At 40.6% G+C, this 60,948-nt stretch overlaps 1 protein-coding gene across 1 annotated transcript; it reads left to right on the top strand.

The window, feature by feature from the left end:
* Positions 1–2,504: 2,504 nt before the first annotated feature.
* LOC106538092 (homeobox protein Hox-D3) lies at positions 2,505–8,999 on the top strand. The gene is made up of 2 exons (XM_014052487.2): positions 2,505–4,029; positions 8,055–8,999. The coding sequence occupies exons 1-2, from the start codon at positions 3,648–3,650 to the stop codon at positions 8,738–8,740; spliced, it is 1,068 nt and encodes a 355-aa protein (XP_013907962.2). The 5' UTR covers positions 2,505–3,647; the 3' UTR covers positions 8,741–8,999.
* The last annotated feature ends 51,949 nt before the right edge of the window (positions 9,000–60,948 follow it).

Here is a 60,948-nt window from a genome sequence, read left to right as displayed (position 1 = left end):
ATAGAATATTGCCCCCCCAATAATATTCTACCAGTTTGAGTGAATACACATATTACACAATATACATGCACATGCACACAGACACACACAAACATATACAAATTGCAGCCATTGTCTAATGCAAAAAGGGGGATAGTTGTTCTATTGAAATCAATGCAACTCAAGTTTGCTGTTGCTTTTTTACACTCGTCATGACAATAAAAACTTGCTGATTTGTGCCCAACATGAATGAGCCATCTGCTCCCATCCATCAGTTGCCTTACATCCCAAGTTTTTGTATCTCAAATGCAGCGTTAGTAGTTAGAGGCAAAGTTAGCCATCCACACCTTAGAAGAGCCTGTGCAGTTTCCAAAGTTTAAATTGTCACATGCTGCTGGCGAATATGACACAGGAAGAGTAAGTGCCTATGATGCAGGGACTGCATTCTTTTTGTTGTTTTACGTTCCAGTCTTTTTACACCATTCTGTTCATGTGCGTAAGAAAATCCTGTTTGCGGGGATGTAATATTAAAGGAGTGAACCTATACGGCCTGCTCAGCTTAAAAAAAGTTTTAGTCCTTACAATAATCCTTAGCAAACAGTTTTTAAAAAATGAATGGGCTTTGTCTGATGAAAGTGGTGAATCAAATTCCTAGTGACTTAAGCATCAGGGTTACAAAGTTTTTTGGGCCAAATTCTTTGTTTAAATTAGCAGAGTAAATAAATGAGTTGGAGAGACTGAAGGTTCGTTCTCCAAGCTTGTGGGTTGGTTTCTGAATGTTTCCATTACCAGGCTAGGTAACATCTTCAGCGGAGTATAGGGGATGTCAGTGTCCTTCTGTTTATAAGGGCTAATAAATGAATATATTAATTATGTTTCAAGTTACATGGGAGCTTGGAAAGAGCTTCTACCCCAGGTATGCAGCATACTCAGCTCAGAAAATCCTAAAATCCTGACCAATTCCTTTCTATTAGTACAGTCAGGACTTCTTATATAGCTCAGCCATCAGCCTAATATATAAATATATTAGTTTCTAATGTGTTCTTGTATGCCTGCAACATTTGTAGAAACCAATTATTTCGCCGATAGGGTCAGTTGCCCCTTGGAGAATATTGTTTTATTTTAAATATCAACACCACCATTATTACCATCCCTTCCTCACTAAATAATTTATATCGGTATTTATCCCGGACATGTGATGGGTGGAGGAATAGAAAATACCTCCTGCTTATTTTCATCCATTTAAAGCCAGCCAGTTTACTATGTACCATACATAGATGCTCTCTTGATGGTGGGGCTTTTATGCCACAAATGATTTTAATATTTACATGAAACAAGCCATTACTTCTAACATAGGCATCAATGGGAGTTATGAAATACTGTTTTTTTTCCCCATTGCTCTCTCAATGTTGAGGTTGGCTAGACAGGAGCTCATCTCCTGGCTGTGGGGCATATACAGACCGTCTGCTTTTGAACAGTCCTTCTTTTGACACCTCCATGACACCTCCATGGTCCACTTCTCATCCCCAGAAAGTGAGGGGGCGGAAGCCTCAGGAGATGTACCTCTTAAAGTCTGCTTTGTGCATTACTGTGCCTGTGAGCAAGGACCACCAATTATAATTTATAATTCTAGATTTATACACTTAAAAACGTAAATGGTGAATGTAAAAAACAGGTTTGCAAACATGTCACTAAAGTACATTTTCCTTCAGGATATACTCCCCCTCCCCCAACAACAACCCCCCCCCCCCAAGTAACCATGCAGTAGTCTGTAGCTGTATGGACTCGAAGTTCAGCTAGACTGAAATAGCTACAGGTTTCTCACCCCCAGAGACCGAAATAAATTTGCTGAAATGAAATGCAGATTTCCCCCCCACTCCTGGTTAGGGAATAATGGAATTGATGGCTGGGTTCCACTGTGATCATTACAATTTATTCTTCCTTTCCTTTCCTCTCCTCCACCGTGCCCTATCCATACCCATACCCTCTCCCCTGCAAGGCGAAGCAGTTTGCAGAAAGCTCATTGAGAATAAAGGAGATCAATTTTCACCAACTTTCCAAAGGCACATCATGGTTTTAAATGCAGGTTTTTATTTTACTGTGATTTTTTTAATATATATATATTACAAATTGTAGCTTACAATGAAACCTACTGCTTGATTAATCAAAAAAATGTTTTTAATGAGCTCTGCAAGTTTTACTTCATAGGACTTATCTTAGAATGGCATTTTGCTCAGCTCTACACAGCTTATTTTATAGGACAAGTCTTACGACAACACTAATGAAGGTCCAGTGACTTTTTTTCCCATTCCACAAATATTTCCAATTTGTCTGCACCAATCAGGATAGAATTTCTCCCCCTAACCCAGCACAACATTGCTGGCTGGTGGATTTAGGAAAAATGAGCTACCTATCTATCATAGTTTCTATCATTTCCTTCACACTTTAGAGATATGATCCACCCTAAATGAGGAAGATACTTAAAGGTTGCTGTTATGCACGCACACACGCACAGACAAACACACACACACACACACACACACACGCATGTACACAAACAAAGTGCTTGTTTTTTGCTGGATAGAAAATAATTATTGGTGCAACAGCCTGTGAGTTCTCCATATTATATTGTTTCTTTAGCTTCAGGAGGCATCTTTTAGCTGCCATTATCTGCACCATTATAAATAAAGATAAGAAGGGCACTGGAATGAATATTCCAAAGGGAACAAAATACCAAGACCATATTTTGTTATTCAGATGCTGCATGTGCAACCTTTGCCACAGAATTTAAGAACATAGCTTTAAGAACATCACTGGGTCTTTTGATCCTGGCAGCAATCCAGAATAAATAGGAACATATCAACAGTCAAACTCTATCAAATATATATACAATACACTCATAAACACACACAAAAAACCATATTTAATCAATATAACATATATTTAATTGATATGCTAATCTTGATAGTGTCCACAGCTAATTAGTCCAAAGGCTCTCCAGAGAAGCTAGATTTCTTTTCCACTTCTAAAAGTCCATGAGAAGTTTGAGAAGAGAGAGAGAGAGGGAGGGAGAAAACTGTGGGGAAGGAAGAAAGAAAGCATTTCTTTTTTTTTCTTTTTTAAAAATAGCAACCAATAAGATCTGAGCAAGTGGAGGAGACCCCAGAGGAGAGGATATGGAATGGATTATTGTTACTTATTATGTCAAATAAGTAAGCATTATTCTAACTGCAGAGCCCAATAGCACCGGCATTTTGCTTGCTGGTATTGAATCCCACACAGTCAAATGCGAAATAATAAAATAAACTCATCATCAGGCAGATTACAGATGTCAACTCTTTAGTCCACAATCAGCACCACATTTGCAGATCATCATTCTGGGAGACCGCATTTGTTTCCACTCAGAAACACTGAAACCCAAACTGGGCTGTCTCTGTTTAAGGTTCCTGTTCCTTTTTTAGCAGCGGTTGCCTAAGGAAGGCTGAGGAGCGTTCTTCCTACCTACTTAGGGGGGTTTGCTCTTAGCTATTCGAGCACGTGGTTGAGGAGGGTCTTTTCTCAGCAGTAAGGACTGGAAGTGTCTCTGGATTCCTTTCACACCCATTGCAAGGTCTCCGTCTCCTTCCCCACCCCTTCAGTCCACCCCTTACATCCGACAAGAAAGGGACATGCACAAGGCTCTGCAGGAAGATGACCAACAGGCCTCAGAAGACAGCTGGTGCCGAGTTCTCACTAGGAGGCCCTCCTTTAGCCAGCCACTCTTCCCAACCTCATTGGTGTCCCTGGAGGAGTCAGAAACCCCTACAGGGTCTTCAGAGTGCTCCAAAGGTTCCCGACGTCCATCCCTGAGACCTCTAGGGAACAGTCGTGATGAGACCTCCAGGTTACGGCAGCTGTCATTGGTTACCTCTTCCAGTCCTTGTGACGCCACCACCACCACCACCAATGGCAGTATCAAATCGTGTAGCGGCCATGTACCAAAGCAGGTCTTCCCTTGGATGAAGGAAACAAGACACAGCGCCAAGCAGAAGACCAACCTTCCTTTTTCAGGTACTTCCTTTTCTCTGTCATCTTCTCCTCCATGGAAATTCTGGGAGCTGTAGTCAAATATATCTGGAGGGGACCAAGATGGGGAAGGTTGGCATAGACAATAACTTTCTAAGTAACTCTTCTTATGCTGCACTTTAGGCATTTCTTTCAACTGTTTGCACTCAATGATTTTCAAAAGAGCTAAGCAAGCCTTAACATTACAGTTTCTTGGTGCTACCCCATCCAGATTTAGCCGCATACTGGGTGTAGCTTCCTAGCTTCAGCAGCTAAATTAAGACATGTGCTTCTAGATGAGTATCTGGGAAGTTTCTTGGAAAGTATTTCCATGTTTTTATTTATTTACTTGCAGCTAAAATTACAAAATTCTAGATTTACTTGAATCTAGAATTGTTGCCACCTGAGTGGAGTTTTCCTTTATAAGACACATATATTTATTTTATCGCTTGCCCTACTAACACATTGCTTTTTTGTTTTTCACAATGTAAGGTAATACTTATATGACTGAAATATTTTTATAGATCTTATATATTTTAGTAAGCACAGGAAGTCTTTGGCTTTTGACTGGATGCTTAGAACCATTTGAAGTTCCAACAGACCCCCAAAAGATATTTATGACCTGGATTTGAACATGGCCACCTCACTCCTGCAGACACATGATCACATTTTGGATGCTCAGAACTGGCTCACACTTACAGTTGGTTGCAGCCTTCCACAGTCATGTGACAGTAATTTATTACATTTTTGTTGGAAATCAACATTTTATTTCTGGTTTCCAGCAAAACATGTGGATTGTGGACAATGGGTTCACTCAATGACTATGGTGTTTGCTTAATGACTGCGGTGTACACTTTATGACCACCACGTTTGCATAATGATTGCCACAGAAGGGTCATAAAATTGGGTGCCCTCTAGTGATGATCTGCTTAATGACTGTCGTAACTGAAGACCCTAATCCCAGGCTCAATCACAGTTGTAATTTGAGGGCTATCTGTATTATATTTTGAAAAATCTCTTTGATTAGCTACTCATTAAGAGTGTAGTAACAAATAACATGATCTAGATCAGGGTCTCAAGGTCAGGGGGGTGGATCTGGCCCACGGGGTGCTTAGATCTGGCCCATGGGGCTGCCCTGAAAACAGAGAAGGCTAGCCTGCGGTGCCTCTGCCAGTGAAAATGGAGTTTGGGAGGGGCGTGAGTGCCCCTCTGACCTCTGTTTTTATTGGCAGAGGGTTGCAGGAAGCCATTGCAGCTGAAAACAGAGCTTGGGAGCCCATTTTTGCTGGCAGACCACTCGGGCCATCACAGGCGCCCCGACACATATGATATTGAGCTCGCCACGCCCACCCTGGCGCCCTGAGGTGAAACACAACCCTGATGCAGCCCTCAGTGAGTTTGAAACCCTTGATCTAGATACGCAGCGGGGCAGAACACTGTAAGTATAAATAGATAGATAGAACATTTCCATTTTCTGTAAAGGCTAAACATATTTTTTTTCTTTTTAAAATGATGTCCATAAGAACTCAGAGAGTTCCTTTATGGTACTGAAGAGTTTTCAGCTTCAGACTTTTAGTAGAAACTTACCATTTTAATGAAACACACATGAATCCTAATAAGCACTTTTCTCCAATGCTCATTCTCTATGATTGATCCCAGCTCTTTGGCACTAGTTTATAATTTTGTCCTTGGCTTTTTCCTTCTCTTAAAACAAGTTATAGTTATCCCAACCAATCATTGATTATACGGCAGGTGCGACATTAGGGATAAGCAGTCATTCTGGTTTAACTGAATGAATATGAACTTATGAGCAACAATTGAAATGATTTTTATAACGGTCAAGGCTAGACAAATTTATGAAAAACAAAATAACCAGTGGCTATTGCCTATGATGGGTCTATGCTATTGGTAGGATCAGAGGCAACAAAACTTTGTATATGACTAAGTAAGGTCTAGTCCAGTTAGAGAGCCCTTTTTCAAATCTCATGATGTCTCTGCAGTACAATGAAAATGAACAAATCACCATTCTTTGCAGAGTACTGGAACAAGATATCTTCATAGGAGCGGGAGATCCTTTGGTATCGCTGGAAATATTTGCAAACACATTATTTTGAATTCTGGTTCAGTTCTTACATACACATACATTCAGACGTACGTTCTAGACCAGGGCTGTCAAACATGCAGCCTGTGAGCCGGATGTGTCACGTGCTGGCCACGCCCATACCTGGTGTAGTGGAGGGGGGGAAAGTCCCAATACGTCATGTGACGCTGCTGTGACACTGCGAGTTTGACAGCCCAGTTCTAGACATATTGTACATTCTAATGATACCTTGCTGGGCTCAAAACGTTATGTTGGAAAGTATAGACAGCCCTTGACTTACAACTACAATTGAGTCCATGATTTCTGTTAAGGGAGACATTTGTTAAGTGAGTTTTGCCTCATTTTACAACATTTGTGCTCACAGTTATTTAGCGAATCACTGCAGTTGTTAAGTTAATAACACAATTATTGAGTGAATCTGGCTTCCCCTTTGAGTTTGTTTGTCAGAAGGTTGCAAAAGGCGATCACATGACCCTGGGACACTGCAACTGTCATAAATATGAGTCAGTTGCCAAGCACCTGAATTTTGACCACGTGACCATCGGGATGCTGCAATGGTCATAAGTGTGAAAAACATTCATAAATCACTTTTTTCAGTGCTGTTGTAACTTCAAACAGTCACCAAACAAAGTTATAAGTCTAGGACCTATCTGCTTATGATGTCTGGTTTCTACCTCCATCTCGAGTGATGTGGCTGGAATTCAACCTTTCCAAGACTTGTTTTCAAATTATCCAGTCATCTAAATGCAGTCCATTGGAAATTTCTGGTTGAGACTTTCCAAATAATCTACAAGTAGTCCTCCACTTACAACCATTAGTTTAGCCTTTTAAGTTGTAACAGCACTAAAAAAGTTACTTAACTCCAGTTCTTACCCTTCTGACCATCGCAGCATCCCCCGTGATTTACATGAGCAAAATTCAGCCACTTGGCAAAATGTCCTTTATTTACAATGGTTGCAGCATTCTGGGGTCATGTGAACTGCCATTTGCAACCTTCCTGACTTCCGATGAGCAAAGTCAATGGAGGAAGCCAGATTCACTGAACAGCTGCATGATTCATTTAACAAGCTGCAGTGATTTACTTAACAACTGTGGCAAAAAAAAAAGCCCAACTATGGATTAAAGTCAGGTAAGGTAAAGTTTTCCCCTGTCCAGTTGTATCTGTCTCTAGGGGAGCGGCGCTCATCTCCATTTCTTAGCTGTGGGAACTAGCGACGGCTGAAGACACTTTCCGTGGTCACATGGCCAGCATGATTATATGCCGAAGCACACAGAACACTGTTATCTTCTCACCGAAGTGGTACCTATTTATCTACTTGCATTTGCATGCTTTCGAACTGCTAGGTGGGCAGGAGCTGAGGCAAGGAACGGGAGCTCACGTTTATCTTGCAGCCCTCAGATCTCGAACCTGGGCCGTCAGCTTTCCAGTGTTTAACCTCTGAACCATCAGTTCATCAGGTACAACTCACTTAACGACCGCCTTGCTTAGCAATGGAAATTCTGATCCCAACTGTGGTTGTAAGTTGAGGTCTACCTGTACTCATAAACAAATACTGTACAGGGAAAACTTTGTTTACACGATTTATTACTTTTAACTGGCAGCACTTCACTGGCTCAGTAAAATGTATATGAAATAATGATCATAACTTGTTCCTAGCTTTTTAATCCAAGAGTGAACAGCATATGGTGATATTTTTCATGCTGAGTCATTAGTTTGGTTTAACACACCACATGAACATGTTCATCATCCGATTATGTGTAAAGTTAATACACATATATGGGTGTGAGCAACATTGCATAGCTGTTACATGACATGCCCCGTTTCTGTGTTGATTTTGGTAGGATGAATATTCTGCAAGGCGATAGGTTTGTTCAGAGTGCAGAATGGTGAGAGTTCAAGCTGAACTGAATGTTCATTCCATTTATTTAGGCAGCAGCTCCCCGTCAAGTTTCGCCTCTTCCAAGAGAATTCGCACAGCCTACACCCAAACGCAGCTGGTGGAACTGGAAAAGGAGTTTCATTTTAACAGGTACCTCTGCCGGCCCCGCCGACTGGAAATGGCCCAGCTTCTGAGGCTCTCTGAGAGGCAAATCAAGATTTGGTTTCAGAACAGACGAATGAAGTACAAGAAAGACAGCAGGATCAAGGGCACCATCTTGGCATCGCCCAATAACCCCTTTGAAGTGGGTGACTATTATGGGCACATGGAGGCTGACTATGAGATAGCCCCATCAAATTCCTGCAGCAAATCCTTGGAAGAGATTGACAGTTCAGCAGGGTACACAGCTCCCCTCTGCAGCAGCCCTGTGACTTCAATCTCTTTGGACTATGGCCCTTTCTTTGGACCGGGAGAAAGCCATCCTTATGGACTTCCAGTTCTGCAAGGGAGCCCAAGAGCAATGGGAGAAAATTACCTGGGAAATGGGCCTGGGGCTGACTCTTTCTTCAGCTACCCTGATTACTCCTCTAGAAACCTGGAGTACAGCTGTGCTGCTGAAATCCCCAGCCATCCCCAGCTTGGGCCATCCAACTCGTATCCCATTTACACAGATTTAACCACACATCCTGTGCCTCAGGGAGATTCTCAGGGACCTGTAAATCTTATGCATTTGTGAGAGCTGCCTGGACGGAAGCAGAGCAGGGGAAATTGCTACGGTCCTATTATCTCATTAAAACAAATACCTCTAAGTGCAACCAACAGTATTCTTCCCTCCCTCCCTGCCCACCCATTACCTCCTATTTATTTAACTGTATTGAAGTAAAATTTATTGGCTGGGGAAAGGTAAAAGCCACTGTTGGATGTTTTACTCAAGGAAAGACCAGTCTGATTAATAATAATAATAATAATAATAATAATAATAATAATAATAATAATAATAAAACCACACCATCGAATAACAGTGTCTGCCTATCTTGGGGATGGGACTCAATAGGTGGATAAAAATGCCAAATCTAGTCTAAACCTCTGGCTGGCTATGCAACAGACCATAATAATAATAGTAATAATAATCTGGTCTGTTTCTTACAGGAAACACATGTTGTAATATATTTTTATAAAAGATGTGAGACTCGATCTCAGTCATTCAGTAGCAGAAACAGCCATTTGCCCTCAGGTGGGGGAAGGAAGTCTCATCTGAGTTACTTTCATTTTCCAGGCATTACTTAACCTAAAATTAAAGAAAGTAATGAAAATTGGATACTCCCAAGCTTCGTTCTTTTTGCCTAGCCTATTTGAGAAGCTCAGGGCCATCCTTTTTTATTCCATTTGTAGATCCTCCCTTTGTCACTACAGTCATCTTACTCTAATGGCAGGGATCTTTACAAGTTTGATGGGCAAACACAGACAAACGTTTTATTAACTAATTGCAACGTTTTATTAAGCAATTTCCACAACACGCAGAGTAAGCAACTGGGGACCCTTTAGCAAAAACTGGTCCCCAGGAATTCAAGTAGTAGAAGCAGGCAGAAGAATGAACTCTTTTCTCTCTTTCTTAAAAGTCTCACAAGATATGAGGGAAGTTCTTTTCTCTTGGCAAGTTGTTTAGGGCTGAGGAGCTTCGAAATGTTTACCTGGAAACCTCAGTGGAAATAGACTTACATGTCTTCTCTTCCCTCCCCCCACCCTTTTCAAACTTTTAATCTTTTCTTCTGGTCTCTTTCACTGAGGAACAGTCCCAGGCTGCAGAAGATGTTAGGAAATGACCTTTCTCTTCATGAGGAACTGGTGGAGTTCAGTTGAAATGAAATTTCACCTGAAGATTCCCTTGAATTTGGTCATTGCAAAGGAAAATCTGCAGGGGTGGATAGCAGGCTATGCTATGTCTAAATTCTTTTTACTGAGAATAAAGGTAAAGGTTCCCCTCGCCCATATGTGCTAGTCGTTCCCAACTCTAGGGGGCAGTGCTCATCTCTGTCTCAAAGCTGAAGAGCCAGCACTGTCCGAAGACGTCTCCAGGATCATGTGGCTGGCATGACTAAACACCGAAGGAGCACATAACACTGTTACCTTCCCACCAAAGGTGGTCCCTATTTTTCTACTTGCATTTTTACATGCTTTCGAACTGCTAGGTTGGCAAAAGCTGGAACAAGTAATGGGAGCTCACTCCGTTATGCGGCGCTAGGGATTCGAACTGCTGAACTGCCGACCTTTCTGATCAACAAACTCAGCGCCTTAGCACTGAGCCACCGCGTCCCTTTTTACTGAGAATTCCCCCAGGTAAAATGAAAAACCCCAACAGAGTTTAGACTAGCCTCTTAAACCCTACTTTACTGTTTTGTTATGATCTGCCTCCTATAAACATCTTCAGACAAGACTAATGCTTCTGCAGCAGAGATAGCTGGTTGTATGTTTTCCTACCTCCCCCTCCTCTTTTCTCCCCAAGCCAGCTGACCTTAAGTGCCTAGGATGTAAGCAGTCAACTCTGTTCCAAACCAACTTAACCTTAAAGGCCCATTTTGTTTTTGAGAGAGAGAGAGAGAGAGAATATTCCATTCCTGTGGAGAACAAGGCCTTCCTAAAGCACCTTGTAAAATCTAAAACTATAAGTCTGTATTTTAAATACCTTAAAAGAAACTCACGCAAACATCACTGGTGAAACAGCGATGCCAAACATAGACTCTACCTGCTGTCCTGGGATTCTTGGCTGAGCGAATGGCTGCAAGCTGGGGTCATTGTCTCACTATCCGAAAGCAGAATTGAAAGAATGCGTCAGAAGGAGGAGAACTGACCGGCTGCTGCGAGCCACACTTTCGCTGCACGTTATACACCACTGTTGGTTTATTTTTAATGATCGCTTGACTCTCTGGCATCTATTTTAATGTAGTGTTTTGATACTGGAAATAAAGAGACTTTTAAAAACCGCACCAGGAGATTTTCTTGGCGAAGGCAGCCTAGCTCTCCTCCATGAACACTGCTCTGTTGTTCTTAGAATCACTTTGCCATCTTGTAGTATACGAAGGGCTGGGCCTCACCCTTCCCTCACCCCCATTAATCATTGAGACAGCACATACTTCAGAAGGCCTCTAGCTCTTTCATCTCCCAGTTAGTATGCAGCTCTGAAGCTTAGTTGGCTTGTACCTCCCCCCCACTCCCTCCACAACTGGCCCCTGCCTTCCATTAAACGGCTTCCATTTCCGGAGACGACAGGATAAGCTAGACTTTCCAGTCTCCCTTGAAGTAGCTTCTGCCCAGTGAGGAAGGAGTGTTAGGTGTGAGGCTTCAATGCAAGGATGGAAAGGCCTATGTGGCAAAAGACCCGGCTTCTACTGTGTGGGGGAAAATGGAGGGCCGCAACATATGTCCTTGTGCATCAAAAAGGTATCTTTCCCACCCCGTCTGTTCTAACTCCATTTGATGTAAAAGCAACAGCTTTTAATTTTCTTTCCTCAAAGAAGAAGTGAAAAGGTGACATTATTGTTAGGGTTCAGTTGTGGAGCTGCACTCCTCCTAGTTACAGGTAGTCCTCGACTTACAATTGAGCCCAGCATTTCTGTTGCCGAGCGAGACAATTGTTAAGTGAATTCTACGACCTTTCTTGCCACAGATTCACAGATTAAGTGAATCACTACTGTTGTTAAATTAGTGACACGGTTGTTAAGTGAATCCGTCTTCCACATTGACTGCTTGTCAGAAGTTCTCCAAAAGGGATCACGTGACCCCGGGACCCTACAACCGTCATAAATATGAATTAGTTGCCAAACATCTGAATTTTGATCACATGGCTATGGAGACGCTGCAACGGTTATAAGTGTGACAAATGATGGTAAGTCACTTTTTTCAGTGACATTGTAGAATAGAATAGAATAGATTAGAATAGATTCCTCATTGGCCAATTGTGATTGGACACACAAGGAATTTGTCTTTGGTGCACATATGCTCTCAGTGTACATAAGGAGAATAAAATAGTTCATCAAAAATCATAAGGTACAACACTTAGTGATAATCAAGGTAACTTCGAATATCAATGTAACTTCGAATGGTCATTAAATGAACTGTTGTAAGTTGAGGACTATCTGTATAAGAAGGCCAGGATGCACGTAGGTATCTGAATAATAGAATAGCAGAGTCGGAGGTTTTCTTGGTTCAAGCCCCTGCTCAAGCAGGAGACCTATACCATTTCAGACAAATGGCTGTCCAATCTCTTCTTATCTCTGATCTTTCACTTCCAATCATTTCTCTGGATGTCTGTAACTTCTCTGGCTTCCCACATTTCCATAAAATTATAAGAAAATACTCCCACGGGAATTTCTTCAAATTGGATAGCCGGGGAAGATACACAATTATGGAGTGATGCCTAGTTGAAAAAAAGAAAGTACAGCACTCCCTGCCTTCACAATAATGTAAAAGTGGCTACCTTTACTTTTACAACACCCTATAAATTAACTAGAGGAACAGAAGCCCATTTTTTTCTGCAGAATATAGTCCCGTGGGAGTATTTTCTACGAAATTCTGACAAGTATTAAAAGTAAGAAAACAATTTCTTTAGAAAATCCAGCTTTAAGCTTCCCTCTTTCAAAACAATTATTTATTTGCGAACTATTGATTTCCTTTAATCCAATAACATAAACACTGAAAAATGTGAAATCATAAAGATAGTTGGGGTTAAAGGTTTGGCACCTGCTGTTATGAAGCATCATTGTTGCTGATGCTGAAAATTTCATTTTATATCTTAATAGAAAAATAATAATCAGAATTTAGTTGGATTTGAGTTTCATTATGAAAATGATCCAAAGTTTAATATTTCTGATTCCAATAGGAAAAATATTCCAATGAAAACGAAGGAACGTCCCATCAAATTGACTTGCTCAGCTCCCTCATATAGTTTTTAATCCTATTAACGAAATTTGAAAGGCAAATATACGAGTTAAAAATAGCTCATTAAAGCAACATTTTTCTACTTTTAAACATGTTTAACTGTTTTGTTTCCTACTTTTTCAGTCTAAAGTACATGCAGACTAAGAATCTTCTCTCCAGGCAGTAAAGTAACTGTGTCTATATCCCACTTATGGCAGATCCACTCACCGTAAGAGGTGGATAATGACAAAAGTGATGAATCAGGAATCCAAATGCCATAGGAACATGTTGAAAAAAACCAACAACCCTCGTTATATTAAGTCTCCAGAAAATGAAGAAGAAAAATATTATTTTTTATTAGATTTAAAGCAGAAGCTGTATGTTCAGTAGGGTAAAGTAATTATATTGGGCATTAAAAGAGTATTAGTGATGTGGCCCCTGAGAATCTTTCCAATTCTGCTTATGTATGGCCAGACAGCAATATTGGAAAAAAAGTGTCTGTCTGAATTTGGAGTCAGCTCTTACTGATTGGGGTAGGGCAACAGGAACACATTGTTTTATGAGAAGTTCTCTGGGTGTACTTAATTTGCTTATTCTTAGTTTTACTCGTGATGGAGAAAACAAATTTAACAAGCAAAACAGAGACTATAACCTCCCCCTCTTTTGGCTATGACTAGGATCAAACCCAGTTCACCTCTTTGACTAACCCCATCAAACCTAGGTTGACTTTCCATGCCCTGGGCAAAGCATCCTGCAACCACTTTTAAACCAAAAAGTAGAGGCTCTCACTAGCTCACAGCACAGCCCAAGGGAGTTGCAATCTGGAGAAACCTCAACCTTCTATCTTGTGATCAGCTGATGGCCACAATCTTCCATTGCCTTAACAATGGGCTTTCCCAGCTCTGCTGCTCTCCTGAGAGGCCCATTTTGCCTAAAAGTAGAACTCACCTCAGGTACCTAGTTGCACAGACAGAAGATGCTTAACTTCACCAACAAACCAAATCCCTAGGATTTCCTACCTGGTTCCCAGATCTTCTATAAGAATCTTTGCTTTCCCATAGTTTGGGACTCCTCTTTTTTGTAAAGCAGGCATCCAATACCGATTGAATAATCTTTTGTTTGTTTCTCTTCGGTGTTGTGCTCTCTCTTTCTGAATGCCCCATGACAACGCAATTCTTGCAATGCATGAAAAGTCCCTTGTGAAATTGTGGACCATGGTTTTAATGTGATGATTTGAAGAGAGAGAGAGCTGCCCAAATTGCTAGGGCTTCTCGGTAGTAGTTAAGGATGAGAATCAAATGTGAGCAGAGATTGCAGGAATTCACTTATTCTATTCATTTATTGCTTCCCTGGTCCACTGCACCCTAGGTTCTGTTCCTCCTGAATTATGGATTAATTAAGAAACACTCTCAAGCTGAATTTCAGAATGAGGGCATAAGCAGTTTACCATTGCTTTCCAGTTCTTCTATTTATTTGTATTTGCTCACCCACATTCTACATTACTGTTTTGAACATGTGCATTGATTTAAAGAAAAACTAAATAACTTTAAATGTTTCTGTTCCATTTTTCTACTAGAAAATATTTAAAGTATATCCATGGGTCAGCTCAAATTCCACTGATTGATCAGAGGCCAATGAAAAGCCCACAGGGTAGGGGTGAAATTCAGCAGGTTCTGGAGCGGAAATTTTAAGTAGTTAGGAGAACTGACAAATGCCACCTCTGGCTGGCCCCAGAGTGGGATGGGAATTGAGATTTTGCAGTATCCTTCTCCTGCCACACCCACCAAGCCACGCCCACAGAACTGGTAGTAAAAAAAAAAAAAGAATTTCACCACTGCCACAAGGTAAAGGAATTGGTAAAGGCAGATATATAGCCTCCAGGACTGGTGACAGGATAAAGCTCTCATTATTAACCATCAAAAAGGTTCGCCACACTGGGATCACATTTGGAATTTGGGAGCATGTTGGAGCTGATCAAATGGCTCCACAGTGAGGGAAATCATTACAAAGGAATCACTAATAAAAACAAAACCTATAAACTTGCTCCCCTCAATTGAGTAGTCCACCTCCAATCTCTCTACTGTAGCTTATCTTTCACTCTTTTTCTGGACAGGTGGACCGCCATTCCAACAAAAACCCCAAGCATCAGCATTGTTTATGTCCTCCCCCCCAAAAAATAGCCCACGCAGCCGAGAGGCATCCTTGTAAAAATAAGATGATGCATTGCAGCTCGAAGATGTAGGTTCCAATTTATTTATTACTCGGAGTTAAACGAAAGCAAAACAAGTAAATAATAGCAGCAGGTGACACCATGCAACGCAAGGGAAGGACTTAGAGGTACTGATTATCCAGCAGAAGTCTTGATTCGTAAGGACCTCTGATGGGAACATGGTGCACATTTCTCAAGAGCTGTTTGAGCACATGTTGCATGGCTCCCAGTTTTTCACAATCACTGAAGGGGACTCTTTGAGAAGAACCCCCACCTTGGCATTTGGAAGCCTGTACCCTGTTGAGTCCAGGTGGCAGTCTCAGACTAGAGCAGTGAGAGTGAACCTGTGACCATAACACTTTGGGCAACATGCCACTGTTCATCAACACCGGATATTGAATACTGCTTTTTAGGGAGGCCTAGATGGAGGTGAGGGACGCAGTGGCTCAGTGACTAAGGCACTGAGCTTGTCGATCAGAAAGGTCGGCAGTTCAGTGGTTTGAATCCCTAGCACAGCATAACGGAGTGAGCTCTCGTTACTTGTCCCAGCTTCTGCCAACCTAGCAGTTCGAAAGGACGTAAAAATGAAAGTACAAAAACAGGAACCAGCTTTGGTGGGAAGGTAACAGCGCTCTGTGCACCTTCGGCGTTTAGTCATGCCGGGTGCATGACCCCGAAGACATCTTCGGACAGCGCTGGCTCTTGGGCTTTGAAATTGAGATGAGCACCGCCCCCTAGAGTCGGGAACGACTAGCATATATGTGCAAGGGGAATGCTTACCTTACCTTTAGATGGAGGTGGGAGATAGAGAATTGCTTCTCTTTTGTTTGTGTGTATGTGTGTGTGTTTGTGTGTGTGTGTGTGAGAGAGTGAGTGAGTGAGAGAGAGAGAGAAAGGGAGGGAGGGAGGGAGGGAGGGGCAGGCAGGCAGACAGACTGACAGATATACAGGCAGCAGAGTCAAGTTAGGCTTTTTCCAAATTTTTGATATCAATGGACGAGATCTAAAGCAGGAAGAAGGTAGCGAATCTTTGGTTCTAATCACCCTTTCTTATATTTTCTTTGGGTGGGAGAGGATAAGAAGAGACAGATCACCCTGAGGTGGTTGTGATAACCAACTCTCTTTTGGCAAAGAGCCCCCCTAAGAAAATGCAGAGGTTGCAGTCATTAAGTATCTGTGAAATAATAACGGAGGCAGCTTTGTGTGCACAAAATGGGAATGCGGCGGTGCAGATAAACGTAAAATACATTGCAGCAGCTTTGGCTGCTTCCAGTGGCAGCAGGCAATTATGATAACACAACTTTCCACTGTATTTTATTGTCTTCCCCCTTAAAAGATGAATGACCCACCCGTGCAATCTACATATTGTAATTAACTGATAAATATTTAATAAGGACAAGAACTTTATCTTTTCTGGTCTACCAACAAACTTGAGAGTTGGTAAACAGGTTTTCGTTGTTATTGTTATTATTTAAAAAAAGCACAGCTTTTTAAAAATATTATTTTTCTTCATAGTTCAAGAGCTTGAATTTATTAGTATGTTTTTGGCTATTGCTTTAAAAGGAAGAAAGCTGGAGCATAATCTGTAAAGGAAATGTGGAAGGGAAAATTAATCGGGAAGATTGTTGGGGGAAGGTACAACTGCTGACATAAGCAGGCATCCAGATTATAATCTGAAATAGAGTAATAGGAGTTTGGACAGCAAAAAAAAATGAACCCGAGTTTAAAAAATATTTTCCTAAGAACAAAAAGTATTAGTGGAAAGAGCGGAGCTCGGGTTCAATCTCATGGTTCATTGTATGCAAATGGGCTATTAATTATGAGTTTCAGATAAAGAAGGGCAAGGCTTCATCAATCTATAACGCCACTGTAAATTAAATATAATTTTATTTGCTTATCTCTGTAAAAGAGCTATGTAGCTACACTAGAGGTACTCCTCAGTTTATGACCATTCATTCAGCAACTGTTCAAAGTTACAACGGTACTGAGAAAAAAATGACGTACAACTAGCCCTTGCTCTTACGACCGTTGCAGTGTCCCCGGGGTCACAGGATCAAAATTCAGACACTTGATAATCAGTATGTATTTACAGCATCCCAGGGCCAGGTGATCACCATTTATGATGTTCTCAGCTGGCTTCGCTTAATGAATATATGATTCACTTAATGACCACCGAGATACACTGAACAACTGCAGCAAAAGGGGTCATAAAATCAGGTGTAACTCACTTAAAGACTGCTTTGTTTAGCGATGGACATTCTGGTCCCAACAGTGGGACCATTTCTATTGGTCTTTAATCTCAGATCCTGCGGACACAGAGGGTCTCCGAAACTGCATCCCTGCTCCACTATTATCTGAGCAGAGGCATCCATCATGAAATTGCAAGTGATTCTGTGCCAATGAACACAGAAACGAAATGATTTGATTCTGTTTTTTAAACCTTGTTTGAGGGTTTGCATGCATGAAATGCTCACCTCACACAGGATCAAGAAGCAATGGATGGAAACTAATAAAAGAGAGAACCAATCTAGAACTAAGGAGAAATTTCCTGACAGTGAAAACAATTGATCAGTGGAACGACTTGATGAGCTGCGGTGGCACAGTGGTTAGAGTGCAGTACTGCAGGCTACTTCAGCTGACTGCCAGCTGCCTACAATTTGGCAGTTCGAATCTCACCAGGCTCAAGATTGACTCAGCCTTCATCCTTCCAAGGTGGGTAAAATGAGGACCCAGAGTTTTGGGGACAATAGGCTGACTCTGTAAACTGCTTAGAGAGGGCTGTAAAGCACTGTGAAGTGGTATATAAGTCTAAGTGCTATTGCTATTGTCTCCAGAAGTTGTGAGTGTTCCAACGCTGGAGGTTTTAAAGAAAAGATTGGACAACTCTTTGTCTAGAATGGTATAGGGCAGTGATGGTTAATTTTTTCAGCACCAAGTGCTGAAACTGGAGTGCGCACACACTGGAACCCCGGAACCCAGAAGAGAGCAGCTGGCTAGTGCGCAGGCGTGAGGCAGCCAGCTGCTTTTCCGGGTTCTGTCAAGTGCATGCACACTGCAGTGCCAGCTGCTCTCTTCCAAGCTCCATTGCCGGCACACATGTGCCTGATGGAACTCGGAAGAGCAGCTGGCGAACAGCACACGTGCCCACAGAGAGGGCTCTGTGTGCCACCTCTGCGTGCAAGAAGTTCGCCATCACGGGTATAGGGTCTCCTACTTGAGCAGGGGATTGGACTGGAAGATTTCCAAGGTTCCTCCCAACTCTGTTATTGTATTACCTCGTTTCAAAAGGAACTGTTCCTTTATCATTCAATACCAGCAGAAGACTCTTATGTGAGATTCTGCTCAAGGCAGACAGAAAACTGGTTCATGCTTTTAATAGATGATAGTAGTAGAGCTACCCTGTTTCCCTGAAAATAAGACCTCCCTGAATAATAAGTCCAATTTGGCTTTTGAGTGCATGCACTAAAATAAGCCCTCCCCAAAAATAAGCCGTCCCTGAAAATATTGCAACACAGCAGCAGCCAGGATGTGACCACGCTCGCCACCTTCTGCACCTCAAAAATAATAAGACCTCCCCCAAAATAAGGCCAAGTGCTTATTTCGGCGGTCAAAAGAAAATAAGACCCTGTCTTATTTTCAGGGAAACATGGTACTTATATTGAACAGTGGATCAATGTGTGCTGGAGGACAAAAAAGGATTTATTTGATCAAAAAATTTTTTTTTAAAGGAAGGATGAGTTTCGACATGATATTAAACCTTCGATGTGATTTGTTTAATTTTGACTAATCATTAAGATAATTTGAGGGTTTGTTTTGGTGTATGACTTGTGTGAACCAGGCAATGGTGGCTTATCAGCATAATGTATACACCAGACTCACTGAAAATACATGGTACTAAGCCAATGAGACCAAGAATCTGACTATAAAGCAACTTTTTAAGGATACAGTGCTTCAAGCGACTGAATAATCAAAAACCAATCCATGGGTCACAAAAGGGAATTGATTGACAAGTAACTTTTATCCACACTGTGAATGTTGGTGCAACATTCCCAAAGCAACTTTGGGATAGTGACACCACCATAATGGAATTTTGTCAGCTATCTTTAAGTAAATATTCCTTTGAACAACTATTTATTAGTAACGGAGAAACAAAAATTTGGCACTGACTTGAGTCATAAGGAAATTGCCATCTTTCCATAGTTTTAGTTTGTAACTTAAAAATGGATTTTGCAATATTATGTACAAGTTTATTAAACAAAGAAAATACTCCCCTCCCAGTAAAAGTGTCCAGTCAGCCATGCATGTCATATACCTTGCTCATATGTGAGAACAATACTGTATTTCCTATACCTGGATCATATATGAGGCTATGCTTGAAGACTATCAGGAAGCTTCAAATGGTCTACAATACAGCCCTCAAGCAGCAATGGGAATGTCAAACTTCTCCCATGTAGCAATAGCACTAGCATTTAGACCAGAGGTGGTATTCAGCAGGTTCTGTCCAGTTCTGAAGAACCGGTAGCGGAAATTATGAGTAGTTCGGAGAACCGGTAAATACCACCTCTGACTGGCCCCACCTCCATCTATTCTCTGTCTCCCCGGTCCCAGCTGATCTGGAGGAAATGGGGATTTTGCAGTATCCTTCCCCTGGAGTGGGGTGGGAATGGAAATTTTATAGTATCCTTTCCTTGCCATGCCCACCAAACCACGCCAGGCCACCAAGCCATGCTCACAGAATCGGTAGTAAAAATCTTTGAATCCCACCACTGACTTAGACTCATATATCGCTTTACAGTGCTTTACAGACCTCTCTAAGTGATTTACAGAGTCAGCTTATTACCCCCAGCAATCTGGGTCCTCATTTTACCCACCTCGGAAGAATGGAAGGCTGAGTCAACCTTGAGCCTGGTGGGATTTGAACTGCCAAATTTCAGGCAGCCGGCAGTCAGCAGAAGTAGCCTGCAGTATTGTACTCTAATCACTGCACCACTTTGGCTCATGTAACACCCTTATTTCAAGAACCTCACTAGTTGTCAGTTGTTTTTGATGGAATAATTCAACATGCTGGTTCTCATTTCTAAAGCCCCTCATGGCTCAGGACCTGGATATCTTCAGGACCCAGTGATTTCTGACTAAAAACTAAGACCAGATAGTGAAGCATCACTTTTGACCCTTATTTCCAGAACTTCAACATACATGGCCTTCTCAAGAGTTGAGCCTTCGCAGTTGCAGTCCATGTTCTGTCAGAATTAGATTAGCTTCAACAACCTTATGGAGCTTTGGAAAAATCCATTAAAATTTGACTTTTATGAGGGCTCACAGAAGGGAATAAAAAAAAATGGTTTGTGTTTGGATGTTTCTTGTTCCTTGGTATTTATAGTTTTTCAATGTTAAAAAAATTTACATTAATGTAATTTAAATTTTTATATTAAAATATACCATATTTTTCAGACTATAAGATGCACCATATTTTGAAGAGGTAAATTTAAAAAAAAGTTTTTGCACTCTGCAGGACTCCCAAAATCTCTGCAAGCCTTGTTTTTTGCAAAAAAAAGGGGGGGGGTATGCAGAGCTTTGGGAGACTTGTAGAGTGCTCCTGGGGGTGGGTGGGGGGAACCGAACAAAAACAGCCCATTTTTTTCCTCGGTTTTGCCCTCCCCAGCCCCCATGAGCACGTTGCAAGCCTCCCAAACCCTCTGCACATCCATTTTTTTCAAAGGGGGTGGGGCTTCAGTAGGCCAAAAGTGCTGTATTCAGTGTATAAGACGCACCCAGATTTTCACCCTCTTTTTTGAGGGAAAAAGGTGTGTCTTATACTCCGAAAAATCAATACAGTTGTTACAAGTTATTACATTATAATTTTGTAATATTGTTTTGCAATTGTATTTTCTCACCAAAAGAAAGGAATATAAGCCTTTCAGAGATCCCCTCTGGATCCGAGTGGTATATAAGCCTTAGTAAACTAGCAAACAAATCTTATAAGTCCATTATTTATGATGACAGGTAAAGTCTTCTATGAGTGGAGCTGTGCTCCTGGGGATCTCCCAGATAAAGCCAATGTTTGCTTGGCAAAAGAATGGAATCTGCTTGTTATCAGATTCCTCAGTCTAACATAGGGCCCTGGGGTTCTTTGGTCATTTCCCCTCTAAATACCAGCCATATCCACCCAACCTATGAATAACTGAATTGACAGACTTACATTTAAAATGTATCTAAATAGTTATCTCTCCACTTATTTATTTATTAGTGTTTTTGAGTCTGTTTTGATTGCTGGTGACTGCCTGGATAAGCCTTGCAGTTTTCTTGATGAGATTTCAGAAGCCCTTGCCTCATTCCTAGGGCTGGGAAAAAGTGACTGGCTCCAAATCACCCAGCTGGCTTTGCGCCTTAAGGTGGGAATTGGAACACACTTTTCTGGTTTCTAGCCTGATGTCTTAACCCCCATCCACACTGGCTTTTCTTTGTTCTTTTATCACAAGCTTAATCATATGCTTCATAATTATCTTATCTCATTTGAAATTTACACTTTTGACCATATGTGATAGACTCCACAACCTGCAAGCAGACTAAATGACATCAGCACTGATCTACCCGAAATCACTGCTAGGGTCATCAATAAACCAACCTTCTTTTGGTTCTAATTATATCCACACAAATTACATGCATCCTTTAACATTCAAAATTCTTTGGTTCCCTCCTCCTCCTCCCATGTGCATTTGGGAATTGCAGTATTTTCTGGCAAAGAACACTTACTGTTATTTCATGAAGAGAAAGAAAACTTCCCCCAGATTAAAAATGAACTATTAATCCATTGCTACACTGCTATTTGGCCTCCCCAGCCCATAAAACCAAGGCAACAGCAGGAAGCTAAAGTCTTACTCATGCATGTCTGAATGTATTAGGAGAACCGTAGTTCCTAAATTCCCAGTGTGCTTGGCAAAAAGAGATTGGCTAAGAATTCTGAGACGAAGCTAAGTAGTAACAATTGGGGAACCTGGGCTAATGATGATAGTAGTAGTAACAAGCCATATATCATTTCCAGTTGGATTAACAATAATTTTGTCAGTGCTTGATGGGATGAAGAGAACAGTGCATGTTTTCTTATATGTCTTATTGTGGTTGATGCCCATTCAGTTGATATGGCCAGTTGTCTAATCATTAAAATTATACTACTAACTTTAATAGTATTACTACTTGTGTGTATTTTGCAAGCAGCACACAACCTCTTTTCTCCTATATCCTTATAGCCTACTATCCTTGTAGTGTTTCCAGTAAAAGGGATTGGTCAAGTGGAAGTCTGTTCATCATTGAATGTTCAATCTGGTCTTAGATATGGACATTATTGGCTTTCAGGGTGAGTAGCATTGTGCCAAACATAGTAAAGAAGTGAGAAGAGGGCCAAATAAATTCAAAGCAGGAGAAAGCAGAATTCTAACTTTATGTGATTAATTTACATCAAACAATTCTCTACACCAATCTCTCTGAGGTTGGAATGCTTGCTGGCAAAAGATAAGCACTTGTGCACAGCACTTCACTAGCTATGGGAAGTCACTAGACTGGAGCAAGTATATTTCACAAATCATATTAGGGCTAACTGTGAACTTACACAGGAATAAGGAATTTATCTCTGATATCTATAGAGCCAGTTTGATCTGGTGGCCTAGAAACCAAGAGATGGTGAATTCTAGTCCCATTTTAGACCTGAGAGTCTATGATCTGCTGTCATTCTTCATTGTTCTATTCAGAAATAATATATGGATAAATATTAATTTATCCAGAGAGTACTTTTCTAATAAGAATTGTGTGTATGTGTCCATTCAGTGTGTGTGTGTGTGTGTGTGTGTGTGTGTGTGTGTGTGAAATGGACAGCTGCCAATCTTGAATACAGATATGAGCAATATGTGCGTACTGTGAGTTCTAATGGAAACAGAGCAAATGCAGGATTGGAATTACAGATTACCTTTTTAAATATTTTGGTTGCAAATTGTTATGGGTGATGTAGTCCATTACACTTGCATTATTTCTGAATCTTTTCAACAATCCCCTAAAGCAGTGTTTTTCAACTTGACAACCTTAAGCTGTGTGGACTTCCCCAACAGGACTGGCTATGCAATTTTGGGAATTGATGTCCATACATCTTAAAGTGTCAAGTTTGAAAAACGTTGCTCTAAAGCATGTCACAATTGTCTTTCCTAGAGTGCACTTAAGGCTAAGAGAGTAAAACTTACTCTAGAGCTGCTAAGTGAGGTCACAATTGCATGCATGAGAAAATTTCATCTGGAATCTTTGTTGTTGGCATACTTCAACAACCTGTTCCTTTATTTGAGATTAAATGTACTTTCCCCCTTAAAGTTAATAAGGAAAATAATCTCTTCTTCTTCTGCTCAACTTTTTCTATTTTCTTCTGGTTTCTTAGAGCTGCAGAATAACTGCAGAAAGAAACTTTAATTCAAATTTAAATTACGGTACATTTAATTAAAGCAGCTCAAACTTTAAATTGCTTGAGATGTGATTACTTTCAAGACCAGCCTTTTATTTATTTATTTATTTATTTATTTATTAAAAAGGCTATTTCAAAATTGTTCTTTCGGTTGTGAGATGCAGTGCTGAATTCAGTGAGGCAATTAGTTATAACTGAAATGAAAAACAACCTTAGAAAGGCAAAGCAGAATGCATGTGTTAAATAATTAAATGCATTTCATTACGGTATAATGTAATGGATACATTTCTATGAATGTGTTTAAATGCTCCTTATGTTGGCGGAAGTATTAAAATGTCAAGATGGCAACCGTGAAGCCCTGTTCTTTTTTTTTACGTAATTCTTTTGCATAAGTTATGCATTCAAAGCATGGAAGAAAAGGCAAGGCTTTTATCTTGCAGTCATTGCTACCATTCTGACTTTTTCCCCCTTCAACACCTCACAAATAAACCTGCTTGTGATATTATGGAATAGTTCATCATGGACAGTATTCCAAGAAATCTGGATTCAGATCAGAGGTTGCATTCAGACGGTTCTGACCGGTTCTGGCGAACCGGTAGTGGAAATTTTGAGTAGTTCGTAGAACTGGCAAATACCACCTCTGACTGACCCCACCCCTGATCTATTTGTTGCCTCCCGAGTCCCATCTGATCAGCTGGGTCTTCTTTTGTTGCCCTGCATAGGAGAACAGAGCTGGAAAACAGGTTAGTAGGGTGGGGAGGGAATGGGGATTTTGCAGTATCCTTTCCCTGCCATGCCCATCAAGCCATGCCCATCAAGCCAAGCCATACCCACAGAACCGGTAGTAAAAATTTTTTGAATCCCACCACTGTTTCAGATCCATCATGAAACACTCAGGAGTTGTTTGAAATGAAATGGACTGAAAATAAATTAAACAAACAAACAAACTCTCTGGTGTACAGCCAGGATTTCCATAATATGATGTAATACATTTGCATACTATATTGTGCTGTGCTGTGCTGTACTGTACGTGGCTCAAATTGCAATTCTATAAAATCTCATTAAAAATATTTTAACTCCCAGATCTGATAAACCTAAGTGGCTGCTTATAAGTCTGATCCTTATGGTTAGAATGCCCAAAGGAACATTTTATTGGCTTATTTATTTTACAACATTGATGAACAACCCAATCTGACCGAATCGGGTGTGCACACATGAGCAATCCAAAAATCATGTACTGTATTTAAAATAAGAAATATTGAGCAGAGGTGATACAGTGGTTAGAGTGCAGTACTGCAGGCTGCTAAAGCTGACTGCTAGCTGCAGTTCGGCAGTTCAAATCTCACCAGGCTCAAGGTTGACTCACCCTTCCATCCTTCCGAGGTGGGTAAAATGAGGACCCGAATTGTGGGGGAAATATGCTGACTCTGTAACTCGCTTAGAGAGGGCTGTAAAACCACTATGAAGTGGTATATAAGTCTAAGTGCTGTTGCTATTGCAATAAGAATCCACTCAAGATAAACTACTTTTAGTTGAATAGAAGTAATAGATGGATGTCCTCAAATGGTGCTATTCTGAAAACCAATTTAAGACTTGGCTTTTCTGGAGGGTCCTTGGAGACAGACAAATGTTGAGTGATTATTGATGGAATAATGTCACTTGATCGCTGATTATGGATGGATATGATGGCACAAAGAGAATAACGTATTATTGGGTCATGTGGTTTGAAAGTATTAATTTGTCTTGTAATCTTATTATGGAATTAGGAATGTAAATTACTCAGAGCTGTTTTCAATTGAACTGGCAAATTAGCCTTAGTAAATAAACAAAATTATCTGGGATCCAAAGACCGGTCAAAATAGGATGGTGTTAATAGCTTTCCTAAAATGAGACTCATGGGAGCAAACTGCATGTCTGGGGGCTGAATGTTGTACAACGTAAGGTCTACTACTAAGAAGATCTGCTTCCTAGTACAAGCCTCTTTCACTTTAAGCAGAGGTGGTGTTCAGCAGGTTCTGACCAGTTCTGGAGAACCAGTAGTTCAGAGAACTGGTAAATACCACCTCTGACTGGCCCTGTCCCCATCTATTCTCTGCCTCTCGAGTCCCAGCTGATTGGGAGGGAATGGGGATTTTGCACTAACCTTCCCTTGGAGTGGGGAGGGAATGGAGATTTTACACTGTCCTTCCCCTGCCATGCCCACCAAGCCATGCCCACCAAGCAATGCCACACCCACAAGTAGTGAAAAAAATTGAATCCTACCACTGACTTTAAGTGATGGTGGGATATTTAGTATACCTTCTCTCAATGTTCCGACTGGACAGGGAGACTCATGCTTGATAAGGTAGATACAACGTCTAGGAGGTCTTTAATTTGGGCTCAAAAGCCTATTGGTAGCCACTATGCAACCCCAGAATAAGTGTCATTTTGCATGGATGAGTTTGCTTCAGTTGCTACTTCAAAGGTTGTTCCATGTAGAGAGTCAGTTTGGTCTAGTGGTTAAGGCACCAGACTATAATAGCAACTACAATATCACTTATATATGGCTTCATAGTGCTTTACAGCCCTCTCTAAGTAGTTTGCAGAGTCAGCATATTGCCCCCAACAACCTGGGTCCTTATTTTACCCACCTCGGAAGGATGGAAGGCTGAGTCAATCTTGACCCGGTTAGGATGAAACTGACAATGAGCTTAATTAGACTGCAATACTGTATTCTAATCACTGCACCACAACGACTCCTATAAAGCTCAAGTTCATGAGTTCTAGCCTAATCTTAGCCATGAAAGTCAGCTGGGTGACCTTAGGCCAGTCACACTCTCTCTCAATCCAACCCACCCGCCAATCTATGCTGATGTTCTGACTGCCAATCCATCTTCTGCCTCTAAGAGAATAGGGGAAGGGAGCAAGATCTTAAAGAGATTTTATATATCTTTAGACTGCCCTTTGACAGGGTTAGAGCAAGGGGATAATACTACTCTAGTGCTAGTACAGCTAAGGATGATTTAAGCCGGTTTTCTTTCACGTGCTGGGTATCAAGACAATTTCATGGGGACATCGAGGCAGAACAGAAGTTGCAGGGCTGGTTTCTGTCATGAATAGATACATGAGGGGGGGGGAAACAAATATCAGTGAAAAGGCAGGCAATAAATACAACAAACAAACAAAACATTTTACAAACTGTACCGCCTGCAATAAATTAGGTGAAACAGCTTACTCTTCTGTGTATCCTGAAATACAAATACAGGTAATCTAAAATTTAGACAACCTGGCAGCTGATAGCTACTGTATAATGAGGCAGTGCCTCTATTGCTTGCTTCTTGATTTCTCATCTACCATTTAAGCAATCACTTTTTCAAGACTAAGATGTACTTCCTGGTAGACTGTTGTTATAAATGGGGGATCCCAATAGGCAAAGTACTGTAACTCGGGGTGTATGTTTTTTCTCCATGAGCCAGAAAGAGAAGTTTCTTCATCCTATGTCAACATAAATCCCAGACTTAATTCTAGAAATCCATTTTTGCAGGTTTGATGTTCCTTAAAAACCCTGTTTCATTAGGGCTTAATATAGCTTGATAAATATTCTGACCCACAACCTTCTGATGCTTACACATTACTCATAGCACTCACCCAAAAAGGAGAGATTTACAATATCACAATAAAACAACAATGTCAAATAAAAATACAGCAAAATACAATTCTGTTGATAAACACTGGCGTTGTGAACAGACAGGACTTTTGGGCAGACATCCAGGGTCCCAATTAGTAGAATTAGACAAGGAAAAGATACCCCCTCACATCCATTTTGCTTACTATATGTTGAATATAGGAACCTGCTTTTGATTTTCTAGAAGATCCTATTTTGTCCTGCAACCATTCAATCCTCTCACTACTTTAGAGGTCCAAACATCAGGCTTCTACAGCTGTGAAAACTCTAAATTCATCAGTCCTTGCAAAAATAGGGTCTTCCTCAAATTACTGCACCATCAGCAAAGGGCAAGTGTTTGCAGAAAATAAAGAGGTGGGGTCTGCTGTAAATATCATTACATCAGGGCTGTCCAACCTTGGCAACTTTAAGACTTGTGGACTTCATCACCCAGAATTCTCCAACCAGCCATGAGGAGTATGGGGTGAGAACTCTGGCAATTGAAGTCCACAAGTCTTAAAATTGCCAAGGTTTATTTTTATTTATTTAGTTTGTCAAACATGTAAAAGATAACAGGTATAAGTATAAACATAAATATGAACACAGTAAATGGGTGTGAATAAATGGAGACTATAGAACAGCAACAGTAGGCAAAAGTAGGCCTGGGGCTAAAGAGCTGTTGCCCCCGTCTCGAATGGTATGACTGTTGTGTGTTTTTAAATTATGTATTGTTATGTTTTGTCTTTTATTTTCTGTCTGTACCCCCCTTCCCTGATTTGAATTGTGAGCTGCCCTGAGTCCCCTTCGGGGGAAAAGGGCGGCATATAAATATAATAAAATCAAATCAAATCAATGCTGGTGTGCTTATGCGTGCCCCTCTTAGGAATCGGGCGAGGTCAACAGTAGACACCATTGTAGGTTGGAGTAGTAGTAGGTTGGACATCCCTGCATTATTACATAGTTTCTGATTCTTGATCAATGTTCCAATGAAGGAACATTGGCTCCTCCTAAGTAAAACAATGCAATGTACTCCTACAGATCAAAATTAGCTCTTCAAATAATGCCAGTTTCTTCCCAGTCTGTATTAGAATTGGGATGGCAGACAAACCCTCTCAGGCATAATGAAGCACACAATTCTGTTATTTCAGCACAATGGTGAATGATTGGATTTACCACATGTGCCATTTGGATCTGGACTCTTCCAGTTTTGGGCATCAATTCAACTTTCAGCCATTTGATTAAAAAGTTCCAGAAAGCAGAACTTTGCAGACCTATTAAAGGAAAGCCCACATTTAGCCATCTGTCCATGCTAACTCATTTCTTATAGTCTGCAGCTCTACCTTCCAAGCAGGGCTGTTGCCTGGGTGAGTGTCCCTCTTTTGCCTGGCAGGGAACAGGTTTTGTCAGTAGGTTAAACCTTTTGCCTGGGAGAGCCATTGGTCAAAACATGCTCCTCCTTTACTCACTCAAGTTGCCAAGACTAAAGGCACAGTAGTGATGGCTGGTGTCCCATGCTTGAAAATACGGTATGCCAACTAATCTGGGCCATCTCTTGACACTGTCCAACTTTACTTCTAGTAGGGGTGGGGCTTAAAGAACACCTTTTTCCATTATTCTTTTATTGCTTTAGAAATACTATAATGGCAGAGGAAAATACCCCAGAAAAATATTTTAAAAATTTGTTTAAAAAACACACACACACAAACACACACAAAGTGTTTTTTTAAAGTGAGGAACCACAACAAAAGAAAAAGAAAAAAGGTTTAATATATCATTTTAACTGTAGTTGCAACTCTCTATATAGTTATCTAATACAATTCAAGTAAATATACTATATTGCTAATACATTTATATAACTATTATATTTTTAAACCTAGTTTTAAATAAATGAGTACCAAATGTCATTGTATATATCCGTGCAAAATCTACGTTTATAGGCAATCTGCTCAGAGGTGGCTAGTACAGTCAGAATACAGTCCTTTTTAGTCCTTTGGGCAAAAGGGGGTGTGATCTTTTCATTACATCTTAATCTGCAGGCAGGAGTACATAATGAAGAGAATAAATATGCATGCATATCAGCCTTGATTAACCTGGATGCTAAACCAGCCAAAAATATTGGTCTAGAAGCCTTATAAGTTGCAACCACTGCAAACATTTGATTGGCATCCAAGAGACAAAGCAAGGCTGTTTTCAAACAGCTCTCGGCTATATTTAGATTTGTTGGTCTTCTACAGTTTAAGAATTCGTAAGCTATCCAAAAACACATGCTACAAATATGTAGCAAATGGACTAAGCTAAATCTTTATATAGCAGAAATATTTTATTTGTTTGTTCATTTATTAAACAAATTTATGTGGCTGCCCACCTCCCAGAGAAACTTTGGGTAGAGAAGAAGAATAAAAATATAAGAACAATAGCAATAGCACGTAGACTTATATACCACTTCACAGTGCTTTACAGCACTCTCTGAGTGGTTTACAGAGTCAGCCTATTGCTCCCCAACAATCTGGGTTCTCATTTAACCAACCTTGGAAGGATGGAAGACTGAGTCTGTTGTGGCCTGCCTGCCTCCAGCAGAGCTGGCGGCAGACTCAGACAGTGAGGAAGTTGGGGAGGAACTTGGGCCAGTCCTGGAATCTGGGGAAGGCTCTGATGAGGGCTCTGCGTTGGAGGCAGAGAAGGGGCCAGGGCCATCTGAGATTTGTTAGCTGCCTAGGTAAGTGGGGCAGAAGAATAACTGGAGCCTGTTCCAGATGCATGTATGCGCAGAGCTGTCAGGAGAAGGGAACAATTAAGGAGCAGGAGTTGACTCGGAAGTAAAGACACAAGTGGACGCTGAATGGCCCCTCCTATAGGGAATAAATAGGAGCAAAGGGGGAGTGGTGTTTGCAGAAGACAATTAGTTCACCTATTATTGTGAAGATTTGCTTATCTGATTTCATGCCTCATAGAGAATCCTTGCCAGGTATTTCAGTTTACAGCTTTGTGACTGGAAGCTTGGCTTGGCAACTATCCAAGGACTGATAAGGTCTGTTTTTGCAATTAAACCTTGAAAGGCTTATTGCCAAGAATTTTCTGGATGTGAATGTCAGGAATTCACATTAACCAAATAAAAATGGGGTGTTTTTTTTTGGGACAAGGAGTCTGTTTCGTGATTCTGTTAGGCCTGGGTCAGAACAGAGTCAACCTTGAGTCTGTGAGATTCGAACTGCTGGCAGTTGGCAGTCAGCAGAATGCAGAATACTGCATTCTAACTACTGCGCCACCACGGCTCTAATGCAATTATTAGATGAACTGAAAGGAAAAAGGAACTTAAGGCTACAATTTAAAAAATATCATAACCATGAACCATATACAACCAGCACCTCCAGATCCATGAACATCCTGGCCCTGGTCCCTGGGGTCTTCAGTGCCGTTGAGAAGCCCAATAAGGGGCAAAGAGCAGTTTCTGTAGGGTGAGCCTCTAAAGTTGGACCGGAGGTTATAATGCCAACCGCCTTTCTCAGCTTTGTAGCTTTGAGAATTCATCCCTACCTTCCTGCAGACGTCTAATGCAGGCATTTTCAGGGAAATGTCTCCTATAAGCAAATTATAACTCTATTCTTGGAATTAAATCAAAACTCAGTGCTAACTCAATTGTATCTAGCATGGCAGAAAGGTCAGGAGGGAGACATTGGTCCATTGCAAGCTCAGAATTTCAGTAATGAATGTTTCAGCAACCCTTCTCCTTTTCCACTCAGCCTCCCCCCACCACCCCACACACTTCCACTAATGGACAAAGCTATAACCACAGCTTGCAAATGGCTTACTACAGAGGCCTCTACTGGTGCTTGAGAGCAGTAATGTTACTTCCCATTCCATACATCTTCTCCTGCCTCCATCAGACTGTTTGTAGTGCTGTGAAACCAACTGGTCTCAAGATACCCAGCTCCAAAGCAGCCCTCTGATTCAGACTGAAATTATCCACTTCCAGAATGGGGATCAACATATTTTGCCTGGGTATGCCCTCTCATAACTGTTTGGTGTCCAATACTGACTGCTCTGTTTCAAACAACAGCTATCAGGCCTTCACAAAAGAAGGCTGTTACAAGCTCAATTGCAGTTCTAGCCTCTAAAACCTCCCCCTGCTACACTCTTATCACCTCTGGGATGGATATCCACACGACACCTCTTAGCTCTGAATGCCAGGCACTTGAGATCTGTTACAGGAGGAAACTACCAATCTCTGCTCCCCTCATCATCTTCTCAGGGGCATTGACAAACAGTTGATAGAGTTGAATGCTTTGGTCCAGGGAGTAGAAAAACTTGAAGCACAGTCAAATCAGACTGAACACCAAATACAATCAACAGTCCTTTGTAAAATGCTGCAGTATGCCATGCTTGGAATGCTTCTCTTGCTTCCAATGGATATTCCATGTCTGAAGAAACAAAAAGAAATGTCTGTTCAGGTAGTCTTACTATCAGGTTATTTGTTCATATGACTAAAAAAAAACCCTTCTCACTTTCTCATGGGTGTACATATATGAGTCTTCCTCAACCTTGGTCCCATTACCTGAGAGTTTGAGGGTTGTACATAGAATAACAGAGTTGGAAGGGACCTTGGAGGTCTTCTAATCCAACCCCCTGCTTAGGCAAGAAATCCTACACCACTTCAGTCAAATGGCTATCCAACATCTTCTTAAAAACTTCCAGTGTTGGAGCATTCACAACTTCTGGAGGCAAGTTATTCCACTGATTAATTGTTTTAACTGTCAGGAAATTTCTCCTTAGTTCTACGGTGCTTCTCTCCTTGATTAGTTTCCACCCATTGCTTCTTGTCCTGCCCTCAGGTGGTTTGGAGAATAGCTTGACTCCCTCTTCTTTGGGGCCAACTGAGATATTGGAACACTGCTATTCTTTTACTTCCTTAAGTTATTTATAAAAAACACAAATAAAGGCAGGATTAAATAAACAAACAAACAAATAATTATGTACATTTAAAAGATGCAATTGATATATGATTCTTATTCTATCTATGACTTCATTGAATCAAAGTTGGAAGCAACTTCTAAGAGTCTAATCCAATTACCTATTAGCATAATACTCCTGGGCAGTATATAAAAGAAAATTCAATTGAATTTGAATATTCAGTGGATGAGTTCAAGATCTAATAGAATTTACCTCCATTAGAATGTGAGATACTCTTTTAGTTCTTTTGAAAATAACAATTCTGGATGTAGTAGTGAATGGTAGAGGAAGGCAGAAATTATTGTCCAGATATTTTATTAAGGCTTTGAGAAATATCAACTATGGCATTTAAGGTATCACTTATTTCCATTCCAGGCCACAAAACATCTTGCACTACTACAGTGGTGAAATTCATTTTTTTTACTACTAGTTCTATGGGCGTGGCTTGGTAGGCTTGGTGGGGGAAAGGATATTGCAAAATCCCCATTGCCTCCCAACTCCTGGGGGAAGGATATTGCAAAATCTCAATTCCCTCCCCACTCTGGGATCAGCTAGAGGTGGTATTTGCCAGTTCTCCGAATTACTCAAAATTTCCACTACTGGTTCTCCAGAACCTGTCAGAACCTACTGAATTTCACCCCAGGGCTACTATTAATTGGCTAAATGTTTGTTCTCCTATTGGGGATGATCATAGAAGCTCTTTTCTAAAACTGTAGCAACAGCAAAAGGATCTAATTTCTCTGTATTTTATAATTGCCATGATGATGTGATGAAACATTTTTGGCGATGTCATGCACTGATCCATTGCCAAAAACAGGGGATAGGATATTTGGATAAAATTTGCATAACAAAATCTGTATTTTATAAATACAAATTTAGACACTTATTGAAATTAAACTAGAAATGCAAGGCATTTCATTAGAGAGAAATCTATATATGGATGATGATGCAGCTGTCCAGATTTTTTAAAAAAAAATCATATGTAAGATTTTTTTCTTAGAATTCTGAGCATATGGGGGATTTTTAAACTGAGAATCTTCTCAAATACAGGTAGTCCTTGATTTATGGTCACGATTGAGCCCAAAATTTATGTTGCTAAGTGAGACTTTTGCTAAGTGTGTTTTGACCCATTTTATGACCTTTCTTGCCACAAGTGAATCACTGCAGTTCTTACATTAGTTGCAGGTTTGTTAAGTGAATCTGGCTTCTCCATTGACTTTGCTGATCAGAAAGTCATAAAAGGTGATCACATGACTCCAGGACACCTGAATTTTAATCACATGACCACGGGGACACTGCAATGGTCATAAATGGACAAAAGTACTTTTTTCAGTAATATTAACTTTGAATAGTCACTAAATGAACTGTTGTAAGTCAAGGGCTACCTGTAGATATTATAAGCAGATTGATCAAGTGTAAAGGGGAATCTACATTCATCCATCTCTGTTTTATACCTTTGTTTAGCTCAGGGGGGAAAAAATCACTGCTCCAAATATCAGTTGATTCCTCCTGTGGGAATAGAAATCATAGATTTCTCTCTTGGTCAGTTGTAATGTGTTCTAGATCAGCGGTCACCAACTGGTGAATTTTGGTGGTCCACAGAAAAATTATTTGCATTTTTTATATTGCACTAAATACTATTTATTGTTTTAAATAATTCATATTAGTGGTCCGCACGATTTAAAATTATGAATTTAGTGCTCCCTAAGCTCTGAAAGGTTGGTGACCCTTATTCTAGATGGCCCTTGGCTTTTAGAAAATTTTAGAACATTCAAATGGTCTGGATTGCTACAGTTCAAACAATGGATCAGTCAGTGGTAAGCAGCATGTATCTCCCTTGTAGCTATGTATTCACTAACGAATCTGGAATTGTATACGACTCCACCTGCTAATATTGGCCTTCCACAGCCTTCTTCTACTGGAGTTCTCCAGATATATTGAACAACCTTAGTTCTCTTTCATGTTTCTGATCTTTACCCTTTATATGCGTTGGGAGACCACGGCACTAACAGGAAGACAGCTCCCTTGTGGTTTGGGCTTTTGATGTCATTTTTCTCCATCCTTCTCTCTATTAAACTGTAGCATCTCAGGATAAAATACTGGTCCAATAAATGAGAATATCTATAACTCAGGGTTGAACCGTGCTTGGTCCTTGGTATTTTCTGAGCTTGGTTGTTTTCTTGCAGATATTTCATTACTCAACTAGATAACATCATCAGTGCTTCTAGCATTGGTTTTTGCCCCCTTGCACTCATCATGCAAGATCGGAGGCCACAAAGATGATCACAAGCTGCTTCTCAGTGATAACAGCTAGAAGCCGTATGTGGTGTATCTTCAGGCAAGAACCTTGTCTCAATTGCATACAATCACAGAGTTGGAAGGAGGCCATTTAGACAGTTGAGAGTCCAACCACTGTTCAGCGCAGAAATCCAAAATAAAGCAACAGATGGCTGTCCAGCCTGCATTTAAATACATCCAGAAAAGGAAAGCCCATCGCTTTTCTGGGTAATTGGTTCCACATCAAACTCCCTTTGACTTTTCCAGCTTTTCCTAATATTCAGCTGGAATCTTCTTGCAGCACGAGACCACCAGGTGCTGGAAAAAGAGCCAGATTAGTTAGAGTCACATTATTTATATTTCTGACAGGCATTCTGAACCAGAATTTTAGATCAGGGAACAGGGAAAGAGTTGTATAATTTGAAGAGAAGCTACAATATAATCGGAATTCTAATTTTAAGCTGCCTTGTTTCTAAAGGAAATTTGATTTTGATAATTGCTCCTTAATTTTTCTCTCATTAGCATGTTTTAATCCACATGTTTTAGCTATGTTTTAATCTGATTATGTATAGTGTTTTATTATTTTGGTTTTTATCTGTACATTTTTGGTGGTTATTTTGAGCATCAGCAGGCTGTAAATTTCTTCTGGAATAAAAATGTCCTTTTAAAATAAACTGGCTGTCTCCCCCGCCCCTCATTTTTCTCTATCTATTTTTGTTTAGTTCTATTGTTTTTCCTTCAGCAATTTCTGCTTTATCTTTCTATATTAGATATCTTAGTCTGCCTGTAACTGAAGCTTCTGGGAATGTGAAAGCAGAATTCTATGGTGGCAAAGTTGTAGATGGTTCTACTACAGGAAAAAAACCCTTTCCTTTACAGACATTGCTCAACTTCAAATCTTTTGTTCAGTGACTATTCGATGGCACTGAAATAAAAAGACCATTTTTTCACACAACCATTACAACATCCCCATGGTCATGTGATTATAATTCAGATGCTTGGCAGTTGGTTCATATTTATGATGGTTGCAGTATCCTGGGGTTGTGTGATCACTTTTTGTGACCTTCTGACAAGCAAATCAAAGGGGAAGCCAGATTCACTTCAGAACCACATTATTAAGCTAACAACTGAAGTGGTTCACTTAACAATTGTGGCAAGAAAGGGCATAAAATGGGGCAAAACCCACTTAACAGCTGTCTTGTTTAGCCATGGAAATTTTGGGCTCAATTGTGATCATACATCAGAGGGGGTATTCAGCAGGTTCTAACCAGTTCTGGAGAATCGGTAGTGCAGAGGTGGGTTCCTACAGGTTCGGCTGAACCGGGAGTGGCATGCCTGGCCTGGGTTTCAGAACCGGCAGCAACCCAAGCTGGATACGCTTCTGAACCGGTTTCCCAGATGCCGCTGTCACCACTGCCATATGTTTTTTTTTAGTTCCGCGCATGTGCAGAACAATTTCTATTGAATTGTGCATCTGTGCTCAGCGCACATTCAGTGTGCATGCACGAGCAAATTGGCAGTAAAACCAACAAGACCCCACCCCTGGGGTAGCGGAAATTTTGAGTAGTTTGGAGAACCGGTAAATACCACCTCTGACTGGCCCCCATCTATTCTCTGCCTCCCGAGTCCCAGCTGATTAGGGGGAAATGGGGATTTTTCAGTAACCTTCCCCTGGAGTGGGGAGGGAATGGAGATTTTACACTATCCTTCCCCTGCCATGCCCACCAAGCCACATTCACAGAACCGGTAGTAAAAAAAATGAATCCCACCACTGTCATACATATATATAGAATAAGCAGTCTGGGAAACATTCTTCACTACAACGTTTTTCTTTTCTTTTCAGCTTCTATATTTCTTATTGGGGAAACTCTTTAAAATGGCTGAAGAGTGTGCCTTTTGCATTTCTGGTGTCTGGTGTCACTGTCCTTCCGAACACTGTGCTCATATTGTGGGTTGATTCACATCTATATGTACCTCATCTGAAACCTCTCCCATCATGTGTGAAGTAGTCATTGTAGATGAAAAGACATAAAAGGACTTGCTGTGGTTGGCAGAATGTTGTCTTTCCCAACTAGGTGGAATCAGCTTTAGGCCATCCACATCAAATTATAGGTAGTCCTTGACTTACAACCAGTTGTATAGCGACGATTTGAAGATACGGCCTGAAAAGGGTAGCTTTGACCCAGTTCTGAAATTCTGACAGTCGTCTCACCTTAATGTGACCACACTTTGGGAATTCAGCAATGTGACCACATTTATGGCTATTTGCAGAGTCCAGCAGTCAAATGACCACATTTTATGATACTTTTGCTGAAAACCAGCATTACCAGTTTTCGACAAAACCACCCCACAGTGAGTAACGGAGTTGCTTAATAAATGCAGTGTTCATTTAATGAGTGCAGTTTTCATAGTATTCACCCTTACAGCTACCATATTCACTCAATCACTTTTGAAAAAAAAAAAAAAAAAAAAGAGCACAAAATCATTTTATAACAGTTTTGACTTATAGCCATAATGGACAGGTTCCATTATGGCCGTAACTTCAAGACTACCTGTATATGAATGATGAGAAGCTGGCCAGAGATCTGCATGGGAGCATTGGCTCAGTAGGAATGTTAAAGGATGATGGTGTGATAGGAAAGAGGTTCCCAATCCCTGGTCTGTGGATCAGCACCAGGCCACGGCATGCCAGAAACCGGGCTGCACAAAGAAGTGAAGCCCCATCCTCAGGATGCAGGCAGTCTGCAAAACCTTTCTCTATGGAACTGGTGCCTGGTGTCCAAAGGTTTGGGGCCTATTGCGATAGGAAGTTACTTTCAATTCCCTTTTGTGCTTTTTGCCCCTCTTCAACATAGCCACACTGGTATACAAATTCAGGTGCCATTCCCCAATTATTGCAATTTAGCCAATAGCACAGATCTATCCAGGGGTGAAATTCAACAGGTTCTGACAGATTCTGGAGAACCGATAGCAGAAATCTTGAGTGGTTCGTAGAACCGGCAAATACTACCTCTGGCTGGCCCAGAATGTGGAGGGTATGGAGATTTCACAATATCCTTCTCCCAGAAGTGGGGAGGGAAGAGAGATTTTGCAGTATCCTTCCCCTACCATGCCTACCAAGCCACGCCCACAGAACCGGTAGTAAAAACAATGGAATTTCACCACTGGATCTATCCCAGGGCACTGAATACCACAGACAGAGAATCGTTTGGTGGATTACATCCCATCTGAGAATCGTCAAAAGATTACTTTAACGCTCAGAAGTGGCTGTGAGGCTCTGGAAATGATATTCATCCAAGAATGAGCATCACTTAAGGTGATCCACAGCCCACCTATTGAGTAGGCCGTAAAAACCGCCGTAAAAAACCGCTTTGCTATGTGCCGAGATGTAGCATCTCCATACCAGACCAAGGAAGCTGAGCACACAGCGATAACAGACATCCTAAATAAATAAAGAGGCAGCCCGGGGTTTTTTATCAGTCCTTGTTATTTATTGGCATACTGGTCTCACTTCCACTGCAATGTGACTCTTGAGGAAAGGCTGTGTAGTGCTTCTCTGCAGAATCTGAAGAGCTGCCCAGGGCCTGAGCTGCTCTTTTGTGAAGTTTAGCTCAACGAAACAGTGTGGATTTTAATGTTGCATTCTAATTCTCCTATTACTGTCATAAAGCCATTTGTCAAATGCCCTGGGAGACTCCATGGACGTCAGCCTTGTAATACTTTTTATTGCTGGGCTAATCTTTACAGATCGAATTAAGACTGGGGAACTTTATCAGTGGATTGCACTGGGTGAAGGGTTACGTGTGTATTTCATTTGTTCTGCTATCAAAGGTGCACAGGCCTTTGCTCCTGCTTCCTGCCACCAAGGCCAATATGCCCATTACGGCGTAATCAAATAGCCTTTAAGAGGCTCACTTGGTGGGTTGATGCATGGAATAAAACAAGATGAATGTTGCATCCTGCTCCCATCTGCAGAGCAGAAGCAATTTCTTTTCATCCTGATATTAATTCTCCTATTAAATTAAATAACACTACGGGTTGTATAGCATTCATTAAACATCACAGGCGTCCAGGCTCCCCACAGTGTCAATGCCATCCTTATAACACCACCTTAATTAGCAGTAGGCAGGCGAGTTGTTCATCTGCCTTTTTTTTCTCTTATTAATTACTGAAATAAACAGACTTATTAATATTATAATCCTGTTAATATAAATGAAGAGAGGCGAGGGAGCGGGCGCTCGAGTTCGTGCTGGATTAGAAAGTGGGAAATGGAAATGGCAAAAGGCTTCATTTCATAGGCTGCCTTCATCACTATGTCAAGAATGTACCTATGTACCAAGAGTCAAAGAGCAGCTGTCCCAGCAAGGTAGGACCACCTCCAAAAATTCAGCTATGCAGGGAGCCTTTGGTTTCTAAGTAGCCACTCTCCATATCTGGTAGGCTCCCAAATTTAGAAGGGTGTGTGTGTGTGTTAACAGATAGTGCTCAACTTACAACCATAACTGAGTCCAGATTTAGAGTTGCAAGTCATGGCAGTCATTAAGTAGGTTACCATGTGACCGAGCCTGATTTTACAACTCTTTTTTTTGGCAGTGTTTGTTAAGCAAATGCAGCAGTTGTTAAACAAACACAGTGGTTGTTAAGCCAATGTAGCAATAGTTAAATAAGTCTGTTGTACCCATGTGCAGGGTTGCGTTTTTTTTACCAGAAATTGAAAGTAAATGCTGGAAGCCAGGAAAAGAACTCTGAAAATTGTGATCGTGTGATCACGAGATGGTGCAAACGGATGTAAATATGGGCCAGTTGCCAAAACCCCAAAATGCTATCATGATGTGACTGTGTCAGGGGTGGGTTCCTGCCAGTTCTAACTTCTTCTATAAAAAAGGTTCCACAAATCTACAGTGCTGTTTAGAACCGGTTCCAGCTCCCTCCCTCCACCCGTCTGCACATCATCAAGATGAAGAGCGAGAGGAGGAATTCTGGGAGTTGAAGTCCACAAGTCTTAAAGCTGTCAAGTTTGAACACCCCTGGTTTTTTTTCCTAAAGGGTTAGGGGTTCAAGGGTCTTGTAACTTGACAGCTTTAAGACATGTGTGCTTCAAATGCCAGAGTTTCTGATCCAACATTTTGGTTGCTAAGCAAGAGAGTTGTTAAGTGAGTTTCACCACATTTTACAAGTTGGCCATGCCCAATCACATGACTGCCAAGCCACTCCCACCCAGTCACATGGCCAGCAAGCCCCTCCCACCCTAGATACACACATATAGCATACTCCCTACTGCCCCTGTATTCCTATTGGCTAAAAGAGGAACAGTAAGTGCAAAACTCTTGAATTGGTGCTTTCTTCAACACAATTCCCTCTGTGTGTAAACAAAATACTAAAATCAAAGTCAGCTGACATTTTTTCTTGGTTAAATCCTGATTCAAAAAGCTATTTACTTTATAAACACCAAACTAAACTAAAATAGCCACAGCTGGCATATAAATATAAAATAAAACATAAATGAAAAAACTACTGTACAGTAATAATTTTATGCTATTACATAGACTTTTGAACATGACATGTGTTTGCTGATAATAAACTTTTAGAAATGTTTAATAATAGGCAACATTATTGGAAATGTAAGGATTTTCAGGTACTATATTGCATTTCCTATTTTTCACTGTATGTCATCCTTAGGCCCTTACAACTCTCATTTCTGTTTCTAGTACCTGTTGGGCAGTGGTTCTCAACCTCTTTGACTCAATTACACCATTTCCTGGCCTTGAATAATCTAATTACCCTTAAAAAAAAAAACACCCACAACTCTGTTGTTTTACACAAGCATCTCAGTGGGTTGCAATTCCAATCTGAATCTTCCACTCACAAACAAACAGTTACAAATTGCTCCATTACCCCCTTGGATATACCCAAATTACCCCCTTGTGGGAAATTACCTCCCACCACCCCGTTTAAGAACCACAGTTGTGGAGAATAGGAGGCCCAGAATTAAGAAAAACTTCAACAGATGCTACTAACTTGCAAAATCGCGATTCAATTACCATTCATTCACTAATGTATAGATCCAAATATTGAATAGTCTGATTCAGTCTCTCTCCTGAATCAGGTCCCAAGCATTCTCTTGTTTTTTACACCCCACCACAGTCTCTGTGAGGAATAAACACAAACAAACACTCTAATTCAAAATATGCTACTCATTGAAACAGGAATCATTCAAAATTATGCAATTTATGAACTAATCTGAGAACTCATTGGGGATGAGATCTGAAATGAAATGGCTCAGGGAGGTTGAAATGAATGAAAATTCCCTTTTAGGAATAGTATTTATCTAACTCATATAATCTCTCTCTCTCCCATCTATCCATCTATCCATCTATCCATCTATCCATCTATCCATCTATCCATCTATCCATCTATCCATCTATCCATCTATCCATCTATCCATCTATCCATCTATCCATCTATCCATCTATCCATCTATCCATCTATCCATCTATCCATCTATCCATCTATCCATCTATCCATCTATCCATCTATCCATCTATCCATCTATCCATCTATCCATCTATCCATCTATCCATCTATCCATCTATCTATCCATCCATCCATCCATCCATCCATCCATCCAAAAAACGTAGCCTTTAACAGGGCAAAATGGTGCATCGTAAAGCAAAACTTTCTCAGCCAGGTACCTCAAGTGGACTAACTGAGGGGTCCTCAACCCCCAGGGTGTGGCCCACTACTGGGCTGTGGCCAGTTCAGAACTGGCCTCATGATTGGCAGGTGAGTGTGTGTGCCGGCACAGCCCCACTTATGCAAGTGGCGGCTGTTTGCTCTCGGTTGTGCAGCTTCACTTGCACAAGCTGCGGGAGCTGTGCGTGCATGCATGCGCAGGCCTTCTACTCGCATGGAACTCCATCCCACATGCTGGGCTGCCAAGGTTGGGGACTGCTGGACTAACTTACACAATGCATCCAAAGTTTAGATTGCATAATTTCTATGGAATTGAATTTTTGCAAATTTTATAAAACATTACGACATTTTAAAAAAATCACCATAGAGTATTTTATGACATAGTCCAAAATGTCATAAAACATTTCTTGTGGTCAGCGACTGATGTTTGATGGTTCTATACAGTGCAACATTTGAATTTGAATTTGAATTTGGGCTATTTTCAAGGCAGATCTACCTCTGAATATCCTGAATTTTTAAGAACTTTTCCACTGAAAGCTGGGAAAGAACTGCAAGTTTCTAAAACATTAGAAACTCTGCTATTGTTGAAGGCATTGAGGAATCTGGTAAGGAAATATGCCTGAAACGGCGGCCTAGTAGGTCATGGGCTATCTAATGCTGATTTTCAACAGGGCATGAATTGTGTAATCCAGGCATATCCAACCCGCACTGATGGACCACATGCAGCCAGTGGTGGGACTCAGCCACCACTTTGGGATAACCAGTTGTTAACTTTCTGAGCAGTTTGGTGAACTGGTTGTTGGAAGAAATCATTAGGGCAGAGAGCCAGTTGTTAAATTATTTAAATCCCACTACTGCATGCAGCCCTGGGCAGCTACTAATGTGGCCCAACAAGATCGTAGACTTAACATTATTGTATGATTTATATACATTATATAGCGATTAACTACATCATATATTTTATACGTGGTCCAAGACCCTCTTTACTCAATGCGACACTGGCAGGCCATAGGATTGGACAGCCATGGTGTAATCCATCCAAGTATCATTGAAATTATGACCTTTTTTTTTGTTTTTGAAATGTGGGCCTCTCATTAAGCTTCCTGATCACTTTAGAGAAAATTTGGCCTTATATGATTCCTGTTCAAAAATTCAATCCTATTTCCTTGCCATGGCTTTGGTTCTGCTATGCTCATACGCTGAAAATGTCATAGCTGATCATTTAAATTCCTAAGGAAATGCCAATCTGTTAATAGAACCCAGGTGTAAGCTATACAGGTGGTTGGATGGGGTCTCTACTGAATTAAGAACTGATGGATGGCTCTAGGAAAAGTTATTGTTGGTATTGTTATTACTAATAGGAGATGGTGCCTGCCAGATGACATTCCTGCATGCGTGATAGGACTGTAGGAAGTCTCATAAACCAGCACTTCCTCTGAATTTTCCCTCTATGTTTGCTTTTTCCTTACAAATTAGAAATTTCAATGAAAGAAGGCAAGGCTCAGAACTCGTGGATGTTATCGCTTCCTCTTACAGCAACAAGTCACTCAGCAGGCTGTCATCAGCCTTTCTCTTTGTGCCAGGGGTATCTCCGGGGAGGAGACAAGGAGTCAGCCAGCATTCCTGAGGGAGCTTCTCAACAAAGGTGCCTCTCACAACTCAAGCAATCTGGGAAAGTGTGATGAGGGGCAACAAGGGGAGGCAGGCAGAATTCGTTGAATGTTTTTAGGCCAAACAAAACCAAACAGACTTGTGTTGTACTGCAATCATGTGATCTTTATCTTATCTCAAAGATGAAGAAAGGCAATTCACCAATGATAAGAATATTATCCTTTGTTTTTCATCATTGGACTCCATTCACTTACTATAGGACGCTGCCAATTTTAGCATAACATCTAGATGCTAAATATGGATTATACTCTCAGCACAATATTGCTTTTGAATGAAACCCCAAAACTTTATTTAACCATGGTTTTTTTTGGAGGGGGGGAAGGCTGTAATTTTGTAATTTTAGATATACTCGCTTGGAAAAAAAGAGAAAAAGAATATGATGCTTTCTTGAGGTTTTCTTTCCTCACCTTCATTGCCTTGGCTTGTTTGAGAGAAATTGGTCCAATTAAAGAAGGTCTTGACGAAAAAGATCTTTCTAACATAGCTATTTCCATAGATACAATTATCTGAATTCCTTATTGGAACCAGCCTTCTACCTAGTTGGAATATTTGTCTGCCTTGTCCAGTAATACCTAGTTTGTGGAACTTCACAAGGCATCAGCTAGAGTTCAGTTCAGCTTTTACCTGACTGTGCTCGAGATGGCCGTGAATTCTCTGTATCAGGGGTGAAATCAGCTTATCTTTGCTACCGGTTCGCAAATGTGAGTGAGTGCACTCACTGGCTTCACTTGGATGTGCCACCTCTGCGCATGCGCAGGACCTTCCACGCATGTGTAGAGCGTCAAAAACAGGACGTGATGACATCCAGGCGGGTAGGTGGAGCCTCCCATTGCCACTGCTACCGGTTCACCCGAACCGGCTGAATTACACCACTGCTCTGTATGCGAAGTTCTGGTTTGGTGAAGACTTCCTTAACCCCCTCCCTGCCAATAGTTAATAGTAGCAAGGTAATCATGTACACATCACCCCCATTTCTGCCACCAAACATACAGATTTTCAAAATACATAATACAGGTAGCCCTCAATTTATGACCTCAATTGAGCCCAACATTTCTGTTGCTAAGTGAGACACTTGTTAAATGAATTTTACAACCTTTTTTGCCTCAATTGTTAAGTGAATCACCACCGTTGTTAAGTTAGGGACATGGTTGCTAAGTGAATCTGGCTTCACCCATTGACTTTGCTTGTCGGAAGGTCACAAAATACAACCATATGATCCCAGGACACTGCAACCGTCATAAGTATGGATCAGTTGCCCAGCATCTGAATTTTGAACAGGTGACCATGGAAATCATAAATGTGAAAAACAATCATAAGTTACTTTTTCAGTGTTGTAACTTTGAACAGTTGTAAGTCAAGGACTACTTGCAATTGCTATTGTTTTGCTCATATTCCTTTACCCAAGCAAAAGGACTTACCAACTCAAAGTGTTATTACTCTTACTACTATCCAGATGGAACTATAGAAACATTCCTATAATTTAAATAGGAATGCAATACATGATGGGGAAAATTAAAAGTAGGTGCTCTACGTGTCTGCATGGTCTGTGCTGCAGATGCTAAGAGCTTGTGGGGAACTTCTAAGATTTGCCCGCTCTTTTTCCTTATGCTTCCTCTTTTAAGAAAACATGGTTTGAAGATTCTATATTCCATATTCTAACTGGCCCTTCAAATAAGGCACATTTTCAAAGACAGGCCTGTCCTCTATCAAAGAGTCCTTCAAAACCCTTCAAAGAGTGGAGGCACATGGCTGGTATTGAAAAATTAGAAACATACACCTGCATGATTCTGAAAAGGGAGTTTTCTAAGTGCAGTTTTCTTATGAGAATTCTTGCTCTTGGATGGTCCTCATGGCTGGGGGCACTTAAAGGATTTCCCATAACTTTCTGGAAGGGTCTGTTTTACAAGTGGAAAACCATTGCCGCCTCAACTCGATTATAGGGGGGGGAAATGAAAGTCATGCTATAACTATAGACGAAGAGGTAAATTTATACTTAATAACTGCTGTAAATTGGAAGCTTCTTTATATTGTCTTTTCCCCCCTGCACTTTTGTTTTTGCCTTTTCTCTTTCTTCTTTCTTTTCATTATTCTAAATGCAGGTAGTCCTCAACTTATAACAGTTCATTTGGTGACCATTCAAAGTTACAATGGCATCGAAAAAGGTGACTTAGGACCATTTTTCACACTTACAACCTTTGTAGGTTTCCCCATGATCACATGATCATGTGACCAATTCAGATGCCTGACAACTGATTTATATTTATGACGGTTGCATGAGTCATGTGATCCCCTTTTGTGAGCTTCTGAGAAGCAAAGTGAATGTGGAAGCCAGATTAACTTAACAGCTGTGCTACTAACTTATCAACTGCAGTGATTTACTTAACCAACTCTGGCAAGAAAGGTTGCAAAATGGGGCAAAACTCACATTTACACATGTAGAAATGTAGGGCTCAATTGTGGTTGTAAGTCAAGGACAACCAGTATTAGTTTTCATTAGTTTTTATCTTTCTTAATAAAGTTATATGAACAATAAAGAAATCCTTACTGCCTCATATCTATCAGGAATCATCTTTGCTGCCTTCTGGTGGTTATCAGGATTTTTGCAGCCCCAGCTAGAACAAATGCATTTCCCAGTGTCCCTATTACTGTATGTGTTGCACATCTTCCATCACACATCACACCATCAGAGAGAATGTCCCTAATCAACAAACGAGCCCCACCCACCACCCAGGCCATTACAACATGAAACAACAACGGACACACAGCCAGCACCAATCAGTACCAATCTACCAATCATGATACAACCACACAACCAATCATTCCACTTACTGAAACAAAGCCAGCACTCCACACACACCCATCAAGATTTATAGAAAGACAGCAGCTCCGACCACGCTTTAAGCCCAAAACCCAGCCTGAAGATGGTGAGTGAGACCTCGCCGAAACGTTGGCAAGACAATCCCAATATTACATGGGAAAAGACCCGAATACAACAAGACTATATATATATATATATATATATATATATATATATATATATATATATATATATATATATATATATATATATATATATATATATATATATATATATATATATATATATATATATATATATATATTTGTGTTTTTATTTGTGTTTTTATTTGTGCTTTATTTGTGCTTTATTTGACTTTAAGTATATATATATATATATATATATATATATATATATATATATATATATATATATATATATATATATATATATATATGTGTGTAGGTATGCTGGTCTTGTTGTATTCGGGTATTTTCTCGTGTAAGATTATATATATGCATGCTTTATTTCAATTTATTCCAATATTCCAATATTTATATATATATGAGAATATTATACAAGAGATAAAATATTAAATTAAGATACAGTTGTAATACCCCCCCCCCCAAATAATATAGTGCCATAGAATTGCAATGTGAGAAATGTTATAGTTCAATATCTAACCAGGAAGGAAGCTAAACATCTAACTGCTTCTGGTATGGCTTCGATGAGATCATCCCAGGTGCCTTTACATTTCCTGAGGCGACATGCTTGAACTATATGTGTTATCTTTAATTCCAATGCACCACAGGCACATTGCGGGCTGTCCGCCATTTCCCACTAAAGAGCTTAGTCCAATAAGAACATACGAAATTTCTTGTTTCACTGATACTGAGAAGACAGAATGCCTGCACACAGATAACACATCCCCAGAAGGATGCCTCTGGTCAGGGCCCCAGATCAAACAAGATAAGTCCCATCCAAGATGTGAAGCGGAATGTCTATCTTTGCGAGGACTATCTTGGTATCTTGTCAGAACCTTGCAAGATTTAAACATATTCTGTAGGGACAGCAAAAATGTCTCAAATGAGCCAAAAATGATTGCCTTTCCTAAAATATTCAGAGTGAGGGGCATCTTAAAACAGCAGAGATCAGCAAAAGGGGGTTCAAGATATGCCTATGCCGGAAATATAAATGTCTGGTGTATGACACTAAGCCAAGCCAGTGGTCTGCACACTAATGGGATAAGTCACAGGTCAAGTGCCAGAAAGGAGAAATAAAAATGATGCAAGCTGCTGAAGTATGGTGTAAATATATACAGTAGATAAATTTAAAAGAACCGACCCTCTAGAAATGTCAGAAAACAGGAATATTAAAAAAAAAAAAAATACCGGAGAAGGGTAGAGAAAGCAGAAGCTGTAACAGGCCCTGAACCAAAATGAGATTTTTTAAAAAATGTATTCATCAGGGTTCAGTCCAACAGGTTTAGTGATCTCCTAGCGCATAGTCTAAAACTGTTCCATAAATTAAACCTTTAGAAATTTAAGGGGCTATTGATTCAGAAGATCTGAATCTGAAAAAAAGATATTACAGTCTAAACATTTGAATACTATTTCTACAATATTTAAGAAACACACACATACACTGTACTGTATTAGAACAGGTAATCTGAAGTTTACAACCACTTTGGGTTTAATTTTGGAAATGCTGCAATGCCAAACTGGGCCACAGAGAGGCACCTTTAATTTGAGGTGGGGGAAAGTGACATAATTTATACCGTGAGTGGCTCAAATTCCATTTTTGGCAGGCCAGAAAAAAAGGTAAAGGAAAAAGGGGCCTCAAAAGCAGTATTTCCCAAACTTGGCAACTTGTAAGATGTATGTACTTCAGTTCACAGAACTAACCAGCTGGGGAATTCTGGGAGTTGAAGTCCATATGTCTTAAATTTGCCAAGGTTGGAAAGTTTTGCTCTCAAACATTTCACAACACAACAAACATCTCTCCTTTGGCCCAATCCTAGGGTTTGAGCTTTTTCTGAGGGAAAAGAGGATTTGATTTGTTTAGGACAACCCTCTCCTCCTTTCTATAAAAGTAGAGTTGTGTGGACATAAAACTAAGATCAGAACTCATCACAAGATTTCTTTCAAAATCTCCCTGTTCTTATCAGCCTTTAATTCAGCCCTCTGTGGTAGGTAATTATGAGCATTGTTCCTCAATAAAGTTATGACTTAAGTCTAATACTGTTTAATATTTCCTGCTTGTATTTTGAGCAGCATTTTTTTTTTAACTATAAATCCAATGCAACACTTGGAAGCTCTTTAGATGGTAACATGCGTGTGTGTCCTTGGTTTAAATATGTGCTTATCTAGCCTTGTGATGTCTGGGGACTGTCTCACTCATTCTTCCAAATGAGCCTTGAAATTTTGTCTCAGCATCATCATTTCCTGAGAGCGCCATTGGCTTCAAGATTTTAACCAGGACTTTTTGCAAAAAGAGAGCCTTTACAGTTTGTGGGAAAGGGTTTTTAAAAGTTTATTAATTTTCAGATTATTTGGTGTGTAACCAATAACCCCTCCCTTCCCTCCCCTCTCTCTCCAGCAGGCTGGGGCAGATTACTCTGACCAGAGGTATGAATTGCATGGATTGCAGTTTTCAGAGGGCTCTGGGAATTAGGTAAGAGCTGCACGAAATGAGGCTGAGGATTGCACAGGTTTGCAGACTGCCAATGTCTGGAATAGACATTATTGAATTAGATGGATTAACAGTTCTGACTCGGTAGACATTTGCTTTTCATAGTCTTCTTTCTTCATTTAGGAAGTGTTTCTCAAATAAGGCAACTTTAAGATGTATGGGTTTCAACTCCCAGAATTCCTCAGCCAGTCATGCTGGGGTAGTCCACAAATCTTAAAACTGTTTGAGAAACTGATTGAGGTTATTCGAAGAAAAGTTGTTGAGAAGTTTTAGAATTGGAACAGGCTCCTCAGCACTGACCTTCCACATGAATATGGGGAAATTCAAGTATCTCCCGACTTTTATCTTTGCAATGAGATCAGCTGAAACATCCTAAAGGACAGCATATGACTGAGGTAAATGTGGGTAAAAGATCCAGGAGAGGTCTCTGCTGCACCCTCCTATCATGCCACCTTTAATCCTGGGGTTTCTTTTTCCACCGCCTTCTGCAGCTGCATCCGGACAAGTCACATAAACAAACATGCATTTCTGGCTTAAAGTCTCACTGGTGCAAAAGGCATGTTGTTTTCTTTGTTTCCACCGAAGACCCAGTCAGGATGAGTGCCAAGAGAAGCCCTGCCCTGCCCGTCTTCCCTTCCTTTCTCACAAGCCAGATTTTTTTCATAGGAACCAAAAATAAAACATGAGCCTCCTTCAAAATGATGATGATTTGCAGCTGGAGACATCTGGCTGGAGTGAAGCTCTCTTTCCCTCAAGTCCCCCTTCTGGACAGACAAGAGGGAAATTCCTCTTATAGGGCTATTGTGGAAGTTTCCTTTCTCCTCTTAATTTATCACAGGATGCAAGGCAGTTCTTTTCCCTTGTCGTAAATCTCTCAAAGGCATTTGCTCCTTTAACAGCAGCCCCTCACCAGGCTTAGTTTTCTCCTCTTCCTTTGGTTCCTTCCAGAGAGAGAAGAAACAGTGGAAACGTTACAAGAGTCCATCAGCCCAGCACTCCAACTTTGCAGTCCAAGTTCCCTCCACCAAGCAAGCAAAGGTTAAATAAAGACTCCCCAAAATGATACACTATCAAAAGAATAATGGCGTTTATTAATCTTTAGTGAAGGGAAGCACAAAATACCAGGACAGTTCACCTCTGAAGGGAGACAAAGGCTAGCAACAGAACGAAAATCTAGAACTAACAGGGCAGGCTGTACCACATGTCAGGGTGAGGTGTGGCTTTAAACGCAGCAGAGAATAAGGGCTACTTAGGTATATATTAGGGGCGGGATGGCTCAGTGGTGAAAGATGCTGAACTTGTCAGCTGGAAAACTGAAAGCCCAGGTTCAAGTCTCGAGTGCCATGCAACAGGGTGGGCTTCCATTACCTGCCCCAGCTCCTGCCCACCTAGCAGTTTGAAAGCATCAAATGAGAGTAGATAAATAGGTACCAATTCAGTGGGAAAATAACAGTAGTCCCTGCACCTCAGTGTATAGTCATTCTGGCCACATGACCACAGAAATATCTTCAGACAACGCTGGCTCCTTCAGCTAAGAAACGGAGATGAGCACCATCCTCTGGAGTTGGACATGACTGGGGAACCTTTACTTTTACCATTAGGTATATGTTGCAGTCCTTTGGGAAAGTTGTGTCATGTTATATTTTTATTCCATCTTTAATCCTAGGACATCAGATTATATCTACTGAAGCTCTTTTTTATTTCTCATAACAGCTTTGAAATGGTCCTGGAGAAATAGTGATTGAGCTTTGAAACTGCCTAGCGAAAAGTAGGATCACCAACACGATCACCAACGTCTGATGATGAATATGGCAGAAGAAGACGAAGAAGAAGGGAAGTTGATTAGGACTTCTTAGCCTAAGGGCCACATTTCATGTTATAGGTAGTCCTTGGGTTATGATAGCACTCAGGACTGGAATGTCTGGCACGAAATGATGTGGTCATAAAGCTTGCACATTATTTAGCAGCTGCAATTGCAGTTGTCCTGTGTACCATTGTAACCCCAGGACGGTGTGGCTGTTAAGTGGGGACCTCATGTGACCACAATGTAGGAAGCAGCAGGAGTGTGAGGCACGCAGGCTGGCAGGCATTTTAATTCTGTAAGTGGAATCCCAGTGCAGTTTTATTTCAGGGGGATCAGTGTTGTTATAAATTAGGCTACGGCAACCAAACAAGACACATTCAGACTTCAATGGATAGTTAGAACTGCAGAAAAAAAAACCACAATTGCTACCAACCTGACTTGCATTGAGGACCTGTATACTGCACGAGCCAGAAAGAGGGCTGTGAAAATATCTACAGACTCCTCACATAGCAATAGCCATAGCACTTAGACTTATATACTGCTTCACAGTGCTTTACAGCCCTCTCTAAAGTAGTTTACAGAGTTGGTATTTTGCCCCCAACAATCTGGGTCCTCATTTTACAGACCTCGGAAGACTGGAAGGCTGAGTCCAGCCCAATGAGTCCCAATGGGAGTGGGTGGCATACAAATTCGATTAAACTGGAAACTGGAAACTGAGTCCACATCCTGGGCATAAACTGTTTCAACTTCTTCCCTCAAGATGACACTATAGGGCATTGCACACCAAAACAACTAGATACAAGGACAGCACCCCCCACCAATGCCATCAGTCTGCTAAACAACTAATTTCCACAACACTGTCAAACTACCTAGTAGGGCTGTGTTACTATTATCCTTCTCATCTTTCCAGTTACCTATTTCCTTATCTTCTTATGACTATAACTTTGTTGCTTTTATCTTACAGTTTATATTAATTGTTTTATTTATTATCCTACTATGATTTATGTTGATTGCTTATTTAGTATCCTATGACTATCACTAAGTGTTGTATCATATAATTTATGATGAATGTATTTTATGATGATTATGATTATGATTATGATTTATTACTTATTGATTGTATGTACACTGAGACCTTACACACCAGAGACAAATTCCTTGTGTGTTCAATAACCCTTGGCCAATAAAGAATTCTATTCTAAATCCATTACCTTATACCATCTCTGCAATTTAAGTCATTTCCCCCCCTACAATTGTTTTTGGCCATTGAGGAGGAAGTGCATTGGCATATACCATACTGTATTACCTTTTGACAGATAAGAACAGCTCTTTGGGAGCCAATTTGATTGAGAATTATGAAATACAAAAACCTTCTCCACCTAAGGCTGTTTTTTAAACAGAAAATTGTGTTGGAAGTTCTATGACCTGATCTCATGACATAACATGATGCAGTTGGGTTTGGCCCTGAGTCATAAACTCTAACCATTACCAACACTGCCTTCTTGTGCTCTTATTTACCTCCTGTAAATCTCAAAAGAACCTGTGAAATCACTTGGATTGTTCTGCATGGCTGTCACATATATTCGACAGGCAGAAGTTCTAATAAAAACTTTTGAAGCAGCTCATGGGTGCAGCACTGCATGCCAAACCAGAACTTTCCATGGCTTCAAAGGCCCTTTTACAGCCCTACCTGCAGATGTTGGAGACTGAACCTGTGACCTTGCATGCAAAACAGGTGTTCTACCCCTGAGCTACATCTCTCATATAAACCTCCTTGAGATCTAATCTCGTAGTTCAAGAAGATGGACGGGAAGCAATTGCTCCCTGGGCCTTGATAAAGGTGAAAGAAAAGTCTTTGGAGAAATATGCCCACAAATGGATCAAAGTAAAATGTATTTCCATACAGTGTGTCATTTGATAATGAAAATTACAGGTTCCAGAAGTGCCCAAGGGTGCAAAGAGAGGGCCTATCAACATGTGACACTAAACACATTGCTACCTATTACTTCAGAGAGCGGTTGTCATTTTAATAGAAAGCACAAAGTGTGTGTGTGTGTGTGGAGGGGAAGAATGGAGGGTTGGAGTTTTTTCCATTTACAATAAAACAGAGAGAGAAGTGATGTTATTCTCTACTCTTTGTTAAAACTTCTGTGAAGATTTACTGGCAGTACCGTTAGCAGTAGGGAAAAAGTCCCATTGATACCCAGCGGGAGCGAGTTATTCTTATTGAATGAGCTTTTGGAAGAACAGATGTTTGGAAGCATCTGTTTATATTTTGAGATTTCAAAAGGAAGGGGATGCAGTCTTCTGACCACTTTCCTAATTAAGTTACTAGTGTTGGTCACTATGGGAAAACGTTTGTCTGTGTGAAATTGGAGGAATCAGAGGCAAAGTTCTTCCTGTCCAACAGAGAAATTTAGGAACCTGCTTTATGCCAAGGAAGACTATTTGACTATCTATGCCTCTATCATTTACTTTGCCCAGTAAATGGTTCCTAGATCTCAAAGGATTTTTCTCATCACTTTTTTTTCACCATCACTTTCTTTTCATGCATTTAACATGACTATGGAGTTGTTCATTGCAGTGAGAGGAAGAGGAAGAGCCAGTCTTTGTGGCATCAATGTTTTCTCTACTCAAAGCCTTCTTATTCTGTGCAATATCTCAGAACTTTCTCCAGGAATTTGCCCAAGATTCCCAAGCCCATACAGACAGAACATGAAATGAAACAAAGAAGGAAGAAGAACACAAGGGGACTCCAAAACCAGTTCTTACACAGTAGAGGGGAAGGGAAATTTTGTTTTTTTCTCTATCGCACACACTTCCTCTCAAACCAATTGTAAATCGCTCTCTCTATCGTCTGTCTGTCTATCTGTCTATCTGTCTATCTGTCTATCTGTCTATCTGTCTATCTGTCTATCTGTCTATCTATCTATCTATCTATCTATCATCTATCTATCTATCTATCTATCTATCTATCTATCTATCTATCTATCTATCTATCTATCTATCATCTATCTAATCTCAACCTGTTTATCTACTTTTTTACTTACTTGCCTAACGTATGATGCCCTACTATTCTGGAGGGAAACAGAAAATGACTGGCAATATAGTTGGCTTCCCCTAATTTGCTGTGTCACTGTTTCTCAGCCATGTTAGCTGGGGAGTTGATGTTCACACATCTGCAAGTTGCTGAGGTTGAGAAACATTGTGCTATGTGGCTCCACTCTCCATCTGCTGTCCCCCATCTGCACCAAGTGTGCAGAGTTTCAAATGCTTGTTTGCCCTCACACAAAAGGCTTCGGAGATCACAGAGCAAAAGTTTCTGAAGGTCAAATTAGAATAAGTGTGTGGTATGGGGAGAGTGGGACAGATAGAGGTAAATCCACTGTCCTCATTCCTCCCTGCCTGCCTCTGTAATCAATTTCTTCCAGAACTGGTACCTCCACCCCAGCCACAACTTCTATTGGGCCCATATTAGGTATCTTTCCCACAATGTCTTTGCCTTACTCCTCCCTTAAGATCAACCACTACAAACAGTTCCTTTACTAGAACTAGGGAAGTTGGAGAATCTACTTTCCTTCATAATGTTTCTGTCTGTCACTTCAAAGTGGACATGGATTATAAAGCTGAGTGATATTCATGGTGATGTTGAATTTTTTCCTACCTCGAGAAAATTTTCTGAACTGGTCCTATAAAAACTGTCCTGCAGAAAACCAGCATCGGATTATAATAGCATAGCTATCAATCTGAGCTTACATAGCTTTTATAATGATGAGCCGTGGTGGCGCAGTGGTTAGAATGCAGTATTGCAGGCTAATTCTGCTGACTGCCCGGAGTTTAATTTTCATAGGCTCAAGGTTGACTCAGCCTCCCATCCAGCTTGGTAAAAGCAGGGCCCAGATTGTTGGTGGCCAATATACTGAATCTGTAAACCATTTGGTAAAGATTGTAAAGCGCTGGGAAGCAGTATATCAGGCTAAGTGCTTTTAGTTTTCATGGTCTTCTTAAAATGCAAGCATGCCAGTGTTCTCTCTTCTATCATTCCTACCTAAATATTCATTATTATTGTTGCCGCTGTGGTTACAATTTCTATTTGCTTTAAAGATCCATATTTGACTGTCATATGACCAGCAGCGAAAAACATGTAGGAATTGCTTATTCCTCAGAAATGAGCAAGACAACCTTTATATTAGAAGGAATACCTTGCCTGTCGTTCCCAACTTGTAAAGACATGTATGGTTTTCTTTAGAACAGGGGATAGGCATCTTTTTTTCCCCTCCCTAGAGGCTTCAACTTACGGTAGACAGATCAGGAACACAGAAGCCAACTGGAATATCTGTAATACCTTCCTTTTTTTCGGTGCACAGGGAACAGGGGAAGTAGCCTGGGGATTTAACATTTCTTCATTTAAGTATTCAGTGCCAATGACTTTAAATGAGACATAGAGATTGCTACTAAATAAATCAGTGGCGCTCTCCATTTTGCGGTGTGCTTTTGATGCTGCCTTTGATGGACAGTTATTGAAAGAAATCAGGACGAGGATCTTTCCCTCCTTTTAAATGCTTCTAATATGAATCGCTCTCAAGGTAACCATTACTATCTCTTAAAAACATTTTATTACGAGGGCAAATGTATGTTTTAGCAATGCTCAGATGGCTACTTAATGTCATGTTTATCCCAGGCCAGACACTCTCCAAAACAAATGAGAGTTTTAAGATCAAGCTTTCCTTTTTGTTTAATGGAGCTAAAGTTGTTTAAATCATCCACTTCCATATAAACGTTTCACTTAAAACAAGCCGACCTATTCCTCTCCATTAAAAGTTCATTCATCACAAGGGGCTCAGCAACTTTCAAAGAGGAATTGGACATCTCTATGGAGTAGAAAGAAATAGCTAATAGTTTTACAGGCCCAGGAACAGAATGGGAAACCTCTTTTGCCTCAGGGCTGGGTCTCCAATCAAGGGATCTCATCAAAGGCTGCACATTCCTGCCCCACAAAGGCTTCAGATGTTCTCTCACATGTGTGCCCAGGACAGGATATTGTGTCAATATCGCCATATGTGCAACCCCATGCGGTGTTACATTTGGCAAGGACCATCTCTAATAAAGTCTAACAACACTGGACATTTGTCAGCAGCTTGGGAGGATAACGAAGTCCACAATTCCAGCAAGTGTGTTAGATCACATTTCTTGTATCCGCGTGTATAATTCATGTCCAGAGAGAAAAATTCCAGATATTCCCCACATCAAGGGATGTGCTCGTTCAGCAAGGATATGTCTCTGGTATTAATATGATGCAGAAATAGGCAGGAAGTATGATTGACAGCCAGTCAATAAATCAACATATGTAGGGCAACGACCCAGGAACTGTAGTCCTTCATACTCCACCTAGGAGTGAGAGTGAATGGCATTCTGCATGTAAATAGGTACACCTGTAACATCGGATTTACTGTATTTCAGAATGTAGCCTATTGTATATTACCATCTAAAGAAGCTGCTCCTCACCCCACCTCCAGTATCTAACAAAAGCAATCAACTCCAGAGTCTAACGACTCTTCCAGACATGGGTATAGATTCATTAATGGGCTCCTTCCCCACATCCAATACTGAAGTCAATGGGCATGGGTTAATTATGGATTCCTGGGGTCTCCTTGCTTCCATTGCATGATTTGGCGCTAAGAGAGAACTTCTGCTTGGTAAGAACCACACGATTAGAAGGATAATGTCATGATAGCTGTGACCGCACACATCCAGTGATGGCACAATAGGTACATCCGAGGAGGGGGACAATTTACAGTCATTGACACATCTACACCACAGTGGTGAAATGTAAAAATTTTCCCTACCGGTTCTGTGGGCGTGGCTTGGTGGGTGTGGCTTGGTGGTCACGTGACCTGGCGGGCATGGCTTGATACAACAAGCAGGAATCTCACAGAGTCACAGAGCTCAAAAACAAACTATCACACAAAAATAACACAAAAGCTACACAACTGACTCATACACAATGCAAAAGCAGCTGGACTCACACACAATTTCACACACAATCAGCTGTGGCAAGTAGGTAGTAAAAATGCTAAATACAAGTTTTAAAAAAGGTTCCGAGGATCGCTTGGCACAGTTGATTGTCACAGCTGATCGTCGGAACCATTTTTTTAACCTTTTAAAAGCATTTCTTTACTTCCTATTTGCCCAAACCAATAGTATGACAGACGATCAGCTGTGCCACGCGATTGTGGGAAGCTTTTTAAAAACTTTTTTAAAGCATTTTTTTACTACTGGTTCGGGCGAATGGGCCTGAACTGGTAGCATTTCACCCCTGCTATACCCCCTCTAAAAGGGCTTTTCAATGACTCTAGACTGCCCTGCATTTCAGCATTTTGGTTTCTTCCACGTGGGCAGAATTTCGTAATTCTGAGGGAACCCACCCCTGCCCCTGGGCCCCGTTTTCGGCTACGATGGCCTCCTGCATCCCTCTGTCAGTGAAAATGGAGCTCAGGAGGACTGTGTGCAGCCCTCCCGAGCTCCATTTTCGCTGGCAGAGACACCACAGGCCGGTGCTGTTTCCAGAATGGCCCTGTGGGCCTTGAGTTTGACACCCCATGCTTTAGCAGATAAAAGAAGCTAGGACATCTTCAAGGTTAGTAAACTTCAGGATAAGAGCTTTTATGCTGCCAATTCCATCCCTGGATTCACAGGCTTGAACTAGCCCGCTTTTCCATAAGGTGATTTTGCCTTAGTTCAGTGCATGACTCACTTGTTACTGCCATGTGATGACCATCTTCTGACCTACTGGAAGCCTTTTATAAAAAAAAAAATTTCAACCACATCCAGAACTGTATTGACAATAAATAAGAACATGTGCTGATCTCATTTTGAGTGGCAGTTAGCAAATCAAGATGCCTACAGCCTCGCTGGAGTTCCCTTCCTAAGTCCCAGGCAGTTAATTTATTTGTATAAATTGTACAATTGCATTTTATGTTCATTTAATGGCTATTAAGAAGAGGAGATATATATTTTTTATGTTGTTATCATTGCTTTTGTATCATTTGTCTGGTCTTCTCTGTAACAAATTAATTTCATTAGTGAGGTTTTTCCCCTCCTTCCCAGATGTGTTTTATGCTTGCTGTTATTCTAAATAAAAACTAAACAAGTGTTGAAGGAAAACATGTCTGCATTTTCTTTTATTTCTTCCAGAGCCAGAAGAAACTAGACTTGGACTTATTTTAAACGCAGAAGAGAAGAAAGCAAATAAATGTTCATGGTCTATAAAAATAAATTGCATGCACACTGAAACAGAACCAATACAGCTTGTCAGTTTTGTGACTGTTTCCAATATTTTTCATTACATCCATAAAATTAAAACACATGAAATGTGTGAACGACGTTGGCTGACTAATAAGAGAAGTAAAAAAATTGTTAATCAAACATGTGGCCTTATAAAATAAAAGAAATAATTGGAAAAGATATCTAATTTGTCTATTGAATGCCTCCAACTCTCTTTATCATTTAGATGGACAGAATATAATTGGTACAGTGAAGCCATCAATCTTAGCAACTGGATTTCCTGAGCAGACTACAACTATTACTGTCATATTATGACACCATAATATCAAGATCAATGTTGTTTTAAATGCACTCCAGTTATGGGCAATTGGTGACAATAAAAACTATGACAAATTGTGGACACGAGCATCAAATGATCTGATGTCTAAAATAAACCATAAATAATCTGTTTTTTAAAAAATAGCCAACAAATTCATGGTTATTGGGAGAGAGGGTGGATAGGTTTGACTTCCCAAGTGTATCAGTCTATAGTACTTCAAATGGTGTGTGTGTGTGTGTGTGTGTGTGTGTGTGTGTGTTTAGCACAGAAGAGAAAAACGTCTTAAAGAGACATTCCATGGAAATTTCATAGTGTTGCTATTAGCATAATTGTGATTATCAGAACAGGTTACCTAATTCAAATGCAATTAAATAATTTAAATGCAGATCTTTTGATCTCTCCAAATTTCCAAAAAAACTCGTTGTTTTCATGCAGGAGAAAAATGCTGCATCCATCTGTGGTGGGACAGACTTTTTCTCCAACTTCTTGGCTCCATATTCCTCCAAGCATGCCAACATCTACTAATCATGTGGGCCAGGACGAGTGATGAGAGCAAGGTCTGCTCAGCTTTATGAGGGAAAGGGAATCAATGTAGCCTGGGCTTGCCAATTTTGGCCATTACCCCATTCTGTCCCAAACTAGGATGTCCATTTTACTTGCAGCTGATTCCAGCTTTTACCAACTGTCTGAAGAGAAAGACATTTGTGCATAACAAAAATAGTTCAGTACCATCCTAGTTTCAAGATTTCCATGGATGAAAAATATTTTATTATGAGTTTGTCTGAATGCGAATTTATTAAATCATATCCTTGCTAAGAAGCTGGCAGCCAGTTTTTATTCCATCTCAGAAATAAATATGAAATGTAAATAAAACTTGGGAAGCAAATGGAAGTTTTGACTATTATGATTCCCAGAATCAATTTCTTAGAGGTGTTAATACATTATTATTGGAGACATTTATGACTTCAAGAGAAAACAAATAGCTGTTACATCTTAGTTAACCACTGAACAGGGAAATATTTTCTCACTTGGGAAAGGTGGAGGGAAGAAAGGCATAAAAAATAATATTGTTTCAATAAGGAGAGCATGAATGATGCCAGCTGTGAAGACATACAGTGTGCTCTCCTTTTTAAACTGAGCTTTAATACTTTTCTAGCATGTGGCAGAAAAGGCGTAATAAGAACTTCTCACATTTTAGTCAAATAGAAGAAAAGAGGAGGGAGAAAATTCTGGCAAATGTGAGTTCATTATCAAATAGTTCGGTTTACACCACAGAGGAATTACATCTCTCTTTGAGTAGATGATTCACAACAGCTTTGAAACACAATTGCTATATTATTCAGGCTTTGTTATGAGTTTTCATGGGTTTTTCCCTTCGTGAAAAGAGCACAAATCCAGATTAATGCTTCTGTACCACTTCCATTCATTTAAACGGCCTGGCCCAGGAGATGCTGCCACTGCTTTGTGTCCCCTTAAATTCAATATTTGAATTCTCTCACACCTTATACACAGTATATTTTCCCCACCAACGGCTCTCTTCTAGGACAGCAAGAAGAGGAATCAAGCCGACTCTTGAAATTAAAATGGAAAACGATGTGGAGAGTGCTCTATTTTGCTGAAGGAGATGTCTCACTAGGATGCGTGTTACAGATTGCCTGTCACCTTTGAAAACGTCTGTCCCCGCCCCAAAATCATGCTGCAATGCATATCTCAAATGTAAACTGATGCCTTGAACATATCTACTAAATGTTACCTTATACCTCTTATACCTGTATTCTGAGCAAAGTTATGCCATTTCCAGCAAATGGATGAATGCTGAATGAATAAGTGTATCTATAGAAGAGAGAAACAATAACCCTTTCAATAGGGGCCTCTGTCAATGGGGTCCACAGGGACCAACCGGTGGGTGAGACCCGAGCAACTGAAGCCGTATTCCTTTTTACGTAGAGGTAGTCCTTGACTTAGGACCACAATTGAGACCAGAATTTCTGTTGCTAAGCAAGGCAATTGCCAAATGAGTCATGCCCAATTGTGCAACCTTTTTGCTGTTGGTTGTTAAGCGAATCACTGCAGTTAAGAGAATCGTGTGGCCATTAAACGAATCTGGCTTCCCCATTGATTGTTTGTGGGAAGCTGGCAGGGAAGGTTGCAAATGAGGAATATACAGTATGACCCCAGTACACTGCAACATTTGTAAAGACATCCCAGTGGCCAAGTGCCCGGTGTTTGATCAGGTGACTGTGGGGATGCTATGACAGTCATTATGTGGGACGACCAATCATAAGTCACTTTTTTCAGTGCTGTTGTAACTTCAGATGGTTGCTAAATGAATGGTTCTACGTTTAGGACTGCCTGTACATGCAATGTGTGTGATGCACATTAAAAATGTTGGGGGGGGGATTGAGTGCTTATCACTTTCACCATTTTGGAACTTTTGGACCCCTCTCTGCAGTTTTCTTTGCCTCCAGACATAGTTGGCTACAATTCTCATTATCCTTCAACATCTGGCAAACTGGCTGAGTCTTCTTTACATCTGTAGCTCAGCAACATTTTGAGGGCCGTAAGGTTCTCCCACTGCTCTTTACTGGAGACGGTAATTAGAACCATGGGACAAATTTTGGGACACTAAGTGTTAAGAGTATAAGGTAGCAGCAGGCTTGCCAACAACTTAATCCTCCTATGCATTTGGATTAATTAAGCATTAGAAATACAAACAACACTAATAATAATTTGCTCTCTTTTCTTTTCTTCCCTTCCTTTACTTCTGAGAAATCATACACCATGTTTTCTTCCACTTCACTCCTTGTACTCCTATATACTTTTATCACCAGAAGTAAAGTTTTCTTTGAGTTTGATTTCTGGAGATTTCATGGACAGATACATGTCTATGGAGATTCTCAGTCATCCAGGTCATGGTTGTCCCAAAGGTGCTTTTTCAAAAGGCAATTGGGACTTGCTGCGTTTATTTCTTTTCAAGGTGTTTTGCTTCTCATCCAAGAAGCATTCGGTCAGAACTGAAGATACTTCTTGGGTGAGAAGCGAAATTTCTTCCAGAGAAAAAACACAGAAAGTCCAGTTGCCTTTTGAAAAAGCACCTTTGGGACATGAACAAATGCTTGTAGTTTTCTCAGCAATGCCATTTCCTTCACTTTAATCTAGCATAATCTCTGGAATCTCCTGGCAGTTTTGATTAACGTCCATTCCTAACCAGAATGATGACAAAATGTACATTATAACATGATGGCACATGACACT

The sequence above is a fragment of the Thamnophis sirtalis genome, unplaced genomic scaffold (genome assembly GCF_051295495.1).
Source record: "Thamnophis sirtalis isolate CommonGarterSnake01/CBP01778 unplaced genomic scaffold, rThaSir2_p1.2 scaffold_3, whole genome shotgun sequence".
In the NCBI taxonomy this organism is placed as follows: Eukaryota; Metazoa; Chordata; class Lepidosauria; order Squamata; family Natricidae; genus Thamnophis; species Thamnophis sirtalis.
The sequence above is the reverse complement of the archived record's forward strand: the minus strand, read 5'-3'. Positions and strand labels throughout refer to the sequence as shown.

Bases quoted from the DNA above. Each gene is read 5' to 3' on its own strand.
- LOC106538092 (XM_014052487.2), top strand. From the start codon at position 3,648: ATGCACAAGGCTCTGCAGGAAGATGACCAACAGGCCTCAGAAGACAGC. The intron at 4,030-8,054 runs GTACTTCCTTTT...CCATTTATTTAG, and splicing joins GACCAACCTTCCTTTTTCAG to GCAGCAGCTCCCCGTCAAGT.